This window comes from Daphnia magna, linkage group LG6 (assembly GCF_020631705.1).
Source record: "Daphnia magna isolate NIES linkage group LG6, ASM2063170v1.1, whole genome shotgun sequence".
NCBI classification, from domain to species: Eukaryota; Metazoa; Arthropoda; class Branchiopoda; order Diplostraca; family Daphniidae; genus Daphnia; species Daphnia magna.
The window spans coordinates 7,067,552-7,137,417 of NC_059187.1; the positions used below are offsets into that span (position 1 = coordinate 7,067,552).

The following is a 69,866-nucleotide window of genomic DNA, read 5'->3' on the forward strand; positions in this document are numbered from 1 at the left end:
CCACAATCTATACAACTGAAGTAGATCTCTCTCAATCAGAAAGATTGACGGTAGAAAAGAAGGCTTGTGCCTGCCAGAACGAGAAAAGTATTTTAAGTGAAGAAGAAAGGAATGGACGGTTTTGTACAACGAAAAAATAAAGAGTAGAAGAGCAGAAAGTTAGAGAGAAAGCCATAGAAGAAAGGCTTTTGCATGAAGCAAAGGAAAAAGAAGATAAACGGGAAGTAGCAAAGCAGACAGAAAGAAGAAAAACAGTCATGTCAAGACGGCAATCTCAGTTACCGAGGAAAGTTCACTATTTATTACCAATTCGTAAAATAAGAGAAGAGACCATTGCAGAAAGAGAAGAAAGGAGGGCTAAAAAAAGGTGTGACCGCCTGAAGATCGCGGAAGCAACGAAGAAAAAAGAAGAAGAAGAAGAAGAATTGGAGAGGATAAGGATGGAGATCACTTTTGTCGGTTGCCACCCGTTTCGGAACTTTTTCCGGCACTTTGAATTTTGGTGTTTTCGGCACCAATTTTTTCCGTTTCGGCACTGCGATTGTCTTTTTCGGCACTGCCACCAGAGGTGGTTCTAAGTATTGGTATTACAATGTATGTTTTCTTAGCCACTTTTGTCCGTTTCGGCACTATAGAGCATTTAGAGCAAGTGATTGACGCGTACCCCCTCCCTATTTGTGAACGCACTCTTGCGGATTTCGCCATGTTTGTTACGAGTCCGTTTTTCCTCTGAGGAATCTTTATAGGGAAAAAAGGGGATCGCAAAAAAAATTTGTGAAACCTTTCCAATTTACCAAAGGATACCAGCAATAATTTTGTGTTAAAGGTAAATGAACTAGCTACATTTTAATAATAAATTTAGGGTATTTAATTCTAGAAAACAGCTAAATTTTAATGTTTAACGGTATTGTTTACAATTATCATTGTCTTAGGCCCTGGGTATGATGACACCCTTTTACAATGCAGCTCATTTTTCCTTACACATAATGTAAACAATACCGTTAAAAATTAATTAATTTAATTATTAATTAATTATTAAAAGCGGAATTTGTTCTTTGGAGCAGTTACGTTTAAGTCTCGTTGAACGTAGATTGTTTACATTTTGGCTGGTCGATTCGCCATTGTTTGTAGCCCTAATTTCAAAGTAAAACGATAACTAAATTGTCGTCGTTTGATTTTAGCAGGAGATGAGCAGTGCAATCACCATGGCAATCACTTCCAAAGAACAAATTCCGCTTTTCAATATATAATGTGGAACTGTCTAGCAGAAGTGGAAAGTTAAAGACTTTCAGAAATTCTTGGACCATTTTTATTTTTTTTTAATTATACAAGCATTTTTAAATTAAAATCCAAAAAATGAACTTTGCATTAAAATTAATTCTACGCACGATAAAAATTTTTCTAAATAAAAAAAAAAATTCAAACACCTTAATGTAACAGTTCAAAAGGGGTAGTCCCATAAGAGCCTACGTTAAAGTAGGCCCTCTAGTTACACACCCGGCCAGAGTTGCCGATGTTGATGATTCCAATTTTCGTCCCATTTTCGCAGTCGACGGCTCTGGTAGTACGCGTACCATATAACTCCTATACCATGACATTACCATCAAGTGCATCAGTCGAGAGGCTGTTCAGTGCTGGGCAACTTGTACTAACCGCACGACGAAACCGTCTTGCCGACGACATTTTTGAGACTTTGTTGCTGCTAAAAGTTAACTCAAATAACAAATATTAATATTCCTTGTCAACTTCTTAATGTTAGATATACTTTTGCGGAGACTGTTATTTAATCTAGTTTGAAACGTTGATCTCTGCACACTGCAGAAAAATAATCATCTGAAATTCTGAATAAATAACTAGACCACACTGAAAACTGTTGATTCTGATTTTTGATTTTTGATTCTTGATTCTAATTTTGATTGGAATCAAATATTTTTGATTGTGATTCTTGATTCGTGAGTTTTAATAAAAAATCATGGAACTATTCTGATTTATGATTCTCTGATTCTTTGATTGTGTGATTCTATTCAGATTTGATTCGGATGATCACTGTAGTCCACAGCACCACTGAGCAGAATAATTTGTTAAATAACGAGAGAAAAAAACGATAAACTTGCCCACAAAAATTTTCTTTCGTTGTCGTTATTCGTTATATTAATTTAGGCCAAAATGGACATATTAACGAAAAATGTCGTTATTCGTTAAATCGTTAACGACCCAACACTACGGAAATCTAGACTTGAAATACGTAGTAGTAATCAGTGTTTCGGATTTTTTTTTTTTCAAATCAAATCCAAATCCTCCCGGATTTTTAAGGGATTTGAATTTGCCTTATTTTTCAATGGCTTGGATTTGGATCGGATTTGATCCCCACAAAAAAAACCCGGATTTTTTCAAATCAAATCCAAATCCTTTATAAAGATTTGTTTCGGATTTTTTTCCAATTTAGAATTTTTTTCCTGTACCACCCAGCCACTGTTTAGTATTTACCTTTCTTGTCGTCTGCAGACTCTGCACTTACACTTATTCTGCACGATTTAATCCAACTTAAGAAATCTAAAGGAACCTGTTATTATAGTTTTTAAAAAAATATGGATTTTGTAAGAAATTAAAAGTCGAACAGACTTTTTAGCAAAACTTCTATTAAAAAGTAAACTAATCCAATTAAGTCTTGGGTTTTTATTTGATATTAAATTAGGGATCAATGTCAAAAAAATTAAAAGGAAATTTAAAAAATTTTTACCTTGACACAGAAATATGTAGAAGAACTTTTATGTAACTATGTGTTATATGTTGCAATCATAAAATTAACAATTGATTGTGAATTGGATTGGATTTGGATTGGATTTGGATCGGATTTGGATCGGATTTTCTCAAATTTAAAATTATTTGGATTTGGATTTGGATTTGATTTGGATTGGATTTTGCTGATTTTTTCGAGCTTAGGATTTGGAACGGATTTCAAAACACACGCAATGATTTGGATTTGAGTCAAATCCGGCAAATTTAGAAAATCCGAAACACTGGGATATATGAGTGAAAATAATAAGTGTGAAAGTATTATGAAATTATTTTATTACAATTCTCGAAATGAGAGATTAGAGACGAAATAGCGAAGATGATTCAAGAAATATTGAATAATCTAAATTTGTTATTGGTTTTCTTACGTTTTGCGTTGACATTTTACGTCTGCTACTGTAACACAATTCCAAACATGTTATCATTTTAGCACAGACCAAGAATAGAAAGACTGTGATCGGCCTATACCTGCTGAGAGGATGCTCAAAAATCATGCTCGTGCCTGCCGCAAGTTGGCGCTGCCTCTGCAAGCCGTACTTTTTTGCGGATTTTTTTCCCTACTGATTAGATGCTTCACACACCCGGGATTTGTGAATAAACTAAGATAGATAATTTTTTTTTTTTATTTCTTAATTTATTTTATGCGTATATAAGGCTGGGCCAATACAGTTCAAATGAATAAGGGGATATAAAGAATTTTTGCTTATAATTAAGAAATAAAAATAAAAAAATTGGCTATCTTAGTTTATTCACAAATCCCGGGTGTGTGAAGCATCTAATCAGTAGGGAAACGGAAAAATCCGCAAAAAAGTATGGCTTGCAGAGGCAGCGCCAACTTGCGGCAGGCACGAGCATGGTTTATGGGGGCGTATAGGCCGATCACAGTCTTTCTATTCTTGGTCTGTGATTTTAGTGTATTCCAATAGAGCAGTAAAACATCCTACGTTGCACGTTCTCCACAAATGCGAAAATCTCATTTGTGTCCAAGTTGGTCTGCTGTGGCTGCAGCGTCTTATGGAGAAACCAACTTCTTCATGTTAAAAAATAAGTTTTCATAAATATAATTAAGATTTTCCCCCTTTTCTTCCTAGCAGAGGGTACCCTATTCATTTTTTCATTTCCCAATTTTTTTTCTAGTCCTAGTTCTATCTGGTTTATTTTTATTTAGCTATTGTTTGTGAATGGTTTGTTGTTCATCCCCTTGTAGCAGACGAATTTCTGGCAGCAAACGAAATTCTTCGGCTAAAAGAGACGAGCAACTTACAAACAAAAATAAAATAAAAATAAAGTAGATAGAACTGGAGCTAGAAAAAAATATTGGGAAATGAAAAGATGAATAGGGTACCCACTGCTAGGAAGAAAAGGGGGAAATCTAAATTATAGTTATGAAAACTTATTTTTTAACAGGAACTTTTTTCAACTTGAGCTCAATTTTCGTTTTATGGTTAATACAATAGTTCAACTAAAAAGTTCAACTCGACCAACTGAAAAAGCATTTTATGGTCAACCAAAAAGTTGAGCAGCTCAACTACAAGTTGACGATAAAATGCACCCTATTTCATCTGATTTCATTCAAGTCTCAAGTGCTGCCGTGCCGTCCTGTTTCTTCAAATTGCAGCTTAGCGCCACCTTGTAACGTTTATGCCAGCACTTATCGTGGTACTTATTATGACTCTTGCTTGTAACATTATGTACAATTCTGTCCTTATCTCGTTGGTCTTATCTTATTATGGTATTTTTAGTGGGAATTAGATGCCTGGTGTGCAAGATATAGAGGCATAGAGTATTAAATCGGGAAACTAGTATTAGAACTGGAAATACCAATTTGTTACGTAAACGCTGACGTGTCTTTGCCTTATACACAGTTCGCACTTAGTCGAATCTCGCAGTAGCTGCTACATGCACTACAGACCATGTTTGAGCAATAACAGTCTTTCATTCAGGCCACTAGCACTCTAAGAGACGTGTCATAGCAGATAATCTTCGTTCACAATTGAGACTGAACAGATTCCAAAGATTTCTTGAATTCGTCACAAGCGTCGTTTATATGGCTTATCATAATTACCAGGGACCGGGCGGGGCTCCACAGACAGCAAACCGCGATTTTCTATGGCAGGTGTTCCAAAGGTACTGATATTATTTTCCACAACTTATGTCATTTTTAAATTTGGTTGTCCATTTTTAATTCATCTCCCTTATTTCATGGAACCTAATGTGCATTACAAAATTACAATAATGTTGACATAATTCTAGGGTTGACAAGGATCGAAGTGGAGCAATATCAGCACAAGAACTACAGTCAGCATTATCCAATGGAACATGGGCTCCATTTAATGCAGAAACTGTTAGGCTTATGATTGGTATGCAAAAAACAAGAAAAAGAACAAAATGCTATTTACTGGTTAATGTTATCTGTAGCATTGTATTCTGCATTCATTTGTGAATAATTACAGGCATGTTTGATCGGCAGCAGAGAGGAACAATTTCCTTTGAAGATTTTGGAGCAATTTGGAAATATGTCACTGACTGGCAAATTTGCTTTAGAAGTTTTGATCGAGACAATTCAGGAAACATTGATGGAAATGAATTGAGAACAGCACTTACAAGTAATATCTTCCAAATGTATTATTTTAACTATGAATTACAGATTGCTTTTCTAGGTTTTGGCTATCGTTTGCAAGATGGTACACACCATATGCTACTCCGGAAATTCGATCGTATGGGCAAAGGAACCATCTATTTTGATGATTTCATCCAGTGCTGCATTGTTCTACATGTAAATATGATTCAACATGATATGTTTTGATTAAGTTTAAAGACCTAATCTTTGCATCCATTTTGACCATTCAACTGAAATCATTGAAATCAGAATCTGACTTCGGCATTTCGTCAGTTTGACACCGATCAAGACGGAATTATCACAATTGGATATGAGCATTTCATTCAAATGGTCCTCAACACCCGCGTTTGATTCCATTTTGTCTGTGGCTTCCAAAATGGAAAATTTTCCTCATTTTGGTTTTCTTTCCTTTCTCACAAATGTCTTTGATACCAACTGTGTATCATTTGTAACCTCCGCATGAATCCTTTCTTGAATAAATCAACATGTGAATACACTAGATAACATAAAACAGTTATACGTTTGTTTTTTCCCGCCTACAAGGACAACCTAGTAGGCTACTCCACTTCTAGACGGAGCATTTAACACGGTAATGATCCACCGTTCAACCCGTGCATTTTTAAATAGCGCGTACATATGAAAACAGCGTGCCTTACACTGTCCTGACAGTCTAAAAAGTGTCTGGCAGAAACGTGCGTGAACAATTCTGTTCAAACAAATTTTCAATTTATAGAGTAAAATTGTATTACATTTTTTTTTTTTTTTGGTTTGTTTGTTTTGTTTGTTTTTTTGTTTTGTGTTTGTTTTGTTTTTTTCCTCGGTAAACAAATGGAATAAAATGCCAATCAGTTTACTGTAATTTTGGGAAGTTTTTGTTAAATTTGCTCAATCAAATTTCAGAAATAAGAAATCATAGATAAGCCAATCGTGAAGATAATGTTTACAAGCTAATCTTCTTTGATAGGATAGAATATATTATTGTGATTATATTATGTGATATAGATAGGATGGGATTCAAAAATTTAAGACAGCTCTGGCTTTTATAGGTAAGCGGATAGGGATTATGGCTGGGTGATCCGTCACTGTTTCCAGAAGTATGTACCATGTTAAGGCAGCCATCTCGTGTTTAGATGCAGATAACCAGATATACCCTTTCCTCTTTCTCTGAAAGCCAGAGCTGTCCTTTTCCTTTGAGATGGATAGGTACTTTCGGAATCCTTATGCGGATAAAAAATGTCAGAAGCTTCCAACTCAGTTTTGAAGGATCGTTTGAGGCTATAATTTCGGAGAAGAATGAAGGAAAGTGTTGGATAAAAGAGAATTTTACCCCCAACCGACCTCATATGCGAGATGGAGCTGGAATTATGGTTATTAACGTACAGATCAGGGTGCGTGTAGGCAACTGGTAAAAAAAAGTAAACTTTTGCGCGAAGCAGTTGTGACCGAAGCGACGCGATTTTATGTCTGAAGTGCAGATATGGTACGATACATGTGCGTATACGCTCCTTTAGTCATATTTCATGGTATGACCTCTGCTTGCTTCCACTTCTGGAGAGAGAGGTTTCACATATGGGTTGCCTCAGTTGTACACATAGGTTCGATCCTGAAAAAAAGAAGGGTGGCTGAGCATATTGGAATCGAGGTTGTCGTCAACGGTGCAACACTTCGGTTGCGTGTGTACAAAGGGCGATGTTCAAAAGACCTAGATTTGTCATCACTGTTTAGCTTCGTCATTTTGCTGAGAATGTACTATCTACTAAGTCTAGCCCTGTAAGTCTAAAACCTCAAATGGCATTTCCGTAACTGACTGTCTCTGAAGTCTTATTAAAAACCAAACATAATTTTGCCCAACCATTCTCCCAATTTCAATTCCAGGACAGCTTGTTTGCAATGTTCTATTGCTTTTCAACATTTATATAAGTCGCAAAATGTACGCACACATTAAAAAAAATTCACGACGTCAAAACGTTTCGTAGTGAATTCACGCACGTTCAAGGTACTCAATAGAATTCAAAATGTTAGTACGCTTTCCTTACGATTCCTGTCCGTGCAATGGCAAATTGTCATCGGATGCGTAGAGAGTTACAGATGCTATCAAGTTGTTCGGCATCACCTAAAGCCAACCGGAAAGACACAATTCTCATTTTTGGTTCAAACAAATAATAAGAATAGGGTAACCTCAAAAATGATATCCTCAACCCCGTAACAGAATGTAGAACCAAAGGGGTTTGTTGTGTTCGTGGATGAAGATCGATGAAGAACAATTGGGCGGGAACTCGGCTGCACTTTCTCGCAGACTTCATCCCAGCGTGAATAAGCAGATACCTAAAAGGAGTAAATATCACGATTAAAGACTTTGCTTCACGTAATTACATACATGAATACGAAACCAACAGTGATGAAGGTAGGCGATAAATCAATTAATTTTGAATTGTCCGTTGAAATAGGTTTCGTTGGCAGTTGGAGCTTGAATTCACATCGATGGTACCTTTTAACCCACATAGATCAGGAAAAAAATCAAACAAGCTCATATTGTTGATCATTGTAATCGTTTAGAATAAATTTGCGGCTTACATATTGAAATTGTAGTGTCCCGGATAGTTAGTGTGAAGAACGAATTTTTTCAGTTTATGATATTTCCCATCGAATAAAGCATCCTATTCAAGCGAAAATTACTTTTCCGTAAGACACTTTTTAAAAAGGTACCCACGAATCAATATTGAAAAATACGTACTAGTCCTAGTGTAAAGTAGTTGTAAAAATAGTCTGAAAAAGAAGCTGGAGCTCGGCGATGCGCCTGAGGACTATGAATTCGCATTTTATCTTCATCCTTCAAAAACAGTATGAGATCAGCTCTCAACCAATAATATTTTCAAGTTTTACCTTATAAAACACACGTGAAGGGGCTCCTAGCAAAGTAAGAACATCCTCCGCGGAAGCGCCAAAACATAATTCTTGAACGCAGGCGTGGCGTCTAGGTTCCAGCACTTGTGACGGTCCTTCAACAACAAGAGAATTTTACTTGTAATTAAATATGATAAGAATGTAAACGTGAATGCAACCTTCACAAATAACAGAAAGCTTGATCCCCGAGGTGCACCCATTATGGCGAATCACTTCCAGCCCTTGAAGATAGGGATGAGAAAAGAAGCAAGATATAGGTAGCGGAGGAGGTTTGCTATCAACTAGGCTGTTGCCACTAAATATGAACATTTTTGATGCAATTGGGGATGCGCCATTGGTGAACTGCAGTGAACCGAGACCTCGAACATATCTTGGTTCACTAGCTTGTTCCACTGGGAAAGTAAAAGAAAGTCCACGAAAATTTAGGGTAAATATTCTTTTCTCTGGGTCATATATTCCAGGGTGTGTAGCTCCAAATGAATGATCTATTTGATCAATTGTTGGAATAACATCAGAAGAGCTGAATACCAGGCCACTGTTAAGATAATTTTGTTAAAATAAATTGATTATTTTTGGGGAGTAAGGAGGAAAGTGAAGGATTTTTGTGGTGGATATAAAAACTTTTACAGAAAATTACCAATATTTAAGCTTAATGAGATTCATGGCAAATATCTCAATCACTTTCAAGCGTTGTGAAACAGAATCAAAGAGAAGTCGTATTCCATCCAGAGTTAGACTCAAGATAAGATCAGAAGCTAAGGGGTCCTAAAACACTAACACTATTATTATGAAGATTGAAATTGTAATAATTGTCACTCACATTTTCATTGTATATTACTTGAACTCTCTTCATGACTGCAACCTGAGACATGCATATGCAAACTGCTTGGGAAAACTGCATTCCTGTTGATGAAATTAACACAAAAACCACATGACATTAGGTTTGTTTGTTTTTTAAATGTGTTTATTGCCCGAGAGAAAAGTAATGATACGCCTTAATGTTACCTAAAATAAACTCCCAATGTTCGCAACCCAACGACCTTTCAGGAATTACTTCTAAGTCCAGCATCTTTAAATTTGTGTTTTCTATAATATATTGTAAAGTAATTTCCGATAAGAACAGTAGTCAACAGTTGCACAACTTTGGAAATGAAAACAAAATCAGCTGTTCGGTCCGCGTCCGCATTTTATCCTGGCCCGTCATTTGTTATTATTTTTTCTTTGTCCTTGTTTTCTTTGTTGCCAAATCAAAATGGCCATCTAGTGGGTAAATAGAAAAGCGATCAACTAACTCTACATTTTCTAGCAACCGGAATGCAGAACACAGGCCACGAGCCAGCCAAAGTCAAGCACTAGGCCAATTCATTATTTTTCTGTACCTTTAGCTTTGTGCTCAGCAGTGAAAACAACAATTGTACGGAAGGCTTTAAATGAAAAATCTATATATTCAATAACGGGACGAAATTGATAGTCAGAACTGTTGATTTATTAAAATATTATGTGTTTGATTTGAAATTTTTATAGCACAAGTATTTTTTTAAATTATTTTTAAATATAACTAAACAATCAAGTAAATCGATTTGATGAATCTTTGGGACTGATGTTGAGCATAAAATTCAAAAGAGGTATTTATTTTTACCACTAGATGGACATGATCTTTTGTTAATAAATATTCATTGGTTTCCTTGTCAAAGGAAAGGCCAAAAGGCAAAAGCGAAACAGCTGTTGAATGTTCTGATAATTACAATATAGAGACATTCCCAGAGTGTCATTACGTCTTTGGTCAGCAACAGTATTTTAATACTAAACTAATTTGTGCAGCATATCTCTTCTCAGCAGGTATCACAAGTCACAACTTCGTTTGCCATCTGGAATGTCGAGGTTGTTAGCTTTCGTCACACGGTAAGGTTCGCCTTGAATATTTCTCTGACACTAATTTTTACCCAGTGTAATCCCAGCGTAGTTTATTTGTATTTGACTTTCGTTAGTGGAGATGGTTTAATGATTCTGGTGACTCCTGGTTGTTGCCTCACGTGATTTGGACAGTTGGCAGTCGCGTTAACTGTGTTTTTTTTTTTCCATTGATATCTTATTTTTCGCGGTATTTAGTTTATTCTTTAAAACATCTGTACGTTTACATAATTTCAGTTTTTGCTGGTTAGCCAGATGGTAACTTAGCGAAGAGTAAAGTAAATGGCGATAATTTTTTAGCTATCCACAATCCACATAAGGCATTACCAAATTAGTCACGTACACCAATATAGAAGTGGCAACGCAGCCTAGCAAAGCTTAAGAGGGAAAAACAATATAAGGGGGAAAACAGTAAACATTGGTTAGAGTTGTCGGACTTCTTACGGTGTCACTGGCTCGGTTTGAATCCAATTGAGGGGCATTTTAACTGTTAGGTATTGAGGGCAAACATAATGCCCTACAGTGTTTCGCGATAACGACTGTATGAATATTGTTTTTTCCCCTTTTTTCCATTTTTTTTCCTCTTTTTTCCTTTCCTTTTTTTTTTCTTTTTTCCTTTTTTTCCTCTTTTTCCTTTTTTCCCTTTTTTTCTCTTTTTTGGTCCTTTTTTTTTGTCCTTTTTTTCTCTTTTTTGGTCCTTTTTTTTTTGTCCTTTTTTTCTCTTTTTTTATTCCTTTTTTCTCCTTTTTTTTCTCTCTTTTTTTCTCTTTTTTTTTTTCTTTTTTTCTTTTTTTTTCTCGTTTTTTCTTCTTGTCTCTTCTTGTCTCTTCTTGAATCAGAATGATTTAACCTTGGAACGGCCTATAGTTGTACAGTTGAGTTCTGCAGTCTTGATCCAGAAATGCATAGTTGATTTTATAAAGGAATGGATATCAACTTGCTTAAGCTGTGAGGCTTGTTGCATGTCTGATTGTCTGGGCTCTGGCTTTGTACAGTGTATATAGTGAACACCAATTTATGTGATATCTCTCTAGGTTTTTTTCGATTCTTGTAATTTGTTTATTTCTTTCCCTAAGTCTCCTTGGCGCATAGATTCAAGGCAACAGATTATTTCGTGCAGTGCCACTAGCATTTCACGACTTTAGGACACTCTGTTCTCCATTTGTTATTTAAAGTTCCGGACCAACCAAGATACGTTTTCCCCGAACTGTAAACTTAACTTCGATTATTGTACAATTTTCACCTTGCCACAGGAGCACTTTCCTTTTACTCCATAGTTATGAAATATATAATATAAAATTATGTAATTTTCATATCAATACAATATTTATATTGTATGATATATAATAGAACCTTTGGGTATTCTCAATTTGAATTAAATCTAATAACAGGGATTACCTTGCACTGGGTTGGAACCTGCGCTCAAAGAACGAAATCTAGTGATTGTCGGGATGTGCGGCAAGTTGTATCATCATATATATACACATGTTTTGGCTTTTCAGCTTGAAAGTTTTATATTCACGGGGCGTAAATTTCCTAGACGTGGTCACCGGTCACGTAGTCGCTATCCTTGGGAAACCTTCATCGTTGCGAAATTTGTTTTCTTCGAGTTGTTGTTGATCTTTTGTTTGAACGTTAAAAGGGCATGCACACTGGCCATAGGCGGATTTGAACGCAAAAATAGGAGTCTTTAAGTTGTTTTTTGTTTTTTGAAATAACAACAGCATTAGCATACACATCATGCTGTTAAAGTGGAATAACAACGTGATCGGGGCATGGTGTTCGTAACCCTTAAGATCAATGGTAGAGGGCAAAGAGGAGAGCGAACGATTCCCTCACTTGAATAGCCCAACATGTATTGTTCTCCTATTAATTCCACTTGTTATCTTACTTCATTGTTTCCGTACGTGTACCTAGATTTTCGATTCTATTGCAAAAATGACATTGTGCACCAAATTAAAGTCATGACTCCCTAACCAGTGTTGTTTCTTTTCCTAGTGTCTACAGTCATTAGTAATTACCAGGGAAATCGGAAGAACAAGAGCTCGCTACTCTTGTTCCTTTCCCTATGTTTTGTACAGGCCATGGGACGTCATCTGGGACATCAGATAGTGAAAGACGCATATTCGGGATGACGAACTTCCAATGTTTGTGTAAACAACATGATTTGCAAATTCTCCTTGTGGAAATTTAATGAAAGTGTAATGGTGTCCTGTAGCTGCTGCGATGTAGAAAACGTGCTGTAGCTCACGCGGATGTTTACTAGTTCGACTGCAGACTTTGAAGCCCTGAGGTTAATGTTATTTTCCAAATTCGATGAAAACAATGTGACTTAACAGCCATGTTGTTTACTGGACTTTTCTATTGCACGCAACTGCGTTAGTCTTGGCCAAGCCTGTGCTATCCTTGTCAAGAAACCAACGTAAGACGTAAAGAATTTCATCTCAATTAGAACCTGGGGCTATCGAAGGAAAAGATTATTTTGTTTGTGGAAATGCCTGCTTCATTTAAAATGTACAATGTGTTGGTTCCTATTGAACAAAATGAATTCATTAGCCTGACGTCACTGTTAGAGAATGACAAGTCGTCCAACACGCTTTTAGGGCAAGCTGCACAAGTTTGAGAGGTAAACAACCAGAATCTGGTTGCTTTTTTTTTTGTTGGTCGTTTTCCAAGGTTATCTCCGCGTGAATTGCCGACCAATGGCAAAAGGGGGCTCGCCTCTCGTGAGCTTTTGCTGGAATGATGTAGGTAAGATGCGAGTATATAAGCCTGGCACATCAGACGATGGCAGACAAATACGTTTATAGACTATCTCGAACGTTGAGAGATACCTAGCAAAAATTCTTCTATATCGACTTAGAAGTTCTTTCTAGAAATGTCTGTCACACCGCAAAATGTTCCTTGGTAAGAGTGTTCCTCTGTTTTTTCTTTGGATTTCGGTTGATTCGGTCTTTCTTCAATTTTGGCGTTTTTTCTTGCTCATTGTTAATTGTAAATTTTTCATTAACTTGCAGCTCGAATTTTGTATCGGCCCAAACCAAAGGATGTCGGCTTCCTTCGTCCACTTTCAACCGTTCACTAAGCATCCTCGAAGCTGCAGGAGGAAAGTCTCTGCCCAACAAGGTTACTCTTCGATATTTAATAATCCATCACAAATCTGTAACCAAAAAGTGAATAAATTGTAGGTTCGAAATTTCGTTGAGGATTGTGTCAAACTCTGTCAACCAACTCAAGTTCACATATGTAATGGATCGGAGCAAGAAAATCGGACGCTGATACAATTGATGCAGCAACAAGGCATGCTAGAATCCCTACCGAAGATGGAGAATTGGTATGTTTCGCGACACATGTTTTAGTCATGGCGTATATTTTTATTGTCGTAAATGGCGCAAATTAACAAACGTTATATTCACATTAGTTGGTTGGCACGAACTGATCCCGCAGACGTTGCCAGAGTAGAAAGCAGAACGTTTGTTGTGACACCCAAAAAGAACGATGCGATCCCAGATCGTATGAATGGCGTCACCGGGCAGCTTGGAAATTGGATGTCACCTGATGATCTTCATAAAGCCATTCACGACCGCTTCCCTAACTGCATGAAAGGTACATTTGTTTCCTGATTGGCGAGCTAGTATCAAGCGAACAGAAAAAAAAGTCCATCTTAAAACGATTTTCTTTTACTAGGTCGCACGATGTACGTTGTTCCATTTAGTATGGGTCCAATCGGATCGCCGTTGTCGAAAATCGGGATCGAGTTGACAGATTCGCCTTATGTGGTGGCTTCAATGCGTATCATGACGCGAATGGGTCAACAGGTACTCGACACATTGGGCGAAGGAGACTTTGTTCGTTGTCTGCATTCCGTTGGCTGTCCGCTCCCGATGACCAGACCTGTGATCAATAATTGGCCGTGCAATCCGGAGCACACTATCATCATCCAGTAAAAATTGGAAAAAAGTTGTTTCGATCAAATTGTTGCTAAATAGGTTGTTCAATATCAGATGCCCAGAGACAAAAGAAATCTTGTCATACGGCAGCGGGTATGGCGGCAATTCGTTATTGGGCAAAAAATGTTTTGCCCTAAGGATTGGCTCGGTAATAGCCAAAAAAGAAGGTTGGCTTGCTGAACACATGCTCGTAAGTACTTGTTCATTTAACACACCCTTTTTTTTTCCAAATTGATAATATCTGCTTTGTTTACCCCTAATTTTCATAGATTCTAGGAATAACTAATCCCGAAGGTAAAAAGAGATACATTGCTGCCGCCTTCCCGAGTGCTTGCGGAAAAACGAATCTCGCAATGTTAACCCCAACATTACCAGGTCAGATGTAGTACAGAATACTGCAAATACCTTAACTTTCTCTGACAAATAGTAAAGAATGCCTGAAAATTACCAACATCCCTGAAAACCCCATCCTTTCTTTGTAGACTAACACTGTGTTACAATTTTAGCTAATTATTGATGTAACGTGCGACGTAGGCTATAAAGTTGAGTGTGTTGGCGACGATATTGCATGGATGCATTTCGACAGTGAAGGACGTTTACGAGCCATCAATCCGGAAAATGGGTTTTTTGGCGTTGCTCCCGGAACCAACTATGCCACCAATCCAAATGCATGCTATAACATTTCAATACATACATATAATATATTAAAGAAAACATTTATAATTAATGTTTATCCATTTCCCACACAGGCTATGCTGACTATCCAGAAAAATACGGTTTTTACAAATGTTGCAAAGTAACAATAATTCGTTTACCTTTCATGGAAATATGTTTATTTGATGACTTCTTTACTCCTACAGAACCAGTGATGGTGGCGTTTTCTGGGAAGGGCTGGAGAAGGAAATTACAGGTGTTAACGTCACAAGTTGGTTGGGCGAAGCCAACTGGAGTAAAGCATCAGGAAAACCCGCAGCTCATCCTAATTCTAGGTAAGTGTTTTGCGCCAGATGAACTCCTTAAATTTAAGCAGAAATGTTACATTAGATGTGACTTCCTGCTTGATTTTTTTCTGAATTTTTAGATTTTGTGCTCCAGCCAGCCAATGCCCAATCATAGATCCGCGTTGGGAAGACCCTGAAGGAGTACCCATAGATGCTATTTTGTTTGGAGGTCGCCGACCAAGAGGTGTACCTTTGGTTTACGAAGCATTAAATTGGAAACACGGAGTCTTCGTTGGCGCCTCCGTCAGTTCAGAAGCCACTGCTGCAGCTGAGTACAAAGTATGTTTTAGATGCGTTCATTATCATAAATACATCATTGATGATCAAAATGTATTAAACTTTAGGGCCGCTCAATTATGCACGATCCATTTGCTATGCGCCCGTTTTTCGGATACAATGCCGGTCACTATCTCAATCATTGGCTGAGTATGGAAAAACCTGGTCGCAAACTCCCCAAAATTTTCCATGTTAATTGGTTCCGCCGAAGTGCAGATGTGAGTCACATTTTTAAAAAGTTTTTAGTTGTCATTTTTGCTGCGTTTCACAACTGGAAAGTTACCTTTTCATTCCGATTCCGTTTTTTTTTGTAGGGCTCTTTCTTGTGGCCTGGATTCGGTGAAAATTCCCGTGTTCTCGATTGGGTACTAAAACGATGTGAAGAAGCCGACGTTGCTCAGTCCAGTCCAATTGGATTGATTCCAAAAGAGGGGTCAATTGATACCAGTGGTCTGAAGGAGCAAGTCAATTGGCAAGAGTTGTTCTCAATGCCCAAGGACTTTTGGCAAGACGAAGTTACTGATCTAGAAAAGTATTTTAGTGAACAATTTGGCAATGATTTACCGAATGCTATCGCTGAAGAATTGCACAAATTAAAACAACGAGTAAATCAAATGTAGGCTACTCTTAACCTCCACCTCTCTCCCTTGTCCTGTTTTAATTACGAACATTCCCTTTTCTCGATAAGTACTTGAAGTTAGAGAGATATAAGCTCTACTAACCCACAATTCGGATTTGTTCTGGATGTGTGGCCACCGCACATCAATTCGCTGTCATAATCGCCCCTATAATTCCATTGACAATATTTCTACAGATTAAATTTTAAAAAATTTATTTTAGGCACAATCTTTGTAGGATTAAAGCTATGCCTTTGTGTCATTCTTCACGAACGACTTTTATTTTCATTTACTAATGATCGATTGCAGTTTGCGTTTTATGGCATGTAAATCAGGTCTGACGGAAAACGCGTTTAAAAATATTTGTCAGAACTCCATGTCAAGTTGGTGCATGCTCGATGTATATTGAATTCGTCTACTTCAAAGAATGTTGCACTATTTTCAATGTAAAACTTACAAAATATACTTCTTTTTATTCAGTTAAATTCTTCGCTGTATTTTGAAGAACTACGTCAGAGGTTTTGTTTTACACCGTTTCAGACGAATGCAATGACTGTACCAAAACACAAATTTTGTATCAGCTAGTCTTATCTGTGACCAAAAGGTAGTCTAATCGACTCGAGAGTCCGATAAAGCTTGATATCCTGTTAGCATGGTTGTATTATCAACTCCCAAAAGATAGGTGGTTACCAAATGGCAGCATTGCAATGATAATTGGTTTGCTGTTATATGGTAACCTGCTGTCGAGTGTCGAATGAAATATATTCGAGTCCAATAACATGGTGATTGGGTTTTCTTTGGTTCTACAGGGGAAAACTGCACTTTGTTGCTTGCACAACCAGCAACAAAATTGATAAAGCAAAATAGTTTGTTTCATTCCTGCAAAATTATAGTTTTTCTGTATGCAAACAGAGGGGACCCCTTGAACATGTTTTTGAACTCTAGTATACTAGGCTCTAAGGCAGACAGCGGAACAAAGTGATTTCCCTAGGCAGCTATTCATCGTAACTATTAACAATTTCGCCGAATAAATGTGATGGTAGAAAATAGAACTTGTGTGCAGAAATTTATTTCAAATTTCTTCGTCAATGCACTCGACTGGTATGCAAGTTATCTTTCTTTTTCCAGTCATTGGTGACATTAGTAATATATGCACCGGACTTTGTGATAAGGAACTTTAGCAAGATCCGTAGCAAATCGTCTTCGGTACTCCCACAAGAAATAGTCAATCATGGCACTACAGCGTTGACAAATATTTCTATCATTATCCGTTTCCGTAGTACATTACAAATCAATAAGTACCTATTTATTGGCAGCGTTTCTTTGTTAAAATTCGCTGATTGAGATTTTAACTCTTCCTTGATCAACTCTACCGCCTAGGAAAATGACGAAATCATGATATAAACAGACTTAGTCATAAAACCAGCGGGAAGTCGTTATCATACGTGAATTGAGCATCCGCGAATTTCCATTTCTTCTTGATCTCCATTCATAAATGTATGATTAGTAGATAGCAACTTATTAAGTTTTTCAGAATATTCCATCGCTCCAAAATGAACTAGCGCCTGCGGCACCCTGTAATCAGCAAACATGGTGATCGTGTCTATGTCGGAGAAACTTCCAAGTCCCTGTAAAACCGTTTCTTAATACTTACAGTACTCACCAAAAGAATTGGATCACCCCATTCAAATTTTGGTGTTTTAACCCGCGCGAAATAGGACTAACGGTGTCTCGCGCGGGAATTTTTTTCGTTGATTTATAATGCATGCTCGAAAAATTATCGGGTTTTTTTCATTTGAAAGATAAATTAATGGACTTTATCTTTCTGATTTTTAATTTTTTCACGGGATTTATTAGAAAATTGACAGTTTTTAAATATTGGATCACCCCCAAACAGACCGCTTTGGCTGTCCCTACCCGCGGCATAGCCTAAGGACATGGGGGGGCATAGATGGGAGAAAATATTCGCTTTTTCTCCCTTCTTTCTCCTGTCTTTACCACCCCCATGTCCTTAGGCTATGCCGTGGGTAGGGACAGCCAAAGCGGTCTGTTTGGGGGTGATCCAACATTTGAAAACTGCCAATTATCTAATAAAACCCGTGAAAAAAATAAAAATTAAAAATCAGAAAGATAAAGTCCATTAATTTATCTTTCAAATGAAAAAAAAAAAAACCCGATAATTTTTCGAGCATTATAAATCCACGAAAAAAATTCCCGCGCGAGACACCGTTAGTCCTATCTTGCGCGGGTTAAAACACCAAAATTTGAAGGGGGTGACCAAATTCTTTTGGTGGGCACTGTATAGGCAACAAATTAAATAATTAATTTTGTTAAATACCTTTCCCTTAAAAACACTCCAGATGTCAGCCACAAGAATTTGAGCACGCTTGTAAAAGGAAACCCTTTCGCCCTCAAAGATGCCTTCATCGCGGAAGGAAGGAAAATTTGACACAATTAACTCTAAAAGCTTTTGTGCACTGTTTCCTGATTGCCGGACACAATTACAGAATTTGCCATCAAACTTATCATTTATGATTTTGCCACATTCTTGCAAAATAATCCATCTTTGTTCAAGCAAGGGAATGGGTTCCCCCGTACTTGACATAAATATTTCGTTGACTGTTTCTTTCGTCACGTTAGCGTAATATTTGGCACTCGTTATTGGGATACTGGCCTGTGGAATTAGCAAAAATTAGTGCCTTAAGATACCAGCCAACACTGACTACTATTGTAGAACACATTGTTGATATTACGGGACATTACACTATTTTACCTCTTGTGCTTTGGTAATTGCGGCACACAACGCCATGTAACCGGTATATTGATTTCCACGCAGCTCAACAGAATAATGCGCATTTTCTTCTAATGCCCAAAACGAAAAATTTAGAGCATCAGCTACAAACATCCTAAATAAACATTTTTTCAATGTAAGTACAATGCACAAAATCTCATAGGTAAGCTTAAAGCTGCAAAAACAACCATTCAATGCTTGAAGCATCTTCAATTACAGGTAGTGGATAGGAGTGAATCATCATATTGTTTGGTTCAAACTCTTGAGACACAATTGCTTGTACAATCTAGAATACAATTTCATAGTAATTATGTTTTTTTTTCAGTGACTTTTGACAAATCATAGCAATTTTAATTAAACAATAACCTCTGAAGCCACTCTTTTAATGCCAACTGGATTCAGTTTTACATCCTTTGAAACGGAGGCTATAAAAGCTGCAGATTCTCTGGGTTTCATCTTGGGTGGAGACATAAACCTTGCAAGAGACAGTTAACAACTTATGCTACTCGTTTGTATTAGAATCATACTTACAGCTGGCAAGCAGACAGAATTTTGTATGTACCAACGTGACCAACGTACACATCTAAAAGACAAGAGACAGACGATTGACAAAATCCAAGTTCATCCACAGTACGAGCACTTGGTGCCTTGGTGGTTGCATAAGTGATTAGAGTTGTCGATTCAAATCGATCACAACTGATAGTAACGATAATAATCAGAGTTACAGAAAGCTGGTACAGCCACTCTTATGATGGCACGAATTGAGTCCTATAGATCAGATTAAATGGTTTAAGTACTCCATGTTAAACGCCTAATAGCCACTGCCATGGACTACTAAAACTTAAGGACGGGATTCTTTCCCCATCTCGCCGTGTTAAAGCTTGTCCGCTGGGCTCTTTTTTCACGAAAAAAAATAAAAAATACATCATTAAATGCAGCTTTGAAAGGCAATTCTAACTACATAATTTTTTTCTTTATGAAACTATAATTTAAGGAGATATTGGATTTTAATTGTAGAAGGAGGGGAAAAAGGGCAGGGCCGCTGGTGCCATCTATCAACCAAAAATCGAAGCTCTTGCTGATTGACAACTGAACTCGAAATTGTAGAAAGAAAACAAGCAATGAGTTAGGATTTTTGGTTCCCAGATGGCATCGGTAGCCCGCCCTTTTTCACTTCCTTCTGATAGAAAAGAAGAAATATCTCATTAAGGGTTAATTTTCAGAATAGGGATATTTGGTAAGTCAATAGTTATTTTTTATTGTTAAATTCAATAAAAAGTTTTAAAAAATCAGTGTTTTGGATCTTTCTGAAAAGATCCGATCAGATCAGATAAGATCAGATACTTTTGATATCTTTTTCAGTACCTTGATCGACCAGGGAAAAACGTATTAAAAAGTATCTTTGATCTTCGGCACTAGAAAATATAGATCAATATTGGCAAAAAGATCAGATCATTTTAAAATGACGACAGCGCCACCACGGATAGAATTTATTTAAATCTGGTAATGCCTGTATCCGTGACTACCAGTGAATGGTACGTCAACCAAAAAAATTGACGTTTAAAAAAAACGTCAAAGTCATACGTCACGGAAGTTTCCTCCGTAAAAAGTCAACGTCAAAACGTCAAACGTCATCAAACAATTTCCCTACGTCAAAAGTCATGACTTAAGTCATAAAAACGTCAAATTTCCATTTTGCATTTATTTAATTAGATCGGAAGTTGTCCGATACTATTTGAAAGACATTTTAAGCAATATTAACATCTCAAGTAATACATCCGAAAGCCCGAAACGTCAAACGTCAACGTCAAAGTCGGGGATTTTTTTAGGTTAACGTCAAAAGTCACCAACACGTCATTTTTTGCGGAAAAATGACTTAAGTCAAAAAATGACGTACCATTCACTGGTGACTACGGAGTCGTCTGCTATTGCAGCAAATTAATGTGCCGCGTAAAAACGTTTTTGTGATCCGCCATCCTTCTACAAAGGTATAGAATAGATGGTAGGCGTACTCGAGAAGTCGAGAGGCGCATATGGACCAAAAAATGATATTCCGTAAATGGCAACGTTTAGGTCGAAAACGTTTAGGTCGAATGGGGCAGATTTTGCATGGGTTTATGGGACTACCACAAATTAATTCATTCAACTTTTAGAGAAAAAATAATTTTACTAAAAGAAAATCTGATTCATATGTAGAATTGTTTTCTTTAAACAGCTCATTTATTTAAAAAGTGTTTAACTTTTTAAATAATTACTAAAAATTTAAGAAAGGAAAAAGCCTAATTAGGCGACAGCAGCACATTTTGTGGCACTACGGCTACTATAAAGGATTTTTTTAAAAAGGGTGGTCCTTTGACATTTATTTTTTTATGCTTCAAAAGCTTGTCAAACTGCGGGACTTGTGTGGAGGTAAAATTTGGAAGTAATTTTTTAATTTTATTAATTTCCGCATAGTTTGGTTCCGCAATTTGACAAGCTTTTGAAGCGTAAAAGAAACAAGTCAAAGGACCGCCCCTTTTTAAAAAATCTACTAGTGCCACATGTACTGCTTTCGGCTAAGTCTACCTAGGTTTTTTTCTTATTTTTAATAATTATTTAGAAATAAAAAAAATCCTTTTAACAAAATTAGCTGTTTTAAGAAAGCAATTCTACATTTAAATCAGATTTTGTTTTAGTAAAATTATTTTTTTTTCTTAAAGATGAATTTAGTAATTCGCGGTAGTCCCATATAAACCCATGCAAAATCTCCCCCATTCGACCTAAACGTTGCCATTTACGGAATATCAAGATCTGGCCCAGATTTTTCTGGGAAGGGCTACAGGAGTACGCCTACCATGCTATTATACCTTGCTTCTACTAGTAATTTCTTTTCTGTGATCTTGGGTAATTTCTATTTGATTTTCGTCTCTTTTTTTTCATAACTGTTCATTAAGGTGCTGGTTGCTTAATGCTCATGTTTTACTAATCTGTTGGTTTCAGGATTTGTTGAGCATTCGCAGCCCAATTGTTCAAGTGTCCTGTCTAGGAAAAGCATTTGTCTGTTCAACAAACAGGTATTTTTCGCTCTGTAGTATGCTTATTATTTATTTGCTATATCTATTCCTCTTTTCATCCAGGAACTTCATTTCATTTCTGCATTTATCACTGTTTAAGTTACATCTGGTGACGGTATGTATGATATCCTTGGTTGTATTGTATTGCGACTTGTGAGTAATATACAATATTTTCTAGGATATTACCTCTATAGTTGGAGCAGTTGGGTAGCGTGAGTGGAAAATATTCACTTCACAAGTCAATTTAACTGAGCTTTACCGATATTGTTAAGTCACTAGAGAACAGGTTAAGAATGAGCTGAAGAGTAACGAAGAAGAACTAGAAAACGACTTACTATGAGCGGAAAAGTCACAGAGCTCGAAGGGAGCTGTACTAGCTAAACAGAACTTAACAGAACTGATGAACTGTACCGAACTGAACAGAACTGTCTGAACTATGAGAGGAAAGTCACGGCATTTTATATGGAAAAGATGCGGCCGTGACCTGAATAAAGAAAACAATAGGGAAAGAAGGCTCCGTGCAAAAGCCACCCCCGACTCGAATAGACAGTTCTGTCAACTCACTTAAGTCGAATTTTAGGGAGGTTAAAGGGTACCCATCCGCTAGGATGAGTCACGGAGGGTGGTAAGAATTATAGTTTTAAGTCGTGAGATTTACGGGAGAAAGCGTGAGTTTGAGGTATAAATTAGTATTTAATAGTCCCGTGTTAAAGCCACTCCCGAACTGTGGTGGCAGTTCGGACAGGTCACTTAACTAGGGTTTAAGTGAATAATTAGTAAAACTATTTCTATATCTACGGTTATTTATGCATTGTGATCTTAATCTAAAAAGGGGTTGAATGTTCTGGCGCGTGCGGTGCAGGTGCATGAATATTCTAGGCGTGGGAACAGGTAAAAAGATGTTCGAGGAGTTTCCGGCTAGACGAGGGTGCTCCCGTGTTAGTCGGCTGATATAAGAATATGTCTTCGGGCGGTGCAGGTGTCTTTTGGGGAGTCGATGGGAAAAAGGTCTATTCTGTTGCTGCTTGCAGTCTTATGGTAGGTTCAAGTGGAGGCTGTGTGACGAGGGATGTGGGGGAGATAAAGTGAAGAAGCCATTCTTGCAGAATGGGAATTCTGTTACAATAGTGTAGCAATGCGTTGTATTCACGGTTAACAAGACTAAGACTGAGACCCGATACACGACTACGGGGGGACTATATACGGGGGAACAGGGCCGTCTCTATAGGGACGGGGACCCCGGGCACCATTCTCCATTGGCCCCCCCCCTCCCCTCTTTGGAACCCCCCGTAAAAAATAGTTTAAATTCATACAGGGAAATTCATTACTCATTGACTTTATTTATGTTCTAACATTGACGACGAATCTTTGCAGAACAAAATTGATCAATTATTTGGTCAGAATTGATTTTTTGAAAAATTGAATTTTCAATTTGAAGAAGGGATAGGGAAGACAGACGAGCTTGAAGCATAGTTGAACGAAAGGCATTTTTGACTCGTTTTAACACATTAAAAGATCTTTCTCCTGACACATTTGCTGCAGCTGTGGAAAGAAACATACGGACACCAACAGCTATATTTGGAAACACGGATTTTAGTTTCCTAGTCTGAATGAATTGTAGAATCTCAAATGCTGTAATTTCTTCACTCGCTGCATGCATTTTTTCGCTTCTTCCTTGAGCTATGATCGGAAAAAAACTGCGAAAATGAAGGCATTCGCTGACAAGAGACGAATCAACATCATTAGGGAAGCGTGTCATAAAATTTTCGGCAGCAGCAGTCAATTCTTCGGTATTAAATTTTGAAAGCCCTGATATGAAAAGCAAATCTAAAAATAATAAAAAAAAAACATTTAGCAAAGTTTGGTTTTAATTATAAATCCAGACTCTTACTTAGATAGAATTGCAGTATAAGATTCTTTCCTTCTATTGGTTTCGCTTATAAGTTGATCCAAAATTTCGTTTATATTTGCTCTCATCTTGGACTGTCCTGTAAATTCAGTGTCGACCTAGTTTTCAATCTCATCATGATGCCGTTTTCTGGTTCTCTTCCTTCTTTTATCAGCCTCGTAGACTTCGGTCGACATCAACTTAGCTTCTGTCTCGTATTTTGTAAAGTTTGATCGAACTTCTTGAACAAAGTTTGTTAATGATGTGTAAAGGTCCACCACTGTTCCGAGATCGATGTTAACAGTTTGAAGAAGCTTGTTTGTTTTGTTAAACCGTTCCATAACTACACTCCAAACGACGGTTAGGACTCCAATCTCCAGTTGATCGAACTTGCTTGCCAAACCAGACGCTTCGTTTCTGGCACTTGGTGGTTGACATCTGTCAGCTGCAATTTCATTCAACGCTGCTTGAAATGCTTTATATCCTTCTTTCAAAGCGACGCAGGCATCAGCACGGGCCGACCAACGAGTTTGTGATAAACTTTTGGGAACACGTAAATCCTTTTTCAGATATTTTTTCAAGATAGCCCAACGGTGTGTAGAAGCAGCGAAAAAGTTATAAATACTTTGAAGAAAACCAAAAAAATCCAATGAAGCTGAACATGCTTCTGCTGCACTTGATCCGATAAGATTCAAGGAATGTCCTGCGCAAGGAACATATTCTGCGAGAGGATTTCTTTTCTTGATTTTTGCTTGTAAGCCATTATACTGACCAGACATATTACTTGCGTTATCATAGGATTGCCCACGGCAGTCTTCAATTTTTATATCGTGTTTTTCCAGTTGTTCCAATAAAAATTTTTCCATTTCAGTCGCTGTATGTCCACTTATTGGAAAGAAACCAAAAAAGCGTTCAACTGGTGTCCCGTCTTCTAAAACGTATCGAATGACAAACGTGAGTTGATCGACATGAGATATGTCTGGGGTTGAGTCCAAAATGGTAGAATAGTATTTGGCTTGTTTCAATTCAGCCACCATAAATTCAAGAACTGATTTGGCTAAAAGTTCGACAAACTCTTCACAAAGGTTTGCTGATAAGTATGATGTTTTGCCTTTCCCTTTGTTTCCGTGTGTTTGTAGATGTTTGGCGAGAAATGCATCGTATTCGGATAACAGCTCCAACGCACCCAAATAGTTACCATTTTGAGGCAATCCTAATGTTTGATTAGAACCCCTAAACGCTAGTCCCCTGGACGACAAAAATTTTATTACGGATACAATTCGTTTTAAAAGCGAACGCCAGTACTCTCGCTCATTTAAAAATTCTTTGACCAACTCAGCATCGATTCTTGATTTGGTTCCGCTACGATTTACAAGAGATGTCACTGCAAAACGACGATCAGTCGATTGTTCATGCTCTTTCATGCACTGATGTTGATTCTTCCAGCTGTTGAACCCGGTTTTTTGACCCAAGTTACTTTTTGTATTCCCAAAAAAGAAACAAGGAAAACAGTATAAACTTTGATTCTTCTGTGAAAATACTAGCCAGTCTCTTAATTGCTTTTCACCGTTAACCAGTCTTCGATAAAAAACTTCTTTTGAAACAAACCTTTCCCTTTTTTCGGTGTCATCCACGTTACCAAACTTGCTACTGGTACTAGAACTAGAACGGCAAATTAAGTTCGAATTGCTCTTTGGAGGATTCAAAATCAAGTGTTCAATTAAATTTTCGTTTTCTCTATCCCAGTTTGCCGGGTCTTCAGAAAATAAAGTCAAAGTTGAAGTTTCGTCAGTGATTTGTAGATCTACTGAGCTACACACTGGCTTTACTGAAAAATCGGCATGGGCCGCATGGCCAGTCTCCAATTCCTGAGTATCTGGACTTTGTTCAAAAGATGAAGGTGAATTTGGCAGACTTACATCGTTGTTGGTGGATAAAATTTCTCCAACAGTGCAATCCAAGGGAACACAAGCAATTTCATTTTCACTTGAATTTTGCGAGCTTGCACTAATCGGACGAAAAAACACTGAAAGTTTCGGAACTTCCGTCAAAAATTGTTCAACTTTTTTCTTCTTTATGGCTGACTCCTTCCTTCTCTTGGCTCCTGAAGCCCTTTTATTTTTAGATTCTGTATTCATACTGTAGCGCCAATGTACTTTGTCGCTTAGCACCGGATGCTAGGAGATGCAAATGTGCGATGTCAATGGACTTTGCCACTCTGGCCGGATGTCAGAGGACTCAAAAGCCCGTCTATGACCGGCCAGAGGGGCAGTCCAATGTAGTTATTCAGACTAGTTGTTAGTGCTGTCAGTGCTGTTACTGTGTAATGCTGTGTGTGTGTGTCGTGTAAGCTGTCTATGACTGAATACATCCCTGAAACCCAGTGAATCTGTTACATGGTGGAGATGCTACTGCGTTGTTCACTGATCAGGTACACGTTTTAACTCAGGTAGGCGTTCGCTGTGAGGGGTCTCTGGAAATCGAACTCGGCAATTTATTGCCGGGCACGAGACCACAGCAACGGTCTGGGAGAGCGTGTATTTGGAAGTGGGATCGCAGCGGATCCTCGTGTGAATGTCACACGGGAGAGGTGTGATAATAGACGCTGGGGAAAGGAGCCGTAGACGAGCAGCTGAAGAGGCCGCCAAGGAGATTCAGACCTATTACTCGGGTTTGAGGGCGGCAACACCTCTAGCACGATCTTCAACAGGATTGCAGGCAGCAAGCGCTGCTTCAGCTCGGTCAAAGGGCCGTTCGAGAGGCCCTCCTGGAGAAGTGAGTGACCTCACTTTGGGACAGAAAGGTACGTGGTTGTCCAGGGAAGTTTCCCTACCGCGGGAGGTTCCAGATCCGTCACAATTCCAGTCTGATTCCGAGCCACGGGGCGAGGAATTCGAGGACGCACAGAGCTGCCAGGATTCTGGGAATCCGGAAGCAGGGGGTGCTGTGACGGAAGGGACATACGAGTCCGTAGCTGCACGTAAGCAGCACGAGGGGGCTCGTGAGGTAGGGAACGAAGGAAGGGTTAACGCACGTACCGGGGCGGGTAACGAGAAGCGGCAGGAAGTGCGGGTCGTCGATCGTGATCAGGGATCACGCACGCGTCAGGCGGAGTTCGACGACCGCGAGTCGCTTATCCCGCAGGTGTCAGTCTCCAGTGTCCAGGAAAGGATCGACGAGCAGCGGAGGAAGTCGTACGACCCAAATTCGCTCGGAACGCAGGGGTCGGTGACTGGAAACCGAGAGGTGTGGCAGGGGTTGGCGTGGGCGGAAGGCGCTGCCGACAGGAAACGCATAGTTAGCGTGGAAGCCGATACCTCCGGGGTCATCAACAGATCGTCGGGTAGCGACAGCGGACAGCCGTTGGAAGCGAGGAACGACGAGCAGCGAGGGGTGGGCTTGGAAAGAAGAAGCCTGCGCGAAGGCCTACGGCCTAGAGCGTTTAGTACTCCACAGGAAGCGGCAACGGTGAGACAGGGACGCGGCGGATTCAGCGTAGGAGGATCGCCAAGCCGACAGTCTCTGGAAGATCCTGAACTCGAGTGGGACCCGTTTTTGGAAGAGGAGGAAGACATGGCGGAACGCCCAATGTTCCACTACAAGGAGCCGGAAAAGTTCCGGGGCACGCCAAAGGAAAACGCAATGGAGTGGATAGACCGGTTCGAAAGGATTGGTCGCCATAATCGTTGGTCGAATAACGATCTTGCAAGGGCTATTGATGTTTCGCTCGAGGGTGCTGCCTACAAATGGATTGTAGGCCTTGAGGCGAGAAACGCACGCCCAGAGCACTGGGAGGACCGGGAGGTCCAAGTAGCCGGAACTGAGGACGAGCCAGCACACTACAGAGAGGTGCGTGGGCTCAAGACGCTTTTCCTGAAGCAGTTCGTGGCGGTAAACCTGAAGCGGCAGACGGAAAGGAAGCTGCGCATGCGGGTCCAAGGGAAGGAGGAAGACATCACGGAATACTACCATGATGTTATGGATATGTGTCGCATGGTTCAGCCAGACATGGCCGAAGAGGTGCGCATAGACCACCTTTTCAGGGGATTAAGCCCGGCTCTCTACGAGAGGCTTTACGTGTTGGGCATTAAATCGTGTGAAGAATTCCTGGAGGAGGCGAGACTTCACGCAGATGCCGTAAAAACAGCCTATGAGAGGGGGTACGAGGATGCGCGTAGAGAGCGCGAGAAGCCGGCAGTCGGGGCGGTAGGCCTTGACAAGGTGCAAGACCTACAGCGCCAGATTCAAGAACTGAGGGACGAGCTAGCCCGGGCAGGAGATCCTTCGAGGAGGAAAGAGAAGGAAGGGGGAAAAAGCGAATGGAACAGGAAGCAGAAAAAGAAAAATCTGTTTCGCTGTTATAATTGCGATGAAGAAGGACACATTGCAAGAAGCTGCCAAAAAGAAAAGAAGGAGAGGGCGATGAAACCCAAGAAGCCCGAGGGGGAGGAGCCTAAGGCGGCCTGCGCGGTGATTGGCGGAGACCAGACTATGGGAATGACAAATGGTGATCGTCAGCCGACCGAAGAAATTTGGATTGGTGGACGACCAGTCGATGCCTTGGTGGACACGGGAGCAATAATTTCAGTTATTTCACCATCATTGGCGAGTAAATTGAAGCTGAAAATAGTCCCGTGGGAAGGACCGATGGTCGTGACGGCTGATGGACAACCGATGAACCCGAGAGGAAAGGTTTCCTTAACGGTCACGAATAAAAACGCGTCCGTGGAGGGTGAAGCCTTGGTCCTAAAGACGTTTGGACCAGAATTTATCATGGGAAGAAATCTACTGAAGCTGTTTCGAGAGCTAAAAATTTGTTTTAGCGACCCGCCAATAGTGGAACTCGGTGCCATCCACATGGAAGCGAGCAGCGGGAATGAAACAGTGAGGAAAGTGACAGCGATGGTGCGGGTGACGGTGCCGAAAAGAAGTGCGGTGCCAGTGAAAGTGTCAATCCCTGAGACGGGAGGAAATGACACGATTATGTTACTCAGACCGTCAAAGAAACTGCTGCAGAATAGTGGACTGTCGGCGGGTCATGCGCTGATCGACTGCTCGAAGACGAATGCAGTGGTTCACGTGATGAATGTCGATCATACGGATCACGTCATCGTGGAGGGAACATCCATCGGTCACCTAGTGCCCATTGACCAGACCAGTAATCTCTCTCTGGAAGTTGGTGAAGGAAGGGATGCAGCTGGAGAAGTGAGGGGACGGCCGGGAAAATCACGGGAGCCAGTGGCATTCGATCATTGTGTGGCGTCGACCTTAGCGGCGCAAGATCGAAACGACCTAATTGAGCTGCTGATAGAGTTCCAAGATGTGTTTGCCGACAGCGGTGATTGTTTGGGCCAGTGCACTGTGCTTGAACATGCAATCCCAACGGGAGGAGCGGCACCGATTAAACAACTGCCAAGGAGACGTGCATGGAGGGAGCGGGAATTGATTAAGGATGAGGTCGACAAGATGCTTAAGCAGGGGGTTATAGAGCCTGCTCAAAGTCCGTGGTCATCGCCCATCGTTCTGGTGAAGAAAAAGGACGGGAAGTGGCGATTCTGCATTGATTACAGGCGGCTGAATGAAGTGACAACGAAAGATGTGTACCCACTCCCGCGCATTGACGATGCACTGTCCAAATTGGAGGGAGCGGCTCTGTTTAGTGTTGTAGACCTTCAGAGCGGGTACTGGCAGGTGCCAGTCGCGGAAGCTGATAAGCCGAAGACAGCTTTCGTTACACCGGATGGCCTGTACCAGTTCCGAGTAATGCCGTTTGGGCTTTGCTCAGCTCCGAGCACATTCCAACGACTAATGGATATGGTGTTGGCAGGATTGAAGTGGACTGATTGCCTGGTCTACATGGATGACGTGGTCATCTTTGGAAAGGATGCTAAAGAGCATTTGGAGAGACTAGGAAAAGTCTTATCATGCTTCCGAAAGGCCAATTTAAAGCTGAAGATGGAAAAATGTGGCTTCGGGAACGAGCGTGTGCGGATGCTGGGTCACGTGGTAAGCAAGGCCGGAATCGAGCCTGATCCGGAGCACTGTAAGGCTATAGAAATGTTTCCGGGGCCAAACCTTAATGCCAATGAAAAGGCAAAGAGGAAGTGGGTGAAGAGCTTTGTAGGCCTTTGCTCATTTTACCGCAAGTTTGTTCCGAACTTCGCCCAGGTGGCGTACCCGCTTACGGTAATGGAAGGTAAAGGGGTTTTTCGTTGGGGAGAGCCGGAACGGAACGGGTTTTCCGAGCTGAAGGCTGCGCTGGTGAAAGCAGCACAGCTTGCTCATCCGGATTATTCAAAGAACTTCGAAGTGCATCCTGATGCCTGTGATTACGGCATAGGGGCGGCGCTGATGCAAGAAAGAAACGGGCACCCCATGCCAATTTGTTTCGTCAGCAGAGTGTTGAACAAATCGGAGAGAAATTACACAATAACGGAAAAAGAGTGCCTTGCCATTGTATGGGCTGTAAAGAAGTTTCGGCCATACATTTGGGGTACAAAAATTGTGATAAAAACCGATCATCATGCCTTATGTTGGCTGATGACCAAGCAGGAGCTAAGTGGCCGGCTTGAGAGATGGAGTCTGTCGTTGCAAGAGTACGACATTTCCATCCACTACAAGAAAGGAAGCTTGCACGATGACGCAGATGCCCTATCGCGTTACCCAATACAAGAAAGGGGTGAGGAGGAGCAGGCGGTGGCCATCCCAGTCGCTACTATAGGGTTGGATACACGGTCTTGGGCGGATGGTCAAGACAGGGTGAAGCAGTGGCGATGGATCAAGCAAATGAAATGAAGGGGAAATACGTCGCGACCGAAGGAGCGGTTTTTCATCCCGAAGGTACTTTGGCCCTGGGGGACTCGGAATGGGTAGTCATCTATGATGTGCCCACTAAGCGAGCGGAACAAGTAATTAAACTTGTCATCGTTTGGATAGACGATATGGTGCGGGCGTTTGACAGAGCACTCACGGGGAATTTCCCTATGGAAGTCACTCCGTTTTTGGAGGGTCCAGCACGTGACTTAGCGGAAATCAAGGCAAGAGCGGAGCGCCGGAGGCAGGAATTTCGGGAGTTGGAACGAGCTCTGAAAGGTGATGGAACCAGGCAGAAGCGCGGGCTGTTCGACGGAGGGGGCCAGCTGCTTAACTGGCTCTTCGGGACCGCTACGACAAAGGACCTGGAATCAGTGCACTCGAGGCTCGAGTCATTTGACAAGAAGGGTCTTGAGGTGGTGCACCTTCTCCAGGAACAGGCCACCCTGTTAAACGTGACCATGGGGCACTTGGCGGAGCATGAGTCCGAAATCGGTGCTCTCATGGCGGCGGCGGGTCAGATGCGGAGAGAGCAGGCGCAGCTGAGAAAAGTCTTCAATGACAGCTGGACCCACCTTGCCAGAGAATTACTTTTCCTGCAGAAGGTAACGAGGTCTGTGGAAAAGGCAAATAGGGCACTGGATTGGACGGCTGACGTTTTGCACGGCTGGCAAACCGGCTTAGCGGATGCAGCTATAGGGAGACTGTCACCACTCCTTTGTCCTCCAAATGTACTGGCTAAGGCCCTGAATTCGGTTCGACAGGCCTTGCCCCAAGGCTGGGGACTGACACCAGCATTGCAAGGAGGAAATGGCTGGAGAGCGTACCAGGAGGCCAGGGTGGAGGCGGCGCTGGTGAACGGAAACGTTCGTTTGTTCATTCATCTGCCGGTATTTGAGTATAATTATGCCTTGCAGATTTACAGTGTGTTTCCTATGCCGGTAGCCACCAGCAAAGGGGAGTCGGTATCCCACTCGTACGCGGGATTGGCTCCATACCTGGGGGTATCGCCAGATCGGCAGCTGTTCGTTGAGTTCAACGTGGACGAAGTCCGGAAATGCGCTCCATACATGGGCAGTGTGTGCCCATTCTTGAAGCCGATTGACCGAAAAGGAAGGATGAAGAGCTGCGCGGCGGCTGTCTTTCTGCAGGAGCAGGAAGGAATCCAGAGGAACTGTCGCCTAGACAGTAAGAAGTGGACCGGCATAGACTTGTTCTACATTGGAGGAAGGAAGTGGGGTTACGCTGGTAAAGACAACGTAACCATAGTGCTCCAGTGCCCTGGGAAAAGGATCGGCGGAATCGGTCTACCGCAAGTGCTGCCAGCAGCGGGGGTCATAAAAATCCCACGGTTGTGTTCGGCAACCTCGGACGAATGGGTTCTGCAAGCGAGCTTCCGACAGATGATGCCAGTGAATGTGACGAGCGTCATCGACGAGGAAGCTGCAGGGATGCTGAGTGGTCTTTTGGCACCGGTGGTCGAGCAATCGCAACCAGTGGCAAAGAGCCCCATCATGGAGGAAGCACCAGCCGCCCTAAGAACGCCTACGCGTATAGACCTAGCGGGGACGAGTTCACACCTGAAAGCGGTCGAACGCCTACAACGGCAATGGGAAGAAGAGGAGAATGCCAAGCGTTATCCGTTTGAATGGTTGATCGGATGCTTGTTCCCGTTGCCAATTGTGGTGTACCTGTGGATCGAGTATCGGAGGCTGAGTAATCACGTGGACACCCTACTGTTAACTCGTCTTGTGGAGGTGCGGGAGCCCGGAGAAGAGGATCAAGGCCAGCCCGGGCCAAATGCAGTCGCGTGAATATTGTCGTTTAACCCAGATAAGTTTTACCAAATGTTAAAGTAGAAAACATAGGGGACTCTATTTGTTATGCCTTGTGGGGTTTGTTATCCAGTTTAGGGAACCCATGTCAGTAGGTAGGAGGGGGGATGTAGCGCCAATGTACTTTGTCGCTTAGCACCGGATGCTAGGAGATGCAAATGTGCGATGTCAATGGACTTTGCCACTCTGGCCGGATGTCAGAGGACTCAAAAGCCCGTCTATGACCGGCCAGAGGGGCAGTCCAATGTAGTTATTCAGACTAGTTGTTAGTGCTGTCAGTGCTGTTACTGTGTAATGCTGTGTGTGTGTGTCGTGTAAGCTGTCTATGACTGAATACATCCCTGAAACCCAGTGAATCTGTTACAATACTAAAAGCACAGTCAGACACTCAATAAACAGAATTTAGCTGAGTAACCTGACTTGAATTGACTCTGCTTCTTTCAACGAACTAGTCATCACTAATCCCTGTGAGTCTTCCCATTAGCGTTGATCTTGTTTCAATAATTTCGAAATTTGCCCTCTAAGGCTCTAGCTCTCAAGATAACTTTTAGCACCCCCTAGGCACCCTGATGTTGAAGTAGCTATTGCAGTACTGCTCGCACTTTCACCCTTTTTGAATTTATAAAATCTGTATTACATATTTCTATAACTTGCCGAGCATATTAAATTATCAATAAAGAAAAGAATACATTTTTTAATTCACATTTTTTTTTGTCTTAGTTAAAAAAAATTTTTTTTTGCTGCCGTGGCCCCCCCTGAACCTGTGGACCCCGGGCGGCCGCCCGGGTGGCCCGTGGGTAAAGGTGGGCCTGGCTGGAGAAGTCAAAACCACCTGGCGCACTCCAGTGTTCCTAACCGGAGCCGTAGTCATCGGGCTGCCCCTCGGCCGCGGTGGCGACGGCGGAACTCGTGTCACGGGTTCAATTCCGGTAGGCACTTGCTGGCGGATTGCAGCCGACGACAGTACGTAACCACCAACATCCGGAAACCGAAGGGACTGGAAGTGTCTTAATGTGGCAGCTGACGGCGGTGGCGCCTGCATTGCGTTGATGGCCCACCGTGTACGACGGAACACACGACCATCCACTAGTCTGATTCGATACGAGTTGGGCTCCTTACAGACTGCTTCCACCACTCCGGGCAGCCATCGAGACCTCATGCGGGCACGCACAATCGGTCCGACCAGAAGGACCGATGAGCGTACGTCATAGCGGCACGTGGCGTGAAAAGCAGCTTTGCCCCGGCGTGCACGCAGCTGAATTTGGACAAAAGAAGCAGTAACACACCGCGGCACCAATTTTTCTGATAAAAATGGCAACGACCCACGCAGATTCCGACCCTGTAATAGGACGGACGGCGCAGGAAGCTGATCCCACACCGGCGTCGATCGAACTGCTGCCAACACCTCCCACAGGATGCATCCATCCTGAAACATCTTCAACATAACGGCCTTCACTGTTTTAATATGTCGTTCCGCGAGTCCCTTTGACTGCAAAAATTCTGGACTGGACGTGACGGACTACACGTTTTTCACAAAAGTTGAAGTCAACTCGACACTGGCAAACTGTGTCCCATTATCCGACGTCAACTCTTCTGGGGCACCAAAATCGGCAAAAAAGCCATCAAAAGCTTAAATCATAGCCGCCGACGACAAGGATCGCAGGGTTGCCACACATGGCCACTTGCTATAGTCGTCCACAAGCAACATATAATGAATTCCAGCGAACTGGAATATGTCCACCAACACTAACTGGAACGAATGATCCGGAATTCGAGCCGGATATAAGGGCAACGCAGGGTTTTTATGCCGGTTCTCTTGACAAGTTCCGCAGCTGGCCACCATGTTTCTAATCTGGTCATCATAACCCCGCCAATACACCGACGACTTCGCCCATCTGACGCACTTAACTTCCCCGAAATTACCGTAGTGAATTCCGTCCATGGCTTCCCGTCTTAATGACTCTGGGACGACCAGCCGTTCCCCATAGAGAATTAATCCCTCTGCCTCAACGAGGGAATGGCGCACGTTCCAATATGGCCGGGCCGGCCACGGGCAATGAATCTTCTTTTCAGGCCAACCAGATGAGAGCATCTCCTTCACCAACACTAATGCTGGATCCTCGCCCGCGCATATTGGTATCGCGTGTCATGCGGCGGCATGATATGATGAAGTACCGCGTGCACTTGCTCCTGGCAATGTTGAGTCACATCATCATCAAATATGACCGGCAAATGCGGGCCGCTGGATACGGGGGAAACAGTCCGCTATCGGTTTGTCAACCAGTCCGATCAGTGGTTTATGGTCCGTCTCTACCGTCACCTGCTGGCCATAGACGTATTGCTTTTACCGCATAAGGCCAAACTGGACGGCGAGCAACTCCTTTTCAATCTGACAATATCTCTTCTGTGTGGGCGTAAGGGATGTTGAAGAGTAGGCCACCAGCTAGCCCTCCTGAAGCAGTACCGCTCCTAACTCGGTGGGCGATGCATCTACCGACAGCACGATCGGAAGTTGCAGATCAAAACGCAGTAACGCAGGCAACGACGACAGGGCCTCCTTCAACTTGGTCATCGCAATCCTCTGCGGTTCGTCCCACACCCACGCCGACGACTCTTTTAATAAATCACGGAGCGGGCGATTGATTCCAGCTAGGTTTTTACAAAACTTGTCGAGATACGTCACCATTCCAAGCAGGCGAACGAGATCCGGTTTTCCAGTAGGCTCCGGCATGTTCACTTTAGCCTCCACTTTTGCGGGATCCACTTTTACAACACCATCACCAATAACATGCCCCAGCCAAGGCAGTTTCTTCATAAAAAACTTTCACTTTTTAAGTTGTAGTTTCAGATTTTGTAAGCGACATCTATCAAGAACCCTACGCAGGTTGACTTCAAGCTTTTCAACAGTTTCACCAACTACCAGGAAGTCGTCAAAATAAATAATGACCCCTTCCAAGTCTCCAAATGGTTCAGACATCGTTTGTAGATATACCTCCATAGCTGATTTTAACCCGAACGGCAGTTTCAAAAAACGATAACGCCCACGTGGCGTGGCCATAGTACATAAAAACGACGACTCTTCTGACAGGGGAATTTGGTAGAAACCTGACGCAGCGTCCAAACTGCAGAAGTACTTGGCCTTTCCAATCCTGGTGAACAGCTGTTCAACCAAAGGCACAGCAAAATGTTGACGCTGCACCGCCTTGTTCAGTACTGACGGATCGAGACAGATCCGAATATCGCCATCGGGATTGCTGGCCACCACCATACGGCTAACCCAATTAGTGGGCTCGGTCACCGGAGTAATAACTCCATCTTCCACCATCTGTTTTAGCTTGCGATATACCGGATCTTCTAACGAGAACGGAATTCGCCCGGCTGCCGACACCACCGGATCAACCGCGTTACGGCCCGTACTCAACTTGATGGTATGTTCCACTGGCAACTTTCCGAGTCCAGTAAACACATCCATGTATTCCTTCACGATCGCTGGCACCGACGGTGAATTATCTTCCGCGTTCATCGAATGAACTCTCCGAATGATATTTAGGCGCTGTCAAGACGGGAGACCCAGTATGGATGGCTGTCCGGGCTCATCGACCCCCAGGCTAAAATCCGAGGCAATTAATTGCATGTTTTTAGGCAATTTATTGTGTGTTTTAAAACATGTTTATATTGGCACACTTTTTGACGAAATAAATTATGGATCGAATCATACTAAAATCTGAAATTTTGTTTTGCGATAAAAGGAATAATGAATTTTTAGTATACTATATTACCATAATAAATTGCGTAATTAATCGAAATTAAGCACATTATTTTTTGAAGATGAAAAGTTGTGTATTCATGTTCCATTCTAAGTATAATAAATAGAAATATAGCACACGATTCATTTCTGATAATAAATTGTGCAATTCTGTTCCATAATAAGTATAATTATTAGAATTCATTACTTATTACGTCAAAATAAAGCACACGATAATTTTACGATAATAAATTGCGCACTTCTGTTCCAATTTAAGTATAATTCATTACTTATTACACAATTTAGTTCACCGTGGTTTTGAATACTTCCCTACTTTCTGGATATCACGCAATTAATATCTATAGTTGTTCGCATTTAATTCATACTTATACGATTAATTGTATAATAAATGGGGAATGAAGTTTGAGTGAAATCACTTGTATTTTAAGGGGCACATACATAACTCGAATTAAGTTTTAATGTCACCTATTTTTTTCTATTCTTCTGTTTGATGTTATTCAGAGTTGTGGTGATGGCTTTTCTAATAACGGAAATCTTTTCGTCCTTTTCATTTTTGGGAAGTTTGATGTAGTTAAAGTAGATAAGAGTTTGGTCTGAAAATAATGAAACATATATTAAGGTTTGAATTATTATAAAAGTTAACTAGCCAGCTTACCAATTATTTGTGTTAGTTCCTTTTCATCCATTGATGGTTTACCAGTGAGGTTGCAAGATATTCTTCCGGATAAATAAGACGTAAAAGAGCAGCGACAAAGCGTTGGTCGGATTTTTTATTTTTGGAGGGGATACTATCAATAACCTTTTCGGTTATTGGAAATTGAGCCTCGATAAACAATGGGTTTTCCAAGTCGATTTTAGATTCCAACTTAGCCTAATAAAAGTTTTTTAATAATTTGAAAAAAAGCCGAATAAGTAAGAAGAAACAACAGTACGCCATCCACCATAATTAAACAAAAAAAAATGTAAATTGAAAAAAAAAAATGGAAAATGGAAAGTGTGAAAGCTAACTGTTCCCTAAACTTTCTTAAACTATCGAACCAATGAGAAGCCTTTTAGATTTACTGTAGTAAATCTCTAAGGGATATAAATATATTCAAATTACACGCGAAGTAAAAAAAAGAAGAGTATTATACCGCCTCACTGCAGTTGCGAGGGGGCTCATCGATTTTGCTGACAGTGGCAATAACGTCAGATGACGACTCGGATGACGACGACAGCTGCTTATTCGCTTTTTGTTTTGCGATGAGTTGGTCAATCCATGTTCTGACGTTGTTGAACTCTGAAAATAACAAATTTGTTATAATGAGGAAACATTAATGAGTAACAGGATAAATGCACGTTGTTCTATAGAACAACGCGCATTGCGAAGGTATACCTTCGCAGAACTTCAGCTTGCATTTAAGGTTGTCGTTTTCCTCTTGTAGATATCGCACCTTGTCTTTCAGGGACTGTATGTCGTCAGAGGACTTTTGATTCATTTCGGCTTTCAAGGCCTCCAACCTCAACCTCCAACCTCCAACCTCAAACGCTGATGTCGATAAAGCAGCATTTCTATACGAAAGAGCGACGTGAAAAGGTTATATTCTTGGCTAATGTGCCACATGACACAAGTTTCAGAATCGGAAAAAACGGGACACGTGAAGATCGACGGAAAAGAAAGTAAAAAAAAGATGTAGAAAGCTTTCGCGCCGTAAAATAGTAAGGTTTTCACGCGTGCGGAATTATTTGTTCTAGACTTACGAAATGGATTTCTTTTCAGGGCCATCAGAGCTTTCTTCGTCACTCGTCGCAGGCGAAAATGCAGAAGACGATGACAATTTTCGAGTTTTTGGAGACGAAATGAATTTGTTTACTTCGCTGCCAGCCCTGCCCTAAATCAAAATTAGTCGATGACTTTATAATCACGATAACGTAAATGATTGCTATACACTTACTGCTGAACGGACACCATCAGTTTCTAATTGCGTTGTGGCTGTCGATTCTCCCGAAAATTCACTAGTTCTCTTTCTTTTGACTGGCTCTTGGAATGTGTGGTCGCTAGGCTTCTCATCAAAATTGTCGAAAAGAGCCTGAAAATGGAAATACATTCACGAAATAAAATGGTATCATTTCAAAACTTCCAACAAGAAAAACTGAGAAAAACAAACGTTACCTTCTGCTCCGTAATTTTTTTCAAGGTGTCTTCGCTTTTTTGGATGTCATGCTTCTTTTTCACGCCTGTTTTTCTCACCACAGATTGCTTTGCTGTTTTTGGTTTACTTGTGTCTCTGGTTTCTTCACTCGAATACTTTTTTTCCTTTAATCTCTTAGACTGGCGTTCCCCACTACCTAGGGCTATCTGAATCTGGCCATTAATTTTCTCGTCAGGTTTGTCAGTTTTCTCCCAGATTTTTTCTCTGATCTTCCCAAAACTTGCAACTGGCAGAATTTCATCGGCGAGCTGATCACGATAGTGTTTTAGTTGAATCAAGTCATCTGTAGAAGCAAGATTGGGTTATTTTTTGTTCCGATAACTCTGTAACATGAGTATTCAAGTATATACTTACTACCAAAAAGAAGAATTTTGGCACATTGCTTTAGTTTCACTATTTCTTCTTCTTCAGCATTTTTGGCTGGCCGATGCGGCCAGAAAACAAAATGAGACACATCATACGGGAAATTTCTGTCTGATGTTTCATCACCATCACACTCCACGTCAATCAGACTACTTGTCCCTGTTTCCACAGACCCATCATTAAAATCAAAAAGGGCATATTTCGGCAATTTGTTAGCGCGAGGCATGATAACACACTCAAAAGTCGAGAAAATTGAGAACCTAACACAGAGAATTCTAGAACTAGCACGTGGTTTTCAATTTCAGTATACTTTTATAGGGTATTTTATTGCTGTCTGCTACTGAGATATTAATAATCAGTAACCCGTTCGAACAACATTTGCCGATATTTACACAATAAGATTTATATAATCAATTAGTAAATTACATCAAGGCTTCATAAATTTCAAGTTAAGTGTGGATTCACACAAATATATATTTAATTATATGTATGTCCTATTTTCCTCATACAAACTTTTTCATTTTTCAATTACGCATAACATAATTCGGTTTCAGCAACTTTTGTGTGGAGGCCACCAATTTTTCTGCTGCGTAAAACCGTTGCTTAAACCGAATTTCGTTATAGGTACCGCTAAAAAACGCTGTAGTGTGAACGTACCTTAACGCGCGAAGCGAAGAAAAACTATTAAAGGGGAAGGAAGGGCTTTCTACATCTTTCTTTCTTTTCCTTAATCTACTATTCGACAGAACTCACTAGTTATTAGCAGCCTTCGGTTAGGTTTTTCTTTCCCTTTCCAATAACTGTGATGGCCTTTTCGTCAGAAAAAGTAAGTTGATTGAACTTCAAAATTAAATTGCGCTAAGTAATCTAAAAGTAAATTGTTTTAGTTTTTCCCAGTCCCTCTTATTTTACAAATCATGTGCGAGGGTCAATCAAGTATCTTAATAAATTCGTTGCTTGAAGGGCCCTCGTACAATGATTTGACGCTGTTGAAGGAGAATTTAACCTCTTGGTTACTAATCAACAATAAGACAGGGTACGTACAACTATTTACGCGTTTTTGTATATATTTTCTTAATTGAAAGTAATGAAAAATAATTTTTTCATTTATCCAGGTATTACATACCTTCTAAGTCAGAATACCTAAAAATGGGTTCGTCCATATGCCATTACTTTCCGTTGACGACGATTGATTCCCGGTCTTGGGCTAAATTATTTATGACATACGCCAGTCCAAAGATCCAAAAATTTCATATGAACGAGCTGTCAATAGAATGGTTTTCCGATTTATTTTAATTCTTAATGATTTAGTGGGCGTATATCTTGTATGATGGGTTGGGGGGGGTTGGTTATGACCATTGTTTTATTTTTTGCATTTTCAAAAGTCTGGCGAGGATTATTTTTTGCACCCTGTCCCCCTGGAGTGTACCAGTATAAGTTTTTTTATAACGCAACAAGGCGTGCTTATTTTTTGTGACGCATCTTTTCGTTAAGTTTTTCACTGTGTCTTTCACGTGCAATTTCCTACTTGCCTGGATAAATCAAACTTCAAGTATTGTGATGAAGCATCACAGACCAGTGAGTTACATGTGCTGGTTAAAAAGACTAAAGTGTAATCCAAACACAATACCGAGGAGAACTTTCTATCGTTTGCGACAACATGTCGTAGGCCGCCGTGCAAGTTCCGTCGAAACCCAAAATTTAAATCTCAATAGAAATAATGGTAAATAGTTTCCAAAATTTTAATCAATGAATTATGCGTCATGCGTCTTTCATATCATATGTTCCCCTTTGATAGCGTACCAAAATCGTGTGATTAATCACGCAATTACTTGCAATTAATTGGCTTTTTGGCACTCATTTTGTTTTGTTTATCATTTTTATTCAAATTTATAAGTTGGTGAGGGACACGGCCATGTTGCCCAAGATACAACGGCAGTTGACGATAACGAATTTGGTCATGAAAACCTGGGTGCTGTTGATGATTCGTCGTCAGATGGTAATTATCTTCCTCTAGCAGAGGGATTCGGTGAATTCAGTGACAATGATGATTACTCTAGTGTTGGTGATGATGGAATCGGCCCCAGTAATAACGATATCACCAAAGGAGCAGTCCTTTCTCTTCTTTTTGCGTTATTTATCAGATATCGGTTGACTAAAGGTTGTTTAGGTGATCTTTTACACCTTCTCAATCTTATTGTCCCTAACTGTGTACCTCGAACCAATTATTTTTTTGATAAAATGTTTTTTTCTGATACTGTAGTGAAAATGCACTTCTACTGCCCCGATTGCCAATCATATTTGGGGGAACCCAATGATGATAAACAGCACACTTGTGGCATCTGCCGACGGGATTTTGAGGAAAATTCTTTATTATTGCACTCTAAAACTTATTTCTTGTCTACCTCCATTGAAGCTCAGTTAAGGGAAATTTTGGAGAATGAGGACAGGTTATGGAGAAAAATTTCCTCCAATAAACAAAAGTCAGTGTTACAAAATTGTAACGTAAGGGGGGAGATATATACAGGAAACTGTTACAGAACTCATGAAATTCGTCGATTTCTTTTATCAGGGGATAATTTCTCGTTAGCCGCCGCTACGGATGGAATCCGTCCTCATAAATCCTCCAAGTTAGAGCTTTGGCCTATATTTTGCACCATAAATGAGTTAGATTTCAATGATAAATCACGATATGTGATTCTAAGTAGTCTCTGGAGCGGTTTCAAAAAGCCTGATATCGAGACTTTTTGGGTTCCGTTTCTAAAGGAAATTGAAAATCTTTTCATTTCTGGTTTCAAATGGACATCGAATCTTGGTATCACTCGTTTATCAAAAGTTATTTTCCCTCTTGTAATTGCTGATGCACCTGCCCGTTGCATGCTGTCAAACAGCATGCAGTTCAATGCATTTTACGGATGCGGTTATTGCTTGAACCAGGGAGTTAGTGTTGAAAAGGGTTCTGGATGGGTGAGGGTGTTTCCATTTTCATACCCTTTGCCTGAATTAAGAACCCAAGAATCAACATTTCGGTGTGCAGTTACAAGTACTAGGCTAGGCAAACCAGTGCAGGGAATAAAGGGAGCATCAATACTTTTTTTGATTCCTTTTCTAAATGTTATCACTGGTTTGATTCCAGACATTATGCACTGCGTGTTTTTGGGTGTTGTTTCCCAGTTCATAAATTTGTGGTTAGGAAGTCCAGGCCAACCTTATTACATCCCCAAATCCTCCCTAATCGATGATGAATTAGCTAATTTAAAAGTTCCTAATGAAATTCTGCGTGATTTCAGAAACATGAGTTCTCATCTTGGCGACTGGAAAGCTAGCGAATACAGAAATTTCATTCTTTTTTATTCTCCCGTTGCCTTAAAGAAATTGCTTCCCCCCGTTTACTATAAACATTGGATGCTTCTTGTAAGTGCTATGAGAATATTATTACAAAAGACCGTAACAGTAAGCCAAGTCGAAAATGCGCAGCTAATGATTTATAAGTTTATTGCATTAATTCCAGATCTTTATGGCCTAGAACATGTTAGCTATAACGTTCACATACTATTGCACGTAGTCGAGGGAACTAAAAACTGGGGTGCTCCATGGGCATATTCTGCGTTCGTATACGAAGATGCGGGTGGGTTAATTAAACGACTTTTCCATGGAACAAACTCAATAGCAAAACAAATTTTTCGGAACTTTCTATGTGGTAGTAAATTACGAGAATATTCGCGACAATTTATTCCACTGTCAAACGAGAGTGTTCGTAATTTCTATGAAAAATTGGATGGCCCTCTTTCATTGTCGACATCTAATACTAACTTGATACGCATTTCTACAATTGGTTCAAAAAGACAGATGTTGATGATTGCTGAAATTGTTGTTGCAGTAGAACGGAAGTTTGGTTTGCTATTGAGGTGCCATAAGGCTTTTTTTAGTGAACGTCTTGCTGTAAATGGTAGACTGTTTACCACCCAATCATATAGTAGGCCATTTAAAAAGGATAACTCTATTATCTCCACTAATTCCTCGACTAATTATTCTGTAAACACTGTGTCAGTAATTCAAAAAATCCTTTCCATTAATCCTAAATGTGACTGTCTTTCTTCCGGAGATCGTATACTATCGAACTCTGACGTAAATGATTTAAAAATTTTTTTGTATTGTGATCGATTACCCCTTCTTCAGTTTCCCCCTTGTTACGACGAGTATTCAAATCAGAATTTGACATCTTTTCTGAAAATAGTCGACCGCGATAACACCGCCACGGAAGTAATTGTTCCAAGTGAAATGGGTCACAAATGCATCATTATTAGTCGAGATGATACTGAAAGTGACATTTGCATTCCATGCAATATAAGATTTGAGAAAGACTGAGATAAAAAGAATATGTATTTGATGTGTGTACTGTATACCCTATCTATTAAGCTGTATAGGGGAATAAATATACAACTTCGCCAATTATCCAGAATATTATGCACTTATTTACATGTAGGGAGTACATGAAAAGTTGTGTTTCATCGGTATAACACACCATTTATTGTAAATAAGCACAAGTACATGATATAAACACTTTAATGATCACTTTCAGCTAGCTGTTAGTATGAAAAATGAAACTGTCAAATGATTAATTGTAATAGTATCAAATTTTTTAAAAACTAGCATAATTTATTATCTCTGCCTTTCTAAGAAGTATTATATTGCATGCTTTTACCTTTATGAGCACACTTTATTAGCTGTTAGAATGAAAAATCATACCAACAAATAATTAATTGTAGTAGCACGCTATTTATTAACAACTGGAAAAATTAATTGTCTATTAAATTTTAACATGTATTAAATTCCATGCTAAAATTTTTATGATCAAACTATATTACATGTTAGTATGATAAAATCATGATTAATTATACTAGTATGTGATTAATTGTACAAGTTTACAATTAATTGCCTCGGATTTTTGCCTGTGCCACGACAAAGTCTACCACGTGAACGGCACCACTAGCTACTTTTTTGGCCATGTGAACGCCAAAGACTGTCAGATACCCATTCTTAGCGCCGTAGCCTCGTAAACGTGGCCCCGGGCGAAGACGCTGACGCCTGGCGGGTAGACGAAGAAACTCTTCCTGCGGCAGTACGTTGCACGACGCCCCTGAATCCAATCTCAGTTATATTTTCACACCATCCACCGTGAGTGTTTCAGTCCACTCGTGGTCTTCAGACATCGAGCAGCGCTCTTGTCGTAGTTCATGAGTCACGTATTCTTCCAACGTCCGACCGCTTTCCCCATTCTCTGGCTCACCTTCCACTACATGGAGTTGCATGCTGGTCTGGCTGGCCTTCCATGAGGGCCAGGAGCTGGCAGAGCGGGTGGCGCACGTGAGCTCCGACTGCTGCCGTGGTTGAGGCCTGGGACACGCATCGCATCACATAATGACCGTTTTTTTCACACGCGTAACACATGATATTTGCAGCCGAGCAACGGCCCACTATGCAGTCATGCGTGCAAGTTTCTTTAGCAGGCAAATGGGCCTATATCCTTTCATTATGTTTGGATTGAAGGGATACTATGGTGCCTACCATACCCTCGTTTTCTTTCCATTCTTCTCTTCCTCTACGTTTCAGTCAATTTTCCTACTTTTAATTTTGCACTTTTTCGCGGGTTAAAAAGAAAGAGAAATAGGAATAGCATAAAGGGGTACGGTAGGCACCAAACTATCCCCTCCATAAAAAAAAAATAGAAGGATTTAGACCCATTTGCCTGCTAAAGAAACTTCCACGCATGTCTGTATGTCGACGTCCGCACCCAGTGCAATCGACAAATGACTGTCCCGCACCACCACTGTTTCCAGAGGTTTTTGTTGGGTTCCTCTGCCAGCCACTGCTTGTGAGTTTGTTTCTCACTCAGACGATTAACAGACTCATCCGGCAGACTAATTCGTCAAATCGGCGGAAATTTGCGAGAGTTGTGCTCATGACACCTCGCAAGAACGTACTATGTCACACGCCTTAGTTAAGTCAAGAGTTTTTTCGAAAAGAAGCTTCTCTCTCGTTTGGGAGTCCAACACTCCTAACACAATCTGGTCCCGAAGGACCGAGTCCAATGTCGCGCCATAACCACAACCCTTCACCATACTTCGTACACAGACAATCCAAGAGTCAAATGACTCTCCCGGTAACTGATGGCGGTGCAAAAACTTGAACCGCTCGAAAACCTCGCTTTTTATTGGCTCGAAATAAGAATCGAAATTTGTCCAGCACAGGCTTGATTTTCTTGTAGTAGCGTGAGCACCACAGCAACAATGACCTCTTGGTCTTTTTAATCTTTGCGAGTATCCATGATAAAGTATGGCCGGGATGAACTCTGCAGGCTCCGCTTCAATGAGTTCAACCCTCACGTCGTTCCTTTCATCGTCAACAGGTGTCTCCATATATATGGAAAAGCACTCAGGCAGTTCCAATATCACTGTATCGGGCTCCAGCCTCTCAACTACGGCTCTTGCGAGCCGTAGGCCGTCTTAAGTCGTTTGCTTCCGCTCATCGACTTCCCTATTCTTGGTGGCACGGCGATCCACTGAGGATGACTCGTCTGAGTCTAGCCTGCTTCAGCCAAAGGCTTGTCACCCGGACGAGGGCTGTGAGCTTCGTCCGTCGGAATTTCTGACACAAAGAAAATGAAAATTGAAAGAAAATTTTCAGTAGTTTGCAAAAATTGTTGGCTATGCCTAACGGCAAGTTGCCCTAACCTCCCGCTCTTAGATCAATTTCAAAAGACAAAAATTATGAAACTAAGAGCGGGAGGGTTGGGCAACTTGCATGTCTCGTTTCGATGGCAATTTTTACTGTTGTCCTCCCGCATTTTATCCGAACCCAATATTCGGCCAAAAACTCCATGTAATTTGAACACACGCTAATAGGTGAAATTTTTTAAAAGGGGGTAGTCGGATTTTTTTGGAACATACTGTACATTCAATGAACGGACATGCGTCGGGTAGTTTTCCGTGCGGCTTGATTGAACGAACAGGTCGTTTGAGCTAATTTATGTTGCGCTTGCTCATCGGACGCTCATCTTTTTTTGTTTGCGTTCGTTCAGACGGACAAGGTGTTCAGAAACTCCCATTTTATCGCGGTACCACTCCCCTATTTTTACCGTGCAGTGGAACCGTGATCGCTCACGCGGGAGTGAAAATTCAGGAATTGGGATTTTCTGTAATTTTTCGATCTAAAATGAACCTAACTAGGGTAATTGATGTCCTTGGTCAAAAGCATTGCCTGAAAGGGTAATCACGCCAAGTCACGCTGACTCCCGACACCTAAAGTTGCTAGAACAGCCTTTTAGCTGTTCTGGTCATTCGTGCATGTTCCGTTTGGGGAAGAAAAGGGGACCCATGATCGTTCACGCGGGAGTGGGAGATTCACGAAAAGGGATTTTCTGTATCCTCCGTACTATTAACACCGGACAGGGTATTAAGCTCCCGGAATAAGAGAATATCCCCTTCTACCCTAACCGTGCCCCGTCGAACCCCATCATTCTCACGTACCAAGCAGCTTAGCTCTCGAATTCCTCCCCTTCCAAAAGTAGTCATTACGGTGAAGAAGCCAGACGCCGTGACCTCACGTAACACCCCTTCCGAGGAACTTAGTGATGGTTAAAGAAGAAGGCAGGGCGGAAAAGAAGATTCCGCTCCTTAAACGCGGAGGGAGATGCTTCCGTCAGACCTTTCCGTCCTTTAGGACAGGGACAGGACCCAGCCAGACCGCAGCCTATCAGAATTACATAGACGAACAATTAGAGCAGTTTGTCGATAGCTGCAAAGGCAGCCAGGGATCAGGAGAGGGGTATTTTACTCCACACGAAGTACGCGAACAAGCAAACGATGACAAGTGGTTACACCTGGGTGCCCGGCCGAAAACCCTTCACGCCCAATCGACAGCCCCCCTTGTGAATTTCGAGCTCCCCTTCGACAAGGGGCGGAAAGAAACGCAATTTAGCCAACCACAAAACGTACTTCCAAACCACGCACGATCCCTGTTCAAAGAATACAGCGACACGGAGGAGGTAAGAAAGGAAGTTGTTACGCCAAGCGAGCACCCTCCTGTACAAAGCAGACCCTTCCCTCACGCTTAGTAACAAAAAAAGGAGTTCATTCCACAGCCAATACTGGCACACCCACATTCACGATATTCCAGAAGACGAAATCATCTTCGAGCTGCAACTCCATCTGGAGGCTAACGGCCGAAACCGTCTATATGACGAACACACAAGAATCGCATTGCTATCCTTACTAGCGTTATACCCCTCCCTAGACACCCTAGCTAAACTATTCGAATTTTTGAATCTTCGGACGGGGTACACGCCAATCTTACCCCGATCATACGACAGCAGTAGCTATTCCGCACCGTCTATTGACACCCCGACCCCACCGCTGAGAGTGGACCCCTTTTCAGAACACCGAGGAGCGGTTGATCGACGTCCGAATGCCAGTGTTAACGACAAAAGTCGTTAGGGATAAATGTAAATTTAATTTTTTGTTCTGTATGTACGTGTGTGTGTGTGTGTGTGTTCGTGTCATTGCCAAGGGGCAGACAAGTCTGAACTTGTCTGACCTTGGCTAAACTAATACCCTTTGGTTTTGCTAATAGGTTACCCTCCCTTACACTTCCGCCACTCCATTTGCACCTAAAGCTAATTGTTCGCGTTCCATTCTTTTGTTTTTCCTTTTTTATGCATTTTCGAAGACGGAGGGAAATGCAGCAACGAGGTCACTCTCAATCGTTTTCGTCGTGGCTGCAGTCGCAACCTGTTGTTCCCGTTTTCTTCGTTTGTAAACTCGTGTTCGTGTTTAATACATCGCAGCGTGGCCCTTTTGGCCACTGAGTTAGCCACATTTTCGTCTCGTTTATTTCGGTGGTTAACACCAGATTTCGCCAAACCAGCCCCCACATACCATAACCAATTGAGTTTAGCCTCGTACAAACCTTAGATTCTACTCCAATTGAAGAACTGCCAGGGAATTCCATACCTAATCATACGATAACATAACGATATAATAAGACGTAGATAATTTCGCACCCCCGACTTCAAATAGCTCATCTAACGCCTCGCCAACCATGTCCCACCACCACACTCTTTATCCGAGACCGGTATCGGGCCCCCTGCTCCGCGTCAATAAAGACACCGTCAAACCGAAAGGTGTCGTTTACACCGGTGATCCCGGTGTATGGGGCGGGTGCAAACAAACCGCTCCCAGCGCAACCAGGACCGTTCTTCGAAGCGTACGAAAAGGAGTTAATTCGTCTTTTAGAAGCCAGCATAGACATGAGGAGGGGGATCAATACCGCCCGAACCCTTACTAAAGCGGAGCAGACCCAACCCACGCCAACCACGGGCACCCAACAAGGAACCACAAACCCCTACCCGTCTTCAACGCTACAGGGGGTCACTTCCTTACCAGTTCCACAGTGGGGATACAATACATACCCCACCAAACCATTCGCCCTCTCTGGACAACCCTCTCAGCGTATTTCCCCCCAGGCTTCGTAGCTCCAAACTCCAGTTAACCCGCAGTCGAGTGGGCAACAACCCCCCTCTTGCTAAACACCCAAACGCAAACCGCCTCAACCTAGGAACCCCAAGCACCAGCTGCTACTTTACAGTAACTAGCGTAACGGTAGATAATAAGATTACGAGGGTCCAACAGGAACAGGTAGTGCAAGCGTTTTGCTCAGTCGCTATTTTTTATTTTTTGCGACAGACAGAGGTCCGGTCGTTTTGACGACTGGGCAGTCCATCTCGAAGCCACGCTAGATTTGGGAAACTTCGAAGAGGTGCGTAAACTCCGCCTCATGCGCTCGAAGCTGTATGGGGAAGCCGTGGAGAAGTTCGACAACTTCAAATTAGATAACCCCATCCGAGCGAAGGAGTATTCAGCTGTCAAAAAAAGATTATTAAAGCAATTCCACTCAACCGAGACAAGATCTCAGCGGAGCGTGGAATTCAATAACATGAAGAGGGAACCGGAAGAAAATATGCGTCATTATGCTAACCGCATCCGGAAAGCATTCTATAAATCGTACCCCAGGGAAGGCGTCCTAGATGCGGCAACCACTGCTTCGAGGGAACAAATGATGATGGATAGGGTTAAAGAAGGCCTTCAACATGACTTGCAACCCCGCCTGAAACACAAACAGTTCAGAGGAATTGAACTATTCCTTCGAAATGTTGATCGACAAGGCCGAACTGGCCGCAATGGCTATCGAAGAAAACCAAACACGCGTACGCATACAGGTGGCGTACAGTTCACCTAACATTCCGAGCAACCGAAACGAGTCAGCGGGGGTACTCGAAGCCCTCGAGAAACTAAACAGCAAAATCGTCACAACCGCATCCGCACAGACATCAGAATTCCAACAGAGCCTCGCAAACATGAAGCGACAGCTTGCCCCGTGACAGTTCGGGTCCAATCCAAAAGCAAGGTACCATAACCTCACACAACCAGAAGCCTCCAGAAGAGCATCCTTGTTCTGTGACTTCCACAACCCCTACGGGTTTCACACTGCAAAAAATTGTTTTACGAAGTATCAACAACGGAACGAAACATGTACCACCGACCGGGAAGTGGGGCATCGCCACAATCTCTGCCCACTATAAAAAACCCGATACCCCTGTCAACCTCCGAAAGTCACCACGAAGCGCCTCAAGCACGAGCAGGCATTCTGCGGTCTCAGGTGGAAAACTTAAAGCCACCGAACCAGAGAAAAGGGGAGATTGGTCAGCCCAATGGTAAATTGGAAAAATAAACGGGTATCGTGTCAAGCATTGCCACTAGCGGTTGTTGATGTAAGTTCACAGGGCTATGTGTGGAAAATTTGAAACTTATAAATATTTGCAATATTTCCAACATTGCCATTGCAATTAAAAACACATGATTTTGTTTTTATCCATCTGACGACGTTGTTATGTTTTATGTTTGAAAAAGGAAAAATGTCGAACTGTGCCGCTATAAATTGTGATTCCAAAATTTAAAATAGTGGAATAATTCACCATAGGTTTCCATCAAACCCAGAAATATTAAAATATTGGCTGGAACTTTCCCCTGTAGGTTATGTAGTGGAGGACAGTTCTAGGCTCTGTGCCAAACATTTTGATATCAATAGTATGTTTCCTACTCCAAAGAAGAGATGCAAAAATTTGGTTCAAAATGCGAAATCCAATTGTATTCAGCAGGACGGTAATGTGGAAGAATGTGTCATAGTTCTAGGGAAATTTTAACCATCATGAGTTTTCTTCAAACCGGTCTCCCTATTCAACAGAGTTAATAGAAATTGATGTTCATCGAAGAGGTAACTAAACATCTTAGGAAACATTTCATAGAGTTTCACAAACCCAAATTATTTATAGTTCAAGATCATAGGTATGCAGGAAATTTAGTAGCTGAGAACAGCGTTGATGAGTGTTCTTCAAACAATCCATCAAACTCAACATAGATAGAAGGTAACAGAATGGAGAATAGATGTAATGCAGTTGTAAGAAACCAAAAAAGTTTTTAACAGCCGAAGTTGATTTCCCTACGCACGCTGCTGTTACTGAAGACTTCTTTTATGATGTATTTCCAAAATATTCTGACTTCTCATCAGATTTACAACTTGATATGAACCATAAAGGTATCAGAGAACAAATAGGATGTTGTACAGTTTAAGAAATATAATTTATTTCCAAGTTCAGATGAGAATGAACATGATAAACAAAGTTACTCATCAACAGTTGATGACATAAGATCTATATCTGAAACGACGTCTGAAGATGAGCTTATGAACGATTCAGATACTGAAAATCTCCCAGAAAAACCAAAAGCAAAGAGAAAACTGAAATTAGAAGGTAGCAAAGATAAAAAAAGTTCAAATTCAGATTCAGCTACTGAAAATCTACCTGGGAAACCAAAAGCAAGAGAAAACAAAAAGTAAAAGGTATCAAAAATGAAATACGTTCAAAGAAGAAAAACAGTAAGTTGATGTTGTTAGTTCATAACCTGATGATTGAAAACAAAAAACTGAAACGTGATATCATGAAACAAAAGAAAAAATTACATGGCTCCACAATGGTCAAAAAGAAGTTAAAACATAAATTAAAAGCAGTCGAGTCAGTGAAAATTGCGGGCCAAAATATTGTTCGGGGGATGGGAGAGCTAAATCCTATGGCCAAAATGCTATTTGAAAACGAAATTATTAATAATAGAAGAAACCCTAAAACCCGAAGTCACACAGGGGATATAAAAAACTTATCCCTCAGATTGAGCTACTACAGTAATTCAGCTTACAACTTTCTGTTATCAAAGAATCCTGGCGAAGATGGACTGTCTCTACTTGCTTCAATATCAATTAGAAGATACCTGTATCCAATTGAATGTAGACCAGGTCACCTATTTCAAGTTTTAAATTTAATTAAAGAAAATATTGCAGCAAAGAAGCATGGAAAACGTTTTTCTCTAGTTCTTGATGAAATGGCAGGGAGTCAACAATCCATCTCTACTCACTTTAACACAATTTTCACTTAGTTTTTTTACAGAAATTATATGACCATGACTGACACAGTGACACTAACCTACGCAGTATTAGTACAGACAAAGTATGAAAATCGACTGAAGGTCAAGAAAAAAAAGTTTTTTGGTCTTTTGACAAAGGAAGCCTTTCTCATAGCATAAGGGATCCTGTATGCAAAAAGACATTCCATCACCAACCGAAACAAAGCGCTAGATACATTTTTAAAAACGAAAAAACGAGGACGCTTTTTTCCCTATGTGTGACCAATCTCCCCTTTTCTCTGCACCGAACCGTATGTTGGGCCACTCGGTGGATAACCTAAACCCCAACAGTTTTTCCAGTCCGTATTCAAAAGCCCCACCACCCCGAGAATAAGGTTGCAAGTAGGGAATTGTTCCTTCAACGCCCTAGTAGATAGCGGAGCAGGAAGAAGCCCAATCAGTAGCACGCTTTTCAACAATCTTCGACAACAGGAAGAGAACTTACAATATTCAAGAGAGGTAGCCGTAGACCTCTTTCATATCAGCAACAGGCCCTTGATCTGTCAGGGAACCGTAGAAGTTAATGTTCTCGTCGAGGAAGAGTTCATCGTCGATCAGAGGATTATGGAAGAAAGCGTACTAGGTTTAGACGCTCTTCATAAACATAAGTTCATGATCGATGGTCGTGAGCGGCGCGTCTAGCTAGTGAGGTAGTCTGATTAACTCCAAAACGTAGACCAGCCGATCATGATGCGGCCAGTAGAATGAAAATACCTCCATAATCTGCATGCATGATGGAGAGCGAGAATAGTGGCGTCAAGCTATCTCTCGACACTACCTGCAGCTTCCTCAAAGACTCCCGATTACCCCCCCTCCCCGGGCTTCAAGTAGACCACTCGGGAGCCCTCCCTCGCTATACTACACTGGGACATGTGTCCTTTAAACCAAATACTCACGTGGCATCCTGCTGCAAACCACCCGGCAACCTCCATCCCCATATTCTCGAAGCCTCCCTCCCTGACATCGCGGAAGAAGTCAAGAGCAGCTTGCGCAACCTGCTCTTGGCGAACCAACACGTATTCTCTTTTAAAACCAGCGACCTAGGCAACACAGGGCTAGTTAAGCACTTCATCGACACCCAGGGACGGGGCGCTATCCGGCAGAGGCCCTATAAGGCATCCCCACAGCAGAAGGAAGTCTCGAAGAAGACCATTGAGGAGCTCCTAACTAACAATATCATCCGCTTTTCACTTTCTTCTTGGGCTGCCCCTATTGTACTCGTAAAGAAGAAGACGGGAGACGGCCGTCTGTGTATAGACTATCGGAAACTGAATGCAGTGACGAAGAAAGATTCCTTTCCCTTACCACGAATCGACGACGTGCTAGATCTGTTGCATGGTCAACAATGCTTTTCCACCCTGGATTTAGCGTCCGGGTACTGACAGATCAAGATGGAAGAATTGTCGAAAGAAAAGACAGCCTTCATCGTGGAAAATAACTTGTACGAGTGGAATCACCTTGCCTTTGGTCTAACTAATGCCCCAGGAACCTTCCAAAGGTTAATGAACTTCGTCGTGTAGGAAGAACTGGCATAACCTGTTTGGTCTATATGGACGGTATCATCTTCTCGAAGACCAACGAAGATAGACCGGGATAAATACTACTGGCTGACGATGCTTTCCGATGTCAAGGAGTATTGTCTAGCTTGCGAACCCTGCGCTTTTCAACGACGATCAAACCTCCGAACTTTCTTAAACCCGCTAGATCTAACATCAAGACCATTCGAGTTACTCGGACTAGATTTCCTGGGGCCCATTCAATCCACTCGCTGCAAGGGAAAAACCACGTCCTCGTCATTACTGACTATTTCACCAAATCGGTGAAAGTCATTGCCCTACCAGATCAGACAGCCTCTACGATAAGCCAAGTCTTAATGGACAAGTTTATTCTGTATCAAAGGCACCCAAAAGCTATCGTTACAGATCGAGCCTTGAACTTCACCTCGAAACTCTTCTCCTGTCTGTGTAAACATCTGCAGATTAAGCAGTTAAGAACCAAAGCTTACCATCCCCAAACCAATGGCCTCAAAGAGAGGTTCAACAAAACGGTAGCGGAAATGCTACAAAAATATATTGATCAAGGATTTCTGAAGTGGGAGGAAATGCTAGGCCCGGTAGCCTTTGTCTATAGGAAATCCGTACATTCCTCCACCTTGGAGACACCATACTTCCTAACCACGGCCGCGACCTAACGATGCCCATTGGCCAGTTTCTACTCGCACCATCCACAAATATAATCACTCCTTCGGACTATAAGAGTCAAATCATGCAACGCCTGCACAAAGCATTCATTTTAGTAAAGAACAACCTAGCCCTGGCAAGGGAGCAACAGAGGGTGCAATTCGAAAAACGCGTTCGACAACAGGAGTTCAGGGTGGGTGAGAAGGTACTTATCGACGTAAGAACACCTATGTCAGGCACCAGTAGAAAACTCATTCTGCGATTCATGGGACCATTCTGCATCGTAAAAGTATTCACACCGTGGAAATTCGAGAGTGCACCGGCAAACAGAACCAGATAGTCCATGTAAACCGGATCACACCACTCTACGATTCAATGATTTGGAAAGAAGAACCCTGCGTCGAATTCGAGGACAACCGCAAAGAGAACACTTCGCCTAACTTTACCTATGAACTCGAACTCATCGCCCCGATCGACGAAGACGCCTCGAAGGGAATGATTTTGACCTAATAGATCTCCAAACAGATCTTCAAGCCTCCGAGAATGGGGAATCTGCAAACCCATGCCATGGGCTTAACCCGACGCCCCCAGATTCAGTGGATACAGCTCCCACTGTAGAAGTGCCCCGCCCCGAGCATTGCCCCGGTCTCCGACCGTGGAATGCTCTTATACCCCTACGCCACTTAGATTGACCCCCTATTCTCCACTAGTAGTATTAGATCCCTTAGCCATACCCCAACTATTTTCAGCTTAAATTTCGAGTAGTTGCATATAAAAAGGAATAGCACGGCACGTGCAGTTAGGGAACCCTCTCCTTGTTCCGCCATTTTGTTTACTCTTTGCTTCCTGTACCCACTGGATCGATCACAGATCTATCACTCGGCATTATTAGGTTACATAGAGTAGAAAAATAGAATATGAAGTAGTTTCTCAATCCACCTCGTATATTTTTATGTTTATACTATTTTTTACGTCCGTACTGGCACTATCCTTTCTTACTCCCTCGGTTGTGTTCAATGCCACTGTCTACAACTGCAACAACGCAGCAAATCTAGGGTTTTAAAAAACCGACGAAAGAGAGTGCGCTTATCAGGCCGCCCCTAAACCACCGACACCCATCACGTATGCCGTCTATTCCACTGATCCGGAAATAAAACGTTTCGCTGGATATACGTGCAGTATGTGGGAAGTGACAACCACAGTCTATAAAGACTTCATGTAATGGAACCAAATTTCACATAGCCGCAAACCCATCGAAGTTAACGAGGCGATGTACCGCGGGATGAGGGATTCACGACAATGTCAAGGCAAGGACATGGACATCATTGGCCCTAATACCTTTGCCCTAGAAGGTTATCCTTTCGTTGAGACAATCTGGCTCCAGACCACAGAGTGCCCTAACTGCACCATTAGCTCCCCCCCCCCCTCGGTGATATTCCTGGAGCGCCCAGCGGCTCCTTTAAATGCAATCTGGTTACTCTCGTTTGGGTCTTCGCACCCCAACCAAAAGCCGGAAATCAAACCATCAGTATGGCAGGTTGGGAGTTCACAAAGTATTCTGAGTGTTATTGGCACGCAAATTTCGTCAAATTCAACAGAAAGTCCCACACTTTCAAGAAAAATACCTGGACACCAGTAAATCCTAACTTGGTCACCCATGGACGTTGTCTCATCGATGCAGCACCGCTAGAAATTGATAACTTCCTATGAATGATCCTGCAGTTACACCCCATGATAACCTTACACCCCTTAGGCGCCTCCAAAAATATGGCCGACATCCTCGCGTACAGTATCCTGTACAAAAAGGAGAATACTGATTTATTTTGAAAAAGCCATATGTGGGTAGAAAATATTAATAGTTTACCTTTTTAAGGAGAGGTAGGGTGGTTTTGGAGCAATATCATCATAAGGGGGGTTGGGTAATGACAGTCCAGACACCCTTTTTTTGCCCTAGGTATTAAATGTCTGGAAAAAAGTGTAAACTGTATTATCGGTAGACTCCCCTACACCCCGGCTCAGTAGAACAATTTCTGCAATTCAAAACCGAGTCTTTCCATTACTCGTTATTGTCATTATTGGGTCGGGTAATCGGGTAGCATATGAAAACACCAAATTCTTTTTATCAGTATGCTATCTATATGCTACTAAGTTGTTAGTGGCTTGTTGGATAAGTTTCCGTCGGGGCCGAGAGAGATCCGCGTTCTAGACTTGGATGAGATAAATGTTTACAAAATTATTCCGGTCATGAAATAAGTGTAATTGTTACGAATTAAATAAACATTAAACATATATATATGTATTTTTTTCAAAATTTTAAATATAATATATCTCATCAAATATTTATTTAATTGTATTCGTTAGCTAGATTTGCTCTGAAAACTATTGACGCAAACAAGCTTTGAACCATTACACCGCACAACCCTTTTGATTCCAGACCTACCATAATCCTCACCTAACTCTACCCCTAGGCTCCAAACCTCTCTCCTTCCATCAACGGATGACCGGGAAGACCAAAATGGCATCCAAGCTGCCTGTATACCTGACCATGACGAAGAGGACATCTTCTACTGCGCAGACTACTCATCCGACATGGAGGATATTCTGTTTGTCGTGGCCTACCACAACGACAACGAGGACATCCTGTACGGCGCGAATAACCCCTATGACTACGAGGTGATGTACGATGCAGACGTCTCGTGTTACACCGACGACATCTCCCTACACTCGGTGGACGACGCCGGGGAAGAAGATTCCTTCTTCTCAGACACCTCCACCCTAATCCTAGATCCTGCCACGCTACTCGAAGACAGGGCATCACCATACCGTTTGTCACCGGCCAGTGACATCCAGGAAAGGGGCATAGACATTGCAGCGCTAAAAGACAGCATCGTGAGGCTTCATGGCAAAAAATGCAACTTCAGCTTCGTCAGCAGCCACTACAGAGGACCTGGAAACAGCGCGGTACGTCGAACGCACATGTAGGATTCCATCCCAAAGGGACCGCGAGTACAGGTGCCTAACCGTAGAATGGGAAGGTTCAGGAACCGACGACTGGAGTGAGGAAGGAAAAGACTGGGCACGCTCATCCACCCCGAAGCTAGACGAAGGTTGGGTACAGAACAACCATTGACCCTCAGACGTTCGTCACGCCACACTAAGCTGATTGCGGGACGCAATCTTCTAAGAGAAAGAGTCATGTAAGAACTCTTAACTTAAGTGAAAACACCTGAAATTAAACGTTGTTCAACCGAATTTTGTACGCCGCATTCCCTTCACTTGACCTTGACATTTTCCCCCGCTATTGCTTTTTATTTTTTTATTACCTTCCTCCACTTGACCAAGGTTTCAATGCCTCGGCCTTATCTCTCGACCTTGTTTCTTGGTCACTCCAGTTCACATTCATTAATGAACTGGTGGCGTGTGTTTTCTACGTTTTACGACACACGCTAACTTTAGCGTCCCCAGGTTGAGATGCGATAAAACCCACATCTCTTTCGCTGCCCGAGTTAGTTTCTTTTCAGCTGGCGTGCGTAGTAGTTGGTCGTAGTGTTCAGTGCTTTAACTTGTTGTGCGGAGTGCTGAGAAAAGAAGAAAAATAAACTGTTTGGTGCCTAACTTGTTGCCTCCATCTTTCCTGCGAGCACCATCCCGCAGCGTCAGCCCAACCACCTGCCCAGTCGTACCATCGGAGTCACCGTGCAGCTCAACTCGACGCCAGGATGATGTCTCCCAAACCGTAAGTAATCCATGATCTACTCTTCCTCTCTTTCTGTTAATGGTTCTCTTCATATCCGGGCAGTCGACGTGACTGGCTAACGGATCATAACCCCCATTTGTGTACAACCCATTAAGTCTGACCAGAATATGCCACTTGTTCTTGCATAAACTATCCTTGTACTTTTCGAGCGTTTCGTGTTGAGCAATTATATCAGTTACGTGAGACGTGACTGATTGTTGAATAAATAGTTTTAACTTTAACCTGCCTAAAATTTTTGAAAAAGCTAAGAGTTTGTCTTAAACCCCCCAAACCTAAGCCAGCCCTTCCGTGTGCCAAGCCAAACACGTTGTGGTGGAAAATTTAAACACTATCAAGCCCCCCTTTGTTTTAAACAAAATTTTATTTTGTCAACCAAAAACGAAACATTAAAAAATATTCTTTGCTTTTGGGAGGATGTCCCTAGAATCAAATTTTTGGACATCAATTTGCACTTCAATTGTGACTATCCGACGGACATCCCTGGAACTACCCATAGGGTACATGGATACTAATGGATATTCAGCCAGACATCCGACGGCAGAAGTGTGCTATGTGAGCAAGGGTGACAAATATCGAGAAAAATAAGCTATATTATTACCAGTTTATGGACATGTTTCTTCCAGGTATAATCCTTTCTTTTTTGGATTGAACATTGTCTTTCCCCAAAAATATGTTGAAGCCAAACATGCTACACCTTAAACCTTGATAGAAATTCAACAGTTGTTAACGTTGTGATTGTTTTTTTTTATTTATTGATGTCGTACTTGGCTTTCCGGTTCGATGATGGTGGAGAAACAAAAACATGAATATATGTTGAGCATGAATACATCCACAACGATCTGGAAAATTGCAAAAATCATTCTCATGCAGCCTCGTCTTCTTCCAGCCTCGTCTTCATCCAGCCTCGCCTTCATCCAGCCTAGTCATCATCCAGTCACTTCATCATCCAGTCTCATCGTCATCCAGTCACTTTGTTCCCTCTGATGGAACCGGTAGGATTTTGAAATAGCCTGACTGTTGTAAGCAGCCTTGTATTTGATTCAGATGAAATGTGAATGATTAAAGATGAAAGGGGGTGAGTGTTGAGCAATGGGTGGAACTTGTACGAAGTGTATGAAATGAATACGATGTATGGAAGATTGTATAAGACTTAAGTGGTTCCTAGATAGTAGAAAGAGGGTCAGAATGAGCTGAAGAATAAACTGGTAACGAGGAATACCTGGGTTCACAGGGCACACACACATAAACAGAGAGAGTCACTCTCGTACACACCGGTAAAGAGACAGCTAGACCTAATAGAAGTGAAACATAGATATAGGGTCATTAACATGTAACCGATATGAGAGGGCATTACCAGAAATGAGGGGTAATTGACACAATTCACGATGTAGAGCCCAGAAAGGGAAATTCTCACCAGGACCAAGACGTCAACTGAATACAGGTGGGGTTTTAGCACAAGTACGCATATTACAATTGATAATTTTATATACCTGAAGCAATGCAAGAAGTAAAGAACACTTTCTATCTACAATCTGAAGGGTTTACCACTAAGAAAAGTAGAAATAACTAAGAACAGAAAGGTGACATTCAAGGCTTATGTGAGACGACCCCGCGATAGAGAGGACGATACGTCAAAAATGAAAGGGAGGCTAAAGAGAGGGGAAGGCAAGAAAAGAAAAGGGTGACAAATGGCTCGGGGTTGCCAAATTAACACGTAATGTGTTTCGGCGATCCATCCTCCCCCGAGTCCGTTTTGACGGACGAACTGGACTCCAACAGGCATAATTCAGTTATCCCTCGGCGGAAGATTCCGGTGGGGAGTTGAACATCGACAGCTCGGACACACCCGTCTGCACCTGGGAAAATCTTTGCGACGTGGCCGATACTCCATTCACCACGTCCGAGTCCCTTGTTGACTTCTAAGACGATGTCGCCCACCTCCAATTTGGCTGTTTGACCTTCCATTTCTTTCGGGCGGCTAACGACTGCAAATATACAGTCTTCCACATATCCCAGAAGAGATTCAGGACCCGTTGGAGATAGCGATAGTTTTCTCGAGGTGAAGCGATGTCGAACGATCCAGCTGGCGGGTAGGTTGTCGGCGGTCGGTTTAGAAAATCAATTGGGGTTAATGGTCGGAAATCCGCAGGATCAGAGCTAGCGTATGTCAGCGGCCGAGTATTTAGTAGCCCGGCTATTTCATACAATAACGTGCGAAGCACATCCTCCGTCAGATAGCGGAAATTGCTCTTTTCTTGTTCCAGGACGTTGTATAAGGCCTTCTTGGTGGAACGAACTAGCGACTCGTGAGCGCCTCCGAAGTGGGGTGTCCGAGGTGGTTGAAAGGTCCATTTGATGCTGACCTTCTTCATGAAATCTGGAATCGTCTCAGACGAGTACATCTCTTCTGCGGCCTCGCGCAGCTCTCTTTCGACGCCGACAAAATTAGTCCCGTTATCCGAATGAATGACTTCGGGTTTCCTGTATAAAAAAATAAATTTTCATAGGGCCAACAGGAAATCGCTTGTCAAGAGCGAGGGGACGAGTTCTAAGAAGACTGCGCGCGTGATCATGAAGGTAAATAATACGCCCCAGCGCTTGGTCGTTCGGTTCTGTGCAAGAATAACGTCAAACGGTCCAAATAAGTCGACAGCAGTTCGAGTAAACGGGAGGGAACCGGAATCAAGCCGGGAATCAGAAAGGTCTCCCAATAATTGCTCGCCAGGTTTGGCCCGTTACGCCGACAGATGGTGCAGTTGCGACGGACTCTTTTTACTGCTCTTCTTCCACTGGTGATCCAAAAATGTTTACGGCAGAAAGTCCGTTCCGACGTGTTTGAGATGCTCGTGGAAAGCGTGGATGATTTTTTCTGCAAACGGATGGTTTCTAGGAAGAAGAGGAGGATGCAGCTGGTCGTACGGCAACTTCGCGCGTCCAGCTCGCCCTCCGAGTCGCGACACACCATCAGAACCTAAAATGGGGGCTAAGGCCAGCAAACTAGACGTTGGATGAAGATCCTTGCCTCTTCTGAGTCGTCGCAATTCGTCTTCGTACACTTCGGATTGACATAATCGGACTACCTCCACGTATTTTTCCTCTAATTTGGAGACCGCAGGAACATCTTTGGGTCCGATTTGGATTTTCCTCCATCAATCCGCAGGTTTCTTCACCGCAGCGGTGTAAGAGCGGCTCGGGCGGATTTCCTCCTTTACCACCATCCACGGAAGATAGGGTGGCCAATGGTCTTCTGACTGAAGTAAAAAGCTCGGCCCATTTAACCAGATGGGCGGGATTGGCTGTTCATCCAGGGACGAGCGGGTAGCCAAATCAGCTGGATTTAATTTTCCCGGGATAGTACGCCATTCTTCCGGTTGAGTGATGGTCTGAATTTCACCTATCCGGTTGCTTACAAAAAGTTGGTAATAGGCCGCGGTGTCCGGTAACGGTATGCTGTCCGTCCAAAGTTTCCGTCGTCGGATCTTTGCTTCAAGGGTCGAATGGACGGTCCGGAGAAGTCGGGCGCCCAACAAAGCGGCATTAAGCTTCAGCTTGGGAATCGAAATCATTTTCTTCGGTGCGAGTTTGTTTGCTGCTCGCACCTGACGAACCAAAACGCGACCGTTGGAGTAGTGGACACGGAGATAGATTACCGCAGCATAGGCTTCTTCTGAAGCATCACAAAAGGCGTGTAGCTCCCCATCAACTATCTGGGCTTCTTTGGGAAATAAGCAGCGCGGCATTTTCAGCATATTAAGTTGGTCCAAAGCGAGAAACCAGCTTCGCCACCAGGTTTCATCGCTGCCAGTAATTCCGTCGTTCCAGTCGAGTCCTTTGAGCCCTAATGCTCTTAAACGAATCTTGGCCTTAGAGATTAAAGGTAAAGCAGTTCCCAGTGGGTCGAACACACCAGCCACCTTGCTGACTAAACTCACCCGGGTCAGGACTACGTCGGATGACTCGGAAACTTTAAATCCTAGAGAGTCAGAGCTGGTGTCCCAGACGACGCCGAGCACCTTTTGGTACTCTCACTGGTGAGCGGATGAGAACGAAAACACACGTCAAATTTATAGCCAAATGAAAGCCCGTTCAGATTTCCTTAGAATGTCCGACGGCGCTGTTTAAGGCGGTCAAAACCAATTAAAATGACATCCGTCGAACATCCAAATCGGACGATTTGGTTGTTTGTTGTTGTTGGTTGTCGACGGTTGTCGACGAATATAAGATGTACTCAACATCCGACCTCGACATCTATCGGACATCCGACGTACTGCCTTGTGTTATTTGGGTTACAGCCAACTCATCGAGGAGTTGGCTGATTTAGAATTTTTTACGTAATTGTTGCCATTCGGCCGAAAAATTAAAAAAAACGATTGGACGTACCGCCATAAGACGCCGTATTAAAAGAGGCGAAAAATTAGAAGTGCATACAAATTTGGGTGGGTACTTTACGTGAAATTTAATTAATCATAATCGGTAAACTGTAAGTTATAAATTCAAATAAATAACAGAAATGGGTAGCTCTTGATAAGATCTTTCCATTTCTGTAAAGTTATCACTTCATCATAAAAAACTTTCATAAATAAAAAAATTTTCGTAAACAAAAAAAATTTCGACAAGTTTTTGGAGTTTTTGCCCTCTGCATATATACTTATCTGAGATAAGTATATATTTTTACTTACCTCTATTGAGATAAGTTATCTCAATAGAGGTAAGTAAAAAATATCATTTTTTCAAAAAATTTTATCTATTAACATTTTTTCATAAATTTTACAGGAATGGATAGTTTTTTATAAGGACTATTCAATTCGAGGCGACTTATACATATATTTTCTTCATTCTTTTGTTATAAAGTTGAAAATAAACCATCCCAGCAAATAGATAACCAACCCTTTATTTTTAAATATCTTTCGTAGTAAATGCTGGACTTAAAATAAAACTAGGTTCTAGGAAAAAAAATTTTACACGGTTTACTTCCTCCATTTTTTTAACAAAATTAATTTTGACAATCAAAAATGAAACTTAGCGATCGGCCCGATTAGCTCTAATCGGGTTAATTACCCCGCACCGAAAAAGGACGTACGGGCCGGGATTGGGGCGCCACTTTGTCTACCGGGACGGGGCGAGGCAAAAATCTAGGTTAACCCGATTGGCCCGACGCAATTTTTAAAATGACCGTTTTTACGGTTTCAGGGTAAAAATCGGGGAAGGCAGGTAGAACGAGCTATAATTGGGTTTTTATCGGGTCAATCGGGTAAAATGTTCAATCGATTATGTTTTTGCACGTGGTTTTCAAAAAGAACAGCAAGTGTCAATAATTTTTCTTCAATGAGTGAAAAATGAGATCAGTTATCGAAGATTAAGAAATAATTTTAAGTTTTTCCATGCCACCTAAACCAAAGAAAGTCGAAGTTTTTTATTTTTACTTTTTTTTTGGCAAAGAGCGAGAGCACGCTCAATTATCTTTATTTATTTATTTTACGAGCTTTAGTGGAAATCCGCTCACTTTGAAGCACAGAGAGGAAAGCTAGGAGCGCGCTCGCGTTTAAGTGAGCTATGCCCAACTCTGGCTAGGAATATAAATTATATAAATTAATAAGCATTATTATAAATTCCATCGAGTCTCAGCTCTCAGGTAACGTGGGGCCTAGCCCTAAGCTCTACTTTACATAGACAAAGAAAAGGTGAGAAGAGGCTTCAAGAATATGCTGAGACAATGTGATCCATACCATCTAGTCGAAATTTTCACTGAGACCAGCTGATCCAAGCTGAGGGCTTAGCTAATTATACTACCCATGTTGAATTTCGATTTCCATTGTCAATAAGCAAGAACATATGAATTTCCCGAAGGGATTTAGGGTAAGGCAGTTTGGGTTGGAGGGGAAATGTGGAAATGGAAACGAATGAAATTCGCCTGCTAAGCTCAATAGATGGCTTTTGAGTTTTTTCTTAAGGTACATAGAACTTATTGGGGAAAGAATGTTACTAATAAAAAATTACAGATAAAAATTTGTTGAAACATTTTACACGGGATAGCATTCAATTTTTCCTAAGAAAAGTTTATTTATTAAAGTGATAAAACAAATAAACGGCAGCCACGATTTCAGCCTTGTTGGAAATCAAAGAATTTTACAACGATATCACTGTCGCAACGAAACACAACCAACATTCCATGGCCGCTGCAGGTGAAAATCGTGGCGGAGTTCACGCAGCTCACAATTCTATAGGAAAAGCTCACATCTGGTTTATTTTTTACCCACATGATACGCAATCATTCAAAATCTTGTGGTATGCTCCATGCGATCTATGCGATGGTCCAGACCAATCGGCCATTTATAAAAACCAAATCGCAGACAGAATAATCTGATTTGAGACTTAAGCCAACCGTCTGGTTGCCGGAGCACTCAACTTTGAACGGTGCTTGAAAATAGCCATAGAGTACACCCGTCTCCATAAATATCCGACGTACCCAAACTGCGGGAAATATTTTAATACCGCTGCAATTATTCTTGACACTGAATATCATTGCAGCGGCATGTAAAAATTCTTTTTTTGGGTATCTTTGACGTTTATTTTTTGTTTTAGTTAGCGCGAGTGGGGGTTGGGGTAGAAAACAAAAATTTTTAAAAAGAACGAAATGCGGTAAACCTCGTTATTGATCAGTTTTTCCCATTCAGTCCTAACTAATTCAAAAAAAAATTGGCGTTGTTAGCATCACGTGCGTGATAAGGCATTCCTTCGTCGGTTCTAGCTTTCGTTAGTTTACAAACAAGATAACCCCAAATATTCTCAATGGGGTTCATGTCTGCACCTTTTGTTGGCCAATCCAGTGCAACGAGCTGCGGATGAAGAGCCAGCCATTCTCTAGTGTGTAGCGCGTTATGAATAGCAGAACTATTTAAAAATTTATATAATTAATAAATTTATCGACCAAAAACACAAAATTATTACTTGTCTTGGACAAAAACCACGGGGTCAAAAGCTGGAAATTCCGCGGTCACATTCGGAAGCAAAGTTCTTTCTAATACGTTTGTCACGTATTGAGCGGAAGTTAAATTATTGGTAACGCGGTAAAGCGGAGTTATTCCTCCCAACCACATGCCTCCCCAAACACTCACTGTTGATCTGCCGCTTCTTCTTATGGAATAAATATTTTCTCGACTGAATCTTTGTTTTTTTTGTCGCCGAACTCTGAGTTGCCCGTGCACTGAGGATGACCATGATTTTTCGTCTGTGAAGATCACCCATCGCCAAAACTCTATCGGATAATGCACGTATCGTCTTGCAAAATGTAGACGTGCAGCACGGTGTTCTTCAGTTAAAATATCTTTGATTGCCGCAACGCGAGAATGCATTACCGATTTCGTTAGACGCCTTGAAATAGAGTTTTGGGATAAGTGGGCAAGTCCAGCATTTCCCGCAATGGCCAAGGAATTATCAAAGTTGTTAACAACGGCTGGGAAAATTTAAATAGATATTAAACGTCAATTATTTACTTTATAAAATAAAATAGAAACCTGAACATGTTAATAAAAAATCTTCGTTTTCCGTTGTGAGGCTAGGTCGACCATTCGCATTAACTTTACATTGCAATTCTCTTTCTTCTTCATATCGATTAATCCACTGATTAACGGATCACCTGGATATATTTTTATGTTTCGCAATTCTATAGGGAGTTCCAAATTCATTTCTGTGCAGCCTTACTATTTCTATTTAAATTGCTTCGGACAACCTGTAAGTTTCACGATGAAATTCGGGCAAAGGCTTGATAAACCTTCCCATGTGCTCTAATTCTCGTGCCATACCAAATACTAACCACATTTTTCTCTTTTCTTAATCCGCATTTCGTTCTTTTTAAAATTTTTGGTTTTCTACCCCAACCCCCACTCGCGCTAACTAAAACAAAAAATAAACGTCAAAGATACCCAAAAAAAGAATTTTTACATGCCGCTGCAATGATATTCAGTGTCAAGAATAATTGCAGCGGTAGTAAAATATTTCCCGCCGTTTGGGTACGTCGGATATTTATGGAGACGGGTGTACCTGGTTGGATGGGAATGGGAGGCTAATCTCTGTTAAAAAATCGTGGTGTGTGGGGCATACCTAGCGGAAACTTGCGTATTGTCGAAAAGCAGATCCGTTTGACTCTACATTCCCATCATCTGATTTGGCTTCACGAACACTTCATATTATAGTTACACATGACCAAAAAAGCCCTTCGGGAACCTCTCCAAGGAGCCGCGGTGCATTGGTACTAGTTTGGTTGATAGATGGTACCCGACAATTTCGAGTTCAATCAGCAAGAACTTGCGATTTTTGGTTCATAGATGGCAACGGCGGCTCGCCCTTTTTCTCCTCCTTCTACAATTAAAATTAAAATATCTCCTAAGGTTATGCATTTTATAAAGAAAAACTTATGTAGTTAGAATCATCTTTTAAAGGTGTACTTAACCATATATTTTTTTTTTGTGAAAAGAGCCCACCCGACAAGCCTTAACACGGTGAGATAAGAAAAGAGTCCCATCCTTGGTAAAGGTGACCGCATAAAAATCTGGCCTGAGAAAAGTGACGTGGGCCGTGGCATGGACTACTATAACTTAAGGCGGGACCCTTCGCCAATTCCTATGTCGGGCATATATTTTTTTCAGTGTTTCGGAGCTTTTTTTTTGGCCTGAAGATCAGATACCGATAGTTGGTCAACTAAAAACCTAAAGATCAGATCAGATAGTCGAAATAAATGCTGAAAAAAAAGATAGAAGATACTTTTGTCACGTGGTCAATGACCACGTTATGTGATCCAGTTAGTATTCAATACGTTTCTATACGTTCTCTAACGTGTGACGTCAGAGTTTCCCCCGTATATAGTCCCCCCGTAGTCGTGTATCGGGTCTCAGTCTTAGTCTTGTTAACCGTGAATACAACGCATTGCTACATGGTGGAGATGCAGAACCTCTGGTAAGTCTCTTTTGTGGTTATGTTTCTGTTGAGCCGAAGAGTTCGGCAAGTAGCGGAGAAGTGACCGTCAGCCGAAGTGTTTGGCAAGAATCGGGGCAGTGAACCGTGAGCCGAAGTGTTCGGCAAGAATCGGGCAGTGAACCGTAAGCCGAAGTTTTCGGCAAGAAGCGGAGAAGTGAACCGTGAGCCGAAGAGTTCGGCAAGAAACAATCGGTGTGTGGATTGCGGGAAGTAGATGATAAAGGAGGAGGACGTAAGGAGCGTGGAGAGAATCCAAGACACTCGGGAACGGTTCGTGGCACGGGGTAGTTGGGGGATACCCGAGAGCGGGAGTGCATCCCGGAGGCGGGCGAGGACGCGCAGTCGACCGTTGGGGGAAAGCGGAACGGAAGAGCGAGGAGAAATAGACAACGGGGGTAACGAACCCCAACAGGAGCAGCAACCGGCATCCGTTCGGCAGGAGTATCATCTCACATACAGTGAGGAGGAAACTGAGCAGTGGGATGACGCTGAAGAGGAAGAAGGATCGGGAGAACACGGAGAAGAGCAGCCGGAGTGGGATTTCACGGATTTGAGAAGAAGATCATCGAATATCAGTAGCTACATCCGGGGATTCAGAGCAGCTCAACAGCAAGTGGGCGAAAGGCACGCGATGGCCGCACAGATAAAATTCCAATCCCCACCCACCTTCGGGGGGAAGGACGGGGAAGACATCGTGCAGTGGATGCATCGATACGAAAGAATCGGGAGATATAATCGATGGGGAGATGACGAACTTCGCGACCACGTGGGGCTGTCGCTGTCCGGGGCAGTGCAGAAGTGGTACTCATACAAAGAGGCCGTGGGACAACTAGCAGCTGAATGGGAGGATGATGCAGGACCGCCAATTGTACCAGGAGTTAAAACACAGCTGTTGGAGCAATTCAAGCCAGTCAATCAGAATCGATTCAATGAAGCAAAACTGAAAGAACGCAAACAAGGGATCGAGGAATCCACGATCGAATATTTTTACGGCATCCTGGATTTATGCCGCAGAGTAGACCCGAATATGACCGAAGCTACGAAATTGACGCACCTATGGAGAGGACTCAAGCCAAGTTTACTAGAGAAACTCTGGAGATTGAAACCCAACTCATGTGACGAATTCCTTCAAGAAATTAAGCGGTATAAGGAAATGACTTCCCGAGCAAGACACGAGGAATGGGCGATGGTCGTGGTCGGAAAACAAACACCAACGACAGTGAGAGAATGGATCGAATAGAAAAATTGCTAGAGGGACTGATGGGAGCCGTTGCATCAAGGAACGCATCAGGGGCAGCCGCACAGCAAGGAGAAAGAGCGGAGAGTCAACAGTATCGGTCGGATAACCGATCGATACTGAAATGGACTCGGATGGGAAACCTATCTGCAGCAGATGTAAGAAGGTGGGACACATCGGGAGAGAGTGTCCAACAAGAACAAACGGTCAGGGAGGCCTGAGGGGTCGGACGCCGGACGGACAGGTCGTGTGCTACGGGTGTGAAGGGATAGGACACATACGTCGCGACTGCCCGAGTTCCCAGCGAGAAGGAGGGGCACCACAACAACAACAGCAATAGCAGGTGCGATTCGTTGAAGAGGGAAGGCAAGTAGTTGGTCTAGTAGGGACACAGCATGTAGACCCGGAGGTGCTAGCATGGCCAATTCTGAAATCCACATCCAGAGGATGGTAGTACTGGATGTGTTGTGCTGGGGAAAACGGGTGGCTGCCGTGATAGATACAGGGGTGGGAGTGTCCGTGTGTTCGCCCAGATTAGTGAGGGAACTAGGGATAACAGTGACACCATGGCGCACAAATCGTCTAGTATCAGTTGACGGCAAGGAAATTCAACCGGAAGGAGCCGCAATGCTGTCAGTATCAGATGGGAGGATGACCGTCGAGGGGGAGGCTTTGGTTCTGGACGGTGACATCGACTTACTTCTGGGGAAGGACATGTTGGAAAAACTTGGAACGCGGATGAAGATTGGGGCGCTACCGGAGATCTTCATTGGAGACATTGCAATCGGAGCACTGGTGGAAGAGATGATGGAGGAAGCACCGAAACTAGTAGCCCAGAAAGGATGCTGGGTCCCACCCCGATCGAGGAAAGTGGTAGCAACTCAACCACTAGATTTGAAAGGGTTTGGAGGGTATTTTGTTTTCAATTTAAAACCTAGTAGGACTTATATACGTCAACGTAGTTTATATCTTTTTTGTTGTTTGGGGTTTTTTTTTGTTGTATTTTTTGGTAATGCATTCGGGGACGAATGCAGCTAGAGGGGGGGATGTCACGTGGTCAATGACCACGTTATGTGATCCGGTTAGTATTCAATACTACCGGACGAGAGAGTCAGAGTTTCCCCCGCAGGCCCACCTTTACCCACGGGCCACCCGGGCGGCCGCCCGGGGTCCACAGGTTCAGGGGGGGCAACGGCAGCAAAAAAAAAAATTTTTTTAACTAAGACAAAAAAAAAATGTGAATTAAAAAATGTATTCTTTTCTTTATTGATAATTTAATATGCTCGGCAAGTTATAGAAATATGTAATACAGATTTTATAAATTCAAAAAGGGTGAAAGTGCGAGCAGTACTGCAATAGCTACTTCAACATCAGGGTGCCTAGGGGGTGCTAAAAGTTATCTTGAGAGCTAGAGCCCTAGAGGGCAAATTTCGAAATTATTGAAACAAGATCAACGCTAATGGGAAGACTCACAGGGATTAGTGATGACTAGTTCGTTGAAAGAAGCAGAGTCAATTCAAGTCAGGTTACTCAGCTAAATTCTGTTTATTGAGTGTCTGACTGTGCTTTTAGTATGAATACAGAATCTAAAATAAAAGGGCTTCAGGAGCCAAGAGAAGGAAGGAGTCAGCCATAAAGAAGAAAAAAGTTGAACAATTTTTGACGGAAGTTCCGAAACTTTCAGTGTTTTTTTGTCCGATTAGTGCAAGCTCGCAAAATTCAAGTGAAAATGAAATTGCTTGTGTTCCCTTGGATTGCACTGTTGGAGAAATTTTATCCACCAACAACGATGTAAGTCTGCCAAATTCACCTTCATCTTTTGAACAAAGTCCAGATACTCAGGAATTGGAGACTGGCCATGCGGCCCATGCCGATTTTTCAGTAAAGCCAGTGTGTAGCTCAGTAGATCTACAAATCACTGACGAAACTTCAACTTTGACTTTATTTTCTGAAGACCCGGCAAACTGGGATAGAGAAAACGAAAATTTAATTGAACACTTGATTTTGAATCCTCCAAAGAGCAATTCGAACTTAATTTGCCGTTCTAGTTCTAGTACCAGTAGCAAGTTTGGTAACGTGGATGACACCGAAAAAAGGGAAAGGTTTGTTTCAAAAGAAGTTTTTTATCGAAGACTGGTTAACGGTGAAAAGCAATTAAGAGACTGGCTAGTATTTTCACAGAAGAATCAAAGTTTATACTGTTTTCCTTGTTTCTTTTTTGGGAATACAAAAAGTAACTTTGGTCAAAAAACCGGGTTCAACAGCTGGAAGAATCAACATCAGTGCATGAAAGAGCATGAACAATCGACTGATCATCGTTTTGCAGTGACATCTCTTGTAAATCGTAGCGGAACCAAATCAAGAATCGATGCTG

General features: G+C 42.0%; 6 protein-coding genes and 1 pseudogene across 8 annotated transcripts; 3 read left to right on the top strand and 4 right to left on the bottom strand.

The window, feature by feature from the left end:
* The first annotated feature begins 4,461 nt into the window (after positions 1–4,461).
* LOC116925369 (programmed cell death protein 6) lies at positions 4,462–5,929 on the top strand. The gene is made up of 5 exons (XM_032932041.2): positions 4,462–4,923; positions 5,050–5,156; positions 5,250–5,402; positions 5,457–5,572; positions 5,666–5,929. The coding sequence occupies exons 1-5, from the start codon at positions 4,844–4,846 to the stop codon at positions 5,765–5,767; spliced, it is 558 nt and encodes a 185-aa protein (XP_032787932.2). The 5' UTR covers positions 4,462–4,843; the 3' UTR covers positions 5,768–5,929.
* A 440-nt stretch (positions 5,930–6,369) lies between these two features.
* LOC116925367 (PHAF1 protein CG7083) lies at positions 6,370–9,528 on the bottom strand. Its single transcript, XM_032932039.2, has 11 exons — positions 9,326–9,528; positions 9,141–9,223; positions 8,958–9,085; positions 8,479–8,855; positions 8,300–8,415; positions 8,151–8,246; positions 7,991–8,073; positions 7,811–7,904; positions 7,595–7,741; positions 7,453–7,529; positions 6,370–7,019 (listed from the first exon to the last, which is right to left on the bottom strand). Exons 1-11 carry the CDS (start codon positions 9,387–9,389, stop codon positions 6,980–6,982), a joined length of 1,305 nt encoding a protein of 434 aa, XP_032787930.2. The 5' UTR covers positions 9,390–9,528; the 3' UTR covers positions 6,370–6,979.
* Positions 9,529–10,004: 476 nt separating this feature from the next.
* Positions 10,005–16,560, top strand: LOC116925370 (phosphoenolpyruvate carboxykinase, cytosolic [GTP]). 2 transcript variants are annotated; one of them, XM_032932042.2, is made up of 13 exons: positions 10,005–10,222; positions 13,249–13,357; positions 13,420–13,565; positions 13,653–13,837; positions 13,919–14,174; positions 14,236–14,371; positions 14,451–14,556; positions 14,716–14,849; positions 14,931–14,977; positions 15,042–15,170; positions 15,263–15,461; positions 15,527–15,676; positions 15,773–16,560. In XM_032932042.2, exons 1-13 carry the CDS (start codon positions 10,194–10,196, stop codon positions 16,076–16,078), a joined length of 1,932 nt encoding a protein of 643 aa, XP_032787933.1. In that variant the 5' UTR covers positions 10,005–10,193; the 3' UTR covers positions 16,079–16,560. The 2 variants fall into 2 exon arrangements, with proteins under 2 accessions (XP_032787933.1, XP_045031576.1); XM_045175641.1 differs by lacking the exon at positions 10,005–10,222 and adding an exon at positions 12,977–13,138.
* A 568-nt stretch (positions 16,561–17,128) lies between these two features.
* LOC116925368 (queuosine salvage protein) lies at positions 17,129–19,883 on the bottom strand. 2 transcript variants are annotated; one of them, XM_045175643.1, is made up of 8 exons: positions 19,398–19,883; positions 19,233–19,322; positions 19,055–19,152; positions 18,849–18,981; positions 18,414–18,749; positions 17,521–17,703; positions 17,378–17,451; positions 17,129–17,312 (listed from the first exon to the last, which is right to left on the bottom strand). In XM_045175643.1, the coding sequence occupies exons 2-8, from the start codon at positions 19,320–19,322 to the stop codon at positions 17,216–17,218; spliced, it is 1,011 nt and encodes a 336-aa protein (XP_045031578.1). In that variant the 5' UTR covers positions 19,398–19,883; the 3' UTR covers positions 17,129–17,215. The 2 variants fall into 2 exon arrangements, with proteins under 2 accessions (XP_045031578.1, XP_032787931.2); XM_032932040.2 differs by having other exon boundaries at positions 19,233–19,341; positions 19,398–19,880.
* A 4,043-nt stretch (positions 19,884–23,926) lies between these two features.
* LOC123473938 (zinc finger MYM-type protein 1-like) lies at positions 23,927–25,945 on the bottom strand. Its single transcript, XM_045175580.1, has 3 exons — positions 25,416–25,945; positions 25,113–25,253; positions 23,927–25,055 (listed from the first exon to the last, which is right to left on the bottom strand). Exons 1-3 carry the CDS (start codon positions 25,943–25,945, stop codon positions 23,927–23,929), a joined length of 1,800 nt encoding a protein of 599 aa, XP_045031515.1.
* Positions 25,946–36,627: 10,682 nt separating this feature from the next.
* On the bottom strand, positions 36,628–39,075 carry LOC123473703. Its single transcript, XM_045174940.1, has 8 exons — positions 38,768–39,075; positions 38,374–38,696; positions 38,156–38,290; positions 37,962–38,092; positions 37,597–37,772; positions 37,355–37,500; positions 36,877–37,092; positions 36,628–36,814 (listed from the first exon to the last, which is right to left on the bottom strand). Exons 1-7 carry the CDS (start codon positions 39,000–39,002, stop codon positions 36,889–36,891), a joined length of 1,350 nt encoding a protein of 449 aa, XP_045030875.1. The 5' UTR covers positions 39,003–39,075; the 3' UTR covers positions 36,628–36,814; positions 36,877–36,888.
* A 444-nt stretch (positions 39,076–39,519) lies between these two features.
* Positions 39,520–40,034, top strand: LOC123473926 (annotated as a pseudogene).
* The last annotated feature ends 29,832 nt before the right edge of the window (positions 40,035–69,866 follow it).

Bases quoted from the DNA above. Each gene is read 5' to 3' on its own strand.
- LOC116925369 (XM_032932041.2), top strand. From the start codon at position 4,844: ATGGCTTATCATAATTACCAGGGACCGGGCGGGGCTCCACAGACAGCA. The intron at 4,924-5,049 runs GTACTGATATTA...ACATAATTCTAG, and splicing joins CTATGGCAGGTGTTCCAAAG to GGTTGACAAGGATCGAAGTG. The intron at 5,403-5,456 runs GTAATATCTTCC...TTGCTTTTCTAG, and splicing joins ATTGAGAACAGCACTTACAA to GTTTTGGCTATCGTTTGCAA.
- LOC116925367 (XM_032932039.2), bottom strand. From the start codon at position 9,389: ATGCTGGACTTAGAAGTAATTCCTGAAAGGTCGTTGGGTTGCGAACAT. The intron at 8,074-8,150 runs GTACGTATTTTT...TCGCTTGAATAG, and splicing joins ACTACTTTACACTAGGACTA to GATGCTTTATTCGATGGGAA. The intron at 7,905-7,990 runs GTAAGCCGCAAA...GTGGGTTAAAAG, and splicing joins GGACACTACAATTTCAATAT to GTACCATCGATGTGAATTCA.
- LOC116925370 (XM_032932042.2), top strand. From the start codon at position 10,194: ATGTCGAGGTTGTTAGCTTTCGTCACACG. The intron at 13,358-13,419 runs GTTACTCTTCGA...AATAAATTGTAG, and splicing joins GAAAGTCTCTGCCCAACAAG to GTTCGAAATTTCGTTGAGGA. The intron at 14,175-14,235 runs GTAAAAATTGGA...GTTCAATATCAG, and splicing joins GAGCACACTATCATCATCCA to ATGCCCAGAGACAAAAGAAA.
- LOC116925368 (XM_032932040.2), bottom strand. From the start codon at position 19,337: ATGTCTCCACCCAAGATGAAACCCAGAGAATCTGCAGCTTTTATAGCC. The intron at 19,153-19,232 runs GTTATTGTTTAA...ATTGTATTCTAG, and splicing joins TTAAAAGAGTGGCTTCAGAG to ATTGTACAAGCAATTGTGTC. The intron at 18,982-19,054 runs GTTGTTTTTGCA...ATGTTTATTTAG, and splicing joins GATGCTTCAAGCATTGAATG to GATGTTTGTAGCTGATGCTC.
- LOC123473938 (XM_045175580.1), bottom strand. From the start codon at position 25,945: ATGAATACAGAATCTAAAAATAAAAGGGCTTCAGGAGCCAAGAGAAGG. The intron at 25,254-25,415 runs GTTTGTTTCAAA...CGGGTTCAACAG, and splicing joins GACACCGAAAAAAGGGAAAG to CTGGAAGAATCAACATCAGT. The intron at 25,056-25,112 runs GTACTGGCGTTC...TTTGTCGTCCAG, and splicing joins GAATTTTTAAATGAGCGAGA to GGGACTAGCGTTTAGGGGTT.
- LOC123473703 (XM_045174940.1), bottom strand. From the start codon at position 39,002: ATGCCTCGCGCTAACAAATTGCCGAAATATGCCCTTTTTGATTTTAAT. The intron at 37,773-37,961 runs GTAAGTCTAGAA...TCTTTCGTATAG, and splicing joins CCTGAAAAGAAATCCATTTC to AAATGCTGCTTTATCGACAT. The intron at 37,501-37,596 runs GTATACCTTCGC...TGTTATTTTCAG, and splicing joins CAAGCTGAAGTTCTGCGAAG to AGTTCAACAACGTCAGAACA.